Source organism: Bufo bufo, chromosome 2 (assembly GCF_905171765.1).
Source record: "Bufo bufo chromosome 2, aBufBuf1.1, whole genome shotgun sequence".
Classification (NCBI taxonomy): domain Eukaryota; kingdom Metazoa; phylum Chordata; class Amphibia; order Anura; family Bufonidae; genus Bufo; species Bufo bufo.
The window spans coordinates 368,646,823-368,718,911 of NC_053390.1; positions in this window are offsets into that span (position 1 = coordinate 368,646,823).

Consider the following 72,089-nt stretch of genomic DNA (forward strand, 5'->3'; position numbering starts at 1 on the left):
TGCAAACTGCGGCAGAACTATGCCTAATATAGGCATATTTCTGTATCATAAATGACCCTCATAATTATCTTACATTTAACAATACCAAATAACACATTCAGTTGTTCTTCATTGATACAGTCAACACTGCTGCATCTGTGCTTCTGTTTTTTTTTTTCTTTTGTCTTTTTTTTATACTACCTTTAAGAACAAGATCGATTAATGTTAATAAAGGAAAAAAACATTTTGATTGATTTCAGAGTGCATTCACATAGTTGATGTGGCTGAGAACCTTACCGCAAAAACGACATGTGTCTGTACCGCAAATGGCCATAGCTTGTATGATTTGTGCGGTGAGGTTCTTGGCCATGCTGCAGAAACTACATGGCAATGTGAGCCACAGCTGCTTACTATTATTCATTAGAAATGTATTGAAAATCACTTGTTTATGGTTAACAGCAATGCATGGACATGATTTACTGGCCATTGACAATTCAGTTTTTAATGAGTAACAATAGAAAGCAGAGTCTTACAGTGGTGCCATTTTAATATATCGCCAGCATAAAGCATGAACCAAGAATTATTAAAGGAGTTGTGCCAAGTGTGAAAGTTATCCCCTATCCACACAGATTAGGTGATAGCTAAAAGATTTTTGGGGGTCCAACCACTGAAAACACCACCAATCCCGAGAATGGGAGTCCCATGTTCATGTCGTGATAGAGTGGTCAGTCAAGAATGCACCCTTCCTGTAATTTTAGCAATGCTAAAAAAGTGTGTGTTTGTGGGTCCTAAAGAGGATCTGTCACCACATTTAATATGTCTATTTTAGTGAATACTTCTTGTGAGGGATACCACCCCTCGTGCCCGCTTGATGTCAACTACGTCAAGCTCAAGAGACGCGGTATGGTCACTGTTTACCAATAGTGTTGATCACGAATATTTGAATTTCTAATTTTTATCGCGAATATAGGTACTTTGAAAATTCGCGAAAATTTCCAATATAGTTATATATATTCGGAATTTCGAATATTCGAATTCATTTTTTTTTTTTTTTTTTTTTAGCAGTACACATGATCCCTCACTGCTTCTAGCTTGTGGGCCAATAAGAAGGCTGCAATATACTTGACTTTAGGAGTAGTAGTGTTTGCGAATTTTGCTCTATATTCGTTTTTTTTTAATATTCGCTATATTGCTATATATTCTTGTTTTAGAATATTACGAATATTCGAAAAAACAAAGTTATAGCAATATAAAGAATATTCGAAAAAAATCGAATAGAGCAATTTAGCTAATATAGTGCTATAATCTTCTTTGTCTAATAGTTGTAAGTTGAAAAATTCACAATAAAAAATTAGAATCCGAAAATTAGAATTCCGAAAATTCACATATTACACTATCATTACCTTTCCGATTTTTGCGAGTAAAAAAAAATCGTGAATTTGCGAATTTGCAAATTTTCGACGAATATTCTACAAAATATTTGCGAAATATCGCGAATTCGAATATGACCCCTGCCGCTCATCACTATTTACCAATACATGACATTACGACCTCCCGGAGGAGCATGTAAGGTCAGTCTTGGTGCAGTTTACACTGACTCTTTCTGTCCACACGGGCACAGAGAGGCAACAAGCTGAGGGAGCCTTTTCACTGCCCCAGTGAAACAGCACTTCCTCAGCCCGGGAAATCTGCCACCTGCTTCTCGTTTGATATAAGCCCGGTCCGCTAACGGGATTATATAGGGTGAGAAACCAGGCCGAACCACGGACGTGGAGATTTGTGATCGAGATACAAGACAGCACAAGATTACATTGTATATTTAATCACCTTAGGAACTCATTAGACAATACACTATTTCAGTTACCGGGTAGATGAATGTTCCTTTGGGTTATGATGGTGGAATAGTCCTTGGCTGCGGTCACATGGGGGTAGTGATGTCAGCAGTTTCCAGGTCTCTCCAAACACATGGCCCAATGTGACCCCCTTTCAGGGAAAGACACGCCCGCTTGCTGGCACAAGCCTTTTAAACTGTAGCCGTCCCCTCCTCTTCCCGCCTCTGGGAAGGGTCCCCCCCTCCCTGCTGATCCTGGCAGCTCAAGGACCCACAAAACACTTTAGGGTTCATAGCTCCAGACCAGAAGGTCACAGGGAGATGGTTCTGGGACCAACAGACCCGCCTGAGTTCTGGCTACAAGTAGAGTCCAAGCATTGTACCGTTATTTAGTGTCTGTGGGGAGATATGTATATCTCGCTTCCCTGATATCCCACCGCCAGACTATGACCACGGGCCTGTTCATTGTGGCCACAGGAACACAAATATGTATCCGGTTTGTGCCTGTGATAGCAGGGCGATTCATAATTCCTTATAAATCGCTGGTTCCAAGCTGTCCGCTAGATTTGATTGAACTGGGGAATGGACTAGACCTCATGCTGAAAGATTCTTCCTGGCACATCAGCTTGGTTCCTGGCTGATTGGATGGAAGTGTGAAAAGTTGGCTTTGAAGCCAGGGCCCCCCTGTGGAGCTCACTACCTCTGCTATATGACAGCTGATGGCTGGTGTGGGGACATGGCTGACATAAAATATTAATCTATATTCCTCACACTTCTCCATAAAATAATAGTTTTGGAAAAGCTTTTCAGAAAACTCTGCTGCATTGTTCCTCCGCTGTTCTTCAGAAGGATATATTCATACATTTCCAGGAGGAACAACAGAGGAATGAGACGATGAAATTATATAAAATGTTCCAGCATTGTTACTGTATGGGGAATATCGGTATTTACTAAAATAGACATTTTAGGAATGGTGACCGTTTCTCTATAATAACAATTATATCTTACTGTATATACAATATAATTAAACTGGATTAGCATTACAATAAGATATATTCGTATTTGCATTCATTTTTCTATAATGATTCATATACTGACACAACTTTCATCTATGTCTGAACTTTCCAAAGTTTTAGTAAACCTTTCCTATACCTCTATTCAGTATATCTCCATGCTATTGCTAAGTAATATGAAAGTCTCATTCCTGGAGATTTTTTTTTATTTTTTATATTTCATGCTTTCAGTTAAGTCAAGGCCGAAGAGAGTGACAAAAGTATGCTCTGTATTTGAGGGTTTTTGGATACAATGATACATTGTTGTAAAATCATTTCCAGAGACTCAATGGCCGTAAACAATGTGTCAAATTGATGCTAGCATTTTCTAGTCATCATTCACTAGCAGACATATTCTGAGACATTTATGGTAGTTTATGAGTAGTGGTCCATTTCACACAATTTTGTGGTCATTGTGCCTCCCAAAATTGATTTTGCAAGCCAAGCTCTACACGCATTTCAAAGGCTAGCAACAAAACATCTGTACAGCACGATCTCTTCCAAAGTTATTTATATAATGTGTGGTGTAAAGTCTGAAATGTATTTAGCTATCACAGTCTAATGCTAAAAAAGTATCTATCACAGTCTAACTTTAATAAAGCTTATAAGGATAATCAATAGATCTGTTACATGGCCAGGAAAAAGTAATTTGCTAATATTAGTACTAAGCAAAGTATTTGTTTTGTTTCCCTTTTATGTTTAACTAGTAAAATGCTTAAAAATGTAGTTTATCCGCTTCTACTAGATCAACATGAAAAACAAGGACTATAGAAAAAGACTGCACATCAAATATCTAAAAATATATATACCAGGGAAGCCCAACCTGTGGCCCTCCAGCTGTTGCAAAACTACAATTCCCAGCATACCTGGACAGCCTACAGCTATTAGGGCATGATGGGAGTTGTAGTTTTAAAACAGCTGGAGGGCCGCAGGTTGAGCATCCCTGAATCAGTGATGAGCGGCAGGGGCAATATTCAAATTTGCGAACATTCGTCATATATTTGCGAATTTCAGAATTCGTGATCTCCAGTCATTATTATCTTAATTGCGAAAATCGGCAATTGGAAAATTCGCTATAAAGTTTGCGATATGAAAATTCACGATCAACACTATTCCTATAGGCAACTTTCCTATTGGTTGCTAGGGATGTTGCTAAGTGCTGATTTTCGCAATAAATTTGTGATAACTTGGCAATTATAATATTTGTGAATACGAATATATAACACTATATTCTAAATATTCGCAAATTCGCGAAAGTGCCGATATTCGCAATTAAAATTTGAATTTTCGCGCTCAACTTTATCCTTAATATATATATATAATTTATTCCTACATAAAAATGTACATCTTATTCCAAACTAAGGAACATCACATATGCTCAGATACAATAAAATGACTATTTTGCAGCAGATATAGAACACTATAAAGCATACAATGTACCACGTATTGATGGTGAATCAGCTTCCTCAGGGGTCAAGGAAGCTGGTTCACCAGCAATACACATGGGGCAGGTTTTGTGTGCATCCAAAGCCTGGACACTTTGTGCTGAACTATAGGTATTATCTTTACATGCTGTACCTTGTCTGCTTTATAGTGTTCTATTTCTGCTGCTATGTCATCAAATTTTTATGCACATTTTTATTTAGTGATTCATTTGGATCTCTCATAGGATCTTTATTGTATACAGTATTTTAACTCTGTGTTGCTTAATAAAGATTGTTATAGTTTTAAATGTATCAATAGTCTATGGCAGATAAGAATCCAGTATAATCGGATACACTGTGTGCATAAAAATAGGCACTGGACACTTACTGATATGCGCACTGCCAGGCACGCGTGGTGCTACAGTTGGATTCGTACGTCGCTGGTTGCGATTATCCTGTTGGTGTCTCTCCCGGTCCTGTCTTCTGCTCACCTCGTGGCACGCATGTAGCTCCGGCCGGTAGCTCGCGCGCGCGCAGGGAAGTGATGTTTACTCGTCGCCCATGAAACCTTTCGTGTGACATCACACCCGAAGCTACGGAAGCCTCTAGGGTCCACAATACCTCCAACGCATTTCTGAATAAGCGTATTCTTTCCTCAGGGATGAGTGTAGATCCTGTTTGGCCAGTTTTTAAGCGTGTTGGTTCCCATGGAGACAGCTTTTGTTTGGAAGACAGTACAGGAGCAATAGAAAACACCAGAGAACACCATAATGATCGGGAAAAAGTCTTACGGTATGTCTTATGGTTTTTCTCTCCACAAGTCCGTGGGTACACATTACATACTTGAGATCAATAATAATTGATTGCTAATAATAGCTGGCAATTTTTACTCCATTTTAATTCTTGGTATTTTCCCATATACAGTCAGGTCCATAAATATTGGGACATCGACACAATTCTAACATTTCTCTGTACACCACCACAATGGATTTGAAATGAAACAAACAAGATGTGCTTTAACTGCAGACTGTCAGCCTTAATTTGAGGGTATTTACATCCAAATCAGGTGAACGGTGTAGGAATTACAACAGTTTGCATATGTGCCTCCCACTTGTTAAGGGACCAAAAGTAATGGGACATAATAATAATCATAAATCAAACTTTCACTTTTTAATACTTGGTTGCAAATACTTTGCAGTCAATTACAGCCTGAAATTTTGGAACGCATAGACATCACCAGATGCTGGGTTTCATCCCTGGTGATGCTCTGCCAGGCCTCTACTGCAACTGTCTTCAGTTCCTGCTTGTTCTTGGGGCATTTTCCCTTCAGTTTTGTTTTCAGCAAGTGAAATGCATGCTCAATTGGGTTCAAGTCAGGTGATTGACTTGGCCATTGCATAACATTCCTCTTCTTTCCCTTAAAAAACTCTTTGCTTGCTTTTGCAGTATACTTTGCGTCATTGTCTATCTGCACTGTGAAGCGCCGTCCAATGAGTTCTGAAGCATTTGGCTGAATATGAGCAGATAATATTGCCTGAAAAAAACTTCAGAATTCATCCTGCTGCTTTTGTCAGCAGTCACATTATTAATAAATACAAGAGAACCAGTTCCATTGGCAGCAATACATGTCCACGCCATGACACTACGCCCACCATGCTTCACTGATGAGATGGTATGCTTAGGATCATGAGCAGTTCCTTTCCTTCTCCATACTCTTCCCTTCCCATCTTTCTGGTACAAGTTGATCTTGGTCTCATCTGTCCATAGGATGTTGTTCCAGAACTGTGAAGGCTTTTTTAGATGTCTTTGGCAAACTCTAATCTGACCTTCCTGTTTTTTAAGGCTCAGCAATGGTTTACATCTTGTGGTGAACCCTCTGTATTCACTCTGGTGAAGTCTTCTCTTGATTGTTGAGTTTGACACACATACACCTACCTCCTGGAGAGTGTTCTTGATCTGGCCAACTGTTATGAAGGGTGTTTTCTTCACCAGGGAAAGAATTCTTCGGTCATCCACCACAGTTGTTTTCCGTGGTCTTCCGGGTCTTTTGGTGTTGCTGAGCTCACCAGTGCGTTCCTTCTTTTTAAGAATGTTCCAAACAGTTGTTTTGGCCACACCTAATGTTTTTGCTATCTCTCTGATGGGTTTGTTTTGTTTTTTCAGCCAAATGATGGCTTGCTTCACTGATAGTGACAGCTCTTTGGATCTCATCTTGAGAGTTGACAGCAACAGATTCCAAATGCAAATAGCACACTTGAAATGAACTCTGGACTTTTTATCTGCTCATTGTAATTGGGATAATGTGGGAATAGCACACACCTGGCCATGGAACAGCTGAGAAGCCAATCGTCCCATTACTTTTGGTCCCTTAACAACTGGGAGGCACATATGCAAACTGTTGTAATTCCTACACAGTTCACCTGATTTGGATGTAAATCACCTTAAATTAAAGTTGACAGTATGCAGTTAAAGTACATCTTGTTCGTTTCATTTCAAATCCATTGTGGTGGTGTATAGAGCCAAAAATGTTAGAATTGTGTTGATGTCCCCATATTTATGGACCTGACTGTATGTTTTAATGGTAAATTGTTTACTTGCATTACACATATTATGGGTTTACCAGGGGGTGTGAGTTATAAAAAAGCGAATAGTTAAATTTTGTGATTGAGGCCAAAGGGGGCCAGGGTATTTAGGTTATATATCAATTCACTCTCCTTACGAGACATCAATTTAATATAGTCCCCTCCTCTGGGATCCTGCCTTACTTGTTCTATGCCTCCAAAGAGGAACCTTCAAATCTACCCTTGTGTTTCTCAGTGAAATGGCGTGACAATGGATGACCATCAAACTTCTTGTTAATGTTTTTATATGTTCCCATATTCTGATTTTTAGTACACGTTTGGTCCTCCCTACATAAATCTTCCCACAGGGACATTTTATATGATAGATGACCCCCTTCGAGTAACATGTGAGGTGATTTTTTTATTTTATATGTGTTATTTCCAGTGGTAATTTCCTTAATGGTTTCTTTCTGTCTTGATGCTAGGCAGGCCTTACATGTTCTACATGGAAAAAAACGTTTTTGTCATCAGGCATAGATGGTTTCTTTCTATTTCCACCATTTTTAGTTCTAATGGATGGAGCTATTATGTTTCCCAGGTTTTTTGACTTCCTAAAAATAAATTTTGGTACCTTAGGTAATTTTTCCCCAATAACTTTGTCATGTTTTAAAATATCCTAATGTTTTTTTTATAATTTGTCTGAATTGGAATTCTTTTCCATGATACTGAGTTATTATAGGTATATTTAAGTCAGGGATATCATTTAGTTTGTTATTTTCAGTCTCATTATTTTTATCTTTATTTTTTTGTATAATTGATTTCCGCTCTATTTGTAGGACTTCATGTTTGATTTTTTCAAGTTCAGTCACATTATACCCTTTTTCCTCAATTTTTTTTTGTAGGTTGTTTGCCTCACATTCAAACTGCTCACTAAGGGTACAGTTCCTTCTCAAGCGGATATATTGACTGCGTGGAATATTAATGAGCCAGACCGGAAGGTGGCAACTATCCCGAGAGATAAAACTGTTACTGTCTGTGGGCTTGGAGTACGTTTGAGTCAATATTTTATTATTCTGAATTTTAATGGTTAAGTCTAGGAAATGTATTTCCTGAGTACTGTAGGTGGGCGTAAATTGTAGATAAAATTCATTTTTATTGATTTCCTTTAAAAAATTCTATAGGGATGGTTCACCCCCTTTCCATATAAAAACAATATCATCAATAAATCTCCGCCAGAGGACCAGATTCGCACGGAGCACGCCGCTGGGGAAGAATCCAACTGTAGCACCACGCGTGCCTGGCAGTGCGCATATCAGTAAGTGTCCAGAGCCTATTTTTATGCACACAGTGTATCCGATTATACTGGATTCTTATCTGCCATAGACTATTGATACATTTAATTATCTTAGATTCTGCTGGATTTAAATCGAGGAGTCAGCGAATATTTAGCCAGTCAATATTGGGTATTGAAACAAATTTCACATATTGCGGCAACACCCGATTTCACAAAACCACTTAAGTCCGAGCGGGTTCTATTTTTCTTCTTTTACTATTAGGTTCTACCTATTTATTGGGGTGTTTTTTGCAATTATCCCCATATTGGAACCCTGCAGCGACGCAGCCCACATATAGTTTGATATTGTGCGGGCTCATTTCACCTATTTAGATGGCAGCGTGAGTATCTTTTTCTTGATTATTTATCTTGTTATAGTTTTATATATTTGATGTGTGGTCTGTTTCAATAGTCCTTTTTAGTCATTAATATTATAGACCAGCAACTGGCACTCTAGCACTGTGCAAAAGTTTAGGGCAGTGCCACATTGTCAGGTTTCTTGATGCAGTTTAGTTTTAGAAGTCAAAATCAAGAGCGGATCACGAAGGCAAAGAAAGTATAAAGGACATATACAGATTCTCTTCTATTTTAATTCACTCCTGGTTTTGGGTTCCAGAACTACATGCAGCCCATACCCTTAGTCAGTTGTGTAAAAATGCTGCAAAGTAAGAATGCTTTCAAAACTAGAAACATTAATAGTTTTTTTTATCTATTAGCAAAATGAATGAACAAAAGAGAAACCTAAATCAAATCAGTATTTGATTTATCATCAAAATTGCATAAATTCTTCTAGGTACACAGTTGCACACAGTTTTTGAAGGAGGTCGTCAGGGAAGTTGTTCCAAACATCTGAATGCACTAATCACATCTTCTGTGGGTATAGGCGTGCTCAAATTCTTCTGTCTCTTCATGTAATCCCAGACAGACTGGATGATATTGAGATCGGGGCTCTGTGAGGACCAGATCAGCACTTCCAGGACTCCTTGTTCTTCTTTACACTGAAGGTATTTTTTAATAACATTGACTGTATGTTTGGGGTTGTAGGCCTGCTGCTAGTGTTGAGTGAATCAAAGTGAAATACATTAAATTGTATTCAAATTTCAGAAAAGCTTTGATCTGATCTCGATTCATTACAAAACATGAGTTACAAAGTGAAAGTAAGAAGCACGGTAAGGAGATATGACACTTAATGCAGTCCAGCCAGTCAATTAGCAGAGAACCATTCTCTGTGATCTTACAGACCTTTAAAAAGTCTAATCATGCCCGCTCTTCAGTATTTTAAAGTCAACTGAGCATACATAGATGTACAATCTTGAACAAGGGCAGTGCAGGGACAGTGTAGAGAGATCGTAGGGATAGTTTTCAGAAACTGTAGGGCAGCATAGGGAGAGCATAGGGAGACTGCAGGGATAGTGCAGGGACAGTGCAGGCTTTGTGTTATCACCCTGTGCATCTTGTTCCACTGCTGTGCCACTCATTCTTAATCTTTTATGTTATACATAGACTGGCTGTGCATCAGAATTAGTCTCAACAGCCGGTTTAATCTATATATATATATATATATATATATATATATACACTGCTCAAAAAAATAAAGGGAACACAAAAATAACACATCCTAGATCTGAGTTAATTAAATATTCTTCTGAAATACTCTGTTCTTTACATAGTTGAATGTGCTGACAACAAAATCACACAAAAATAAAAAAATGGAAATCAAATTTTTCAACCCATGGAGGTCTGAATTTGGAGTCACACTCAGAATTAAAGTGGAAAAACACACTACAGGCTGATCCAACTTTGATGTAATGTCCTTAAAACAAGTCAAAGTGAGGCTCAGTAGTGTGTGTGGCCACCATGTGCCTGTATGACCTCCCTACAATGCCTGTGCATGCTCCTGATGAGGTGGCGGACGGTCTCCTGAGGGATCTCCTCCCAGACCTGGACTAAAGCATCTGCCAACTCCTGAACAGTCTGTGGTGCAACGTGACGTTGGTGGATAGAGCGAGACATGATGTCCCAGATGTGCTCAATTGGATTCAGGTCTGGGGAACGGGCAGGCCAGTCCATAACATCAATGCCTTCGACTTGCAGGAACTGCTGACACACTTCAGCCACATGAGGTCTAGCATTGTCTTGCATTAGGAGGAACCCAGGGCCAACCGCACCAGCATATGGTCTCACAAGCGGTCTGAGTATCTCATCTCGGCAACTAATGGCAGTCAGGCTACATCTGGCGAGCACATGGAGGGCTGTGCGGCCCTCCAAAAAAATGCCACCCCACACCATTACTGACCCAATGCCAAACCGGTCATGCTGGAGGATGTTGCAGGCAGCAGAACGTTCTCCACGGCGTCTCCAGACTCTGTCACGTCTGTCACATGTGCTCAGTGTGAACCTGCTTTCATCTGTGAAGAGCACAGAGAGCGCCAGTGGCGAATTTGCCAATCTAGGTGTTCTCTGGCAAATGCCAAACGTCCTGCACTGTGTTGGGCTGTAAGCACAACCTCCACCTGTGGACGTCGGGCCCTCATATCACCCTCATGGAGTCTGTTTCTGACCGTTTGAGCAGACACATGCACATTTGTGGCCTGCTGGAGGTCATTTTGCAGGGCTCTGGCAGTGCTCCTCCTGTTCATCCTTGAACAAAGGCGGAGGTAGCGGTCCTGCTGCTGGGTTGTTGCCCTTCTACGGCCTCCTCCACGTCTCCTGATGTACTGGCCTGTCTCCTGGTAGCGCCTCCATGCTCTGGACACTACGCTGACAGACACAGCAAACCTTCTTGCCACAGCTCGCATTGATGTGCCATCCTGGATAAGCTGCACTACCTGAGCCACTTGTGTGGGTTGTAGACTCTGTCTCATGCTACGACTAGAGTGAAAGCACCGCCAGCATTCAAAGTGACCAAAACATCAGCCAGGAAGCATAGGAACTGAGAAGTGGTCTGTGGTCACCACCTGCAGAACCACTCCTTTATTGGGGGTGTCTTGCTAATTGCCTATAATTTCCACCTGTTGTCTATCTCATTTGCACAACAGCATGCGAAATTGATTGTCACTCAGTGTTGCTTCCTAAGTGGACAGTTTGATTTCACAGAAGTGTGATTGACTTGGAGTTACATTGTGTTGTTTAAGTGTTCCCTTTATTTTTTTGAGCAGTGTATATATATATATATATATATTGAAGAAATTTATGCAACTCCTCTTCAATATATATATATATATATATATATATATATATATATATATATATATATTTTTTTTTTTCCAATATACAGTACAGACCAAAAGTTTGGACACACCTTCTCATTCAAAGAGTTTTCTTTATTTTCATGACTATGAAAATTGGAGATTCACACTGAAGGCATCAAAACTATGAATTAACACATGTGGAATTATATACATAACAAACAAGTGTGAAACAACTGAAAATATGTCATATTCTAGGTTCTTCAAAGTAGCCACCTTTTGCTTTGATTACTGCTTTGCACACTCTTGGCATTCTCTTGATGAGCTTCAAAAGGTAGTCCCCTGAAATGTTTTCACTTCACAGGTGTGCCCTGTCAAGTTTAATAAGTGGGATTTCTTGCCTTATAAATGGGGTTGGGACCATCAGTTGCGTTGAGGAGAAGTCAGGTGGATACACAGCTGATAGTCCTACTGAATAGACTGTTAGAATTTGTATTATGGCAAGAAAAAAGCAGCTAAGTAAAGAAAAACGAGTGGCCATCATTACTTTAAGAAATGAAGGTCAGTCAGTCAGCCGAAAAATCGGGAAAACTTTGAAAGTAAGGGCTATTTGACCATGAAGGAGAGTGATGGGGTGCTGCGCCAGATGACCTGGTCTCCACAGTCACCGGACCTGAACCCAATCGAGATGGTTTGGGGTGAGCTGGACCGCAGAGTGAAGGCAAAAGGGCCAACAAGTGCTAAGCATCTCTGGGAACTCCTTCAAGACTGTTGGAAGACCATTTCAGGGGACTACCTCTTGAAGCTCATCAAGAGAATGCCAAGAGTGTGCAAAGCAGTAATCAAAGCAAAAGGTGGCTACTTTGAAGAACCTAGAATATGACATATTTTCAGTTGTTTCACACTTGTTTGTTATGTATATAATTCCACATGTATTAATTCATAGTTTTGATGTCTTCATAGTCATGAAAATAAAGAAAACTCTTTGAATGAGAAGGTGTGTCCAAACTTTTGGTCTGTACTGTATATATATATATATATATATATATATATATATGAGTAGGGTTGAGCGAACCCGAACTGTAAAGTTCGGGTTCGTACCGAACTTTAGGATTTTTGAACCCCGGACCCGAACCTGAACATTTAAGTAAACTTTCGGGTTCAGTGTTCGGTGATTTCTTGGCGCTTTTTGAAAGGCTGTCAACAAGCATTTAACTCTGTGCCCTTAGAAGCCATCACAGCCATGCCTACTAATGGCACGGTTGTGATTGGCCAGTGCAGCATGTGACCCAGCTTCTATATAAGCTGGAGTCACGTAGCGCTGCACGTCACTCAGCTGTTACTAGTGTAGGGAGAGGATGCTGCTGGTGCTTTCAGAGAGAGAATAGGACAGAATCTGTGATCAGAACTCCAATTTAACTCAGCGATCTACATAGATTTAGTTGTGTGGGTGCAGTCAGGGCCGTTTCTAGGGGCGGGCGGGACGGGCGGCCGCCCGGGGCGCTGTCAGAAGGGGGGCGCCGGCAGGGGCGCCCTGTGTGGTGTAAAAAAATAAAAAATAAAAACTGGTTATATATAATTGCCGGCCCGTCATGCTTCGCCTCCTGAGCGCTTGCCGCCCCTCTAAAGAATCTCCTGCCTGCTGTCTCTGCTCTGTGCTCATGTTAATGTAGCGTGGCCGAGCTCTGTTTGGTCCGCGGTACAGGAGCATTTGTTTCCTGTACCCGGCCGGACTGACAGGAAGTGCTCACTTAGTGTGCACTTCCTTTCAGTCCGGCCGGGTACAGGAAACAAATGCTCCTGTACCGCGGACCGTACAGAGCTCGGCCACGCTACACTAGAGGTGACAATAGAATGGAAATGAGTGACAAGGAGGGGGGGGGGGGGAGAATGGAAATTAGTGACGGGGGGGGGGGAGAAAGGAAATTAGTGACAGGGGGGGGGGGGGGAGAATGGAAATTAGTGACAAGGGGGGGGGGATGAAAATGAATGACAAGGGGGGGGAATGGAAATGAGTGACAAGTGGGGGGGAATGGAAATGAGTGACAAGGGGGAGGGGATGGAAATGAGTGACAAGGGGGGGGGGGGAATGGAAATGAGTGACAAGGGGGGGGATGGAAATGAGTGACAAGGGGGGGGGGAATGGAAAAGAGTGACAAGGGGGGGATGGAAATGAGTGACAAGGGGGGGGGATGGAAATGAGTGACAAGGGGGGGATGGAAATGAATGACAAGGGGGGGGATGGAAATGAATGACAAGGGGGGGGTGGAAATGAGTGACAAGGGGGGGATGGAAATGAGTGACAAGGGGGGGAATGGAAATGAGTGACAAGGGGGGGGGAATGGAAATGAGTGACAAGGGGGGGGAATGGAAATGAGTGACAAGGGGGGAGAATGGAAATGAGTGACAAGGGGGGGGATGGAAATGAGTGACAAGGGGGGGGATGGAAATGAGTGACAAGGGGGGGGGATGGAAATGAGTGACAAGGGGGGGGGATGGAAATGAGTGACAAGGGGGGGGGATGGAAATGAGTGACAAGGGGGGGGGGATGGAAATGAGTGACAAGGGGGGGGGGTGGAAATTAGTGACAAGGGGGGGGGGAATGGAAATGAGTGACAAGGGGGGGGATGGAAATGAGTGACAAGGGGGGAAAATGTTAATGAGTGACAAGGGGGGGGGGGTAGAAGAGAGTGACAAGGGAGTCCCCAGAGCCAGACTGCAGCCAGAGACCAGATCATCTTATTGTCCTGGTGGTAAGTAGACAATGCAATATGTTTATTATGTAATTGTTTAGTTATTAATACTACATTGGAAACTAATTTACCTCACATTTAGGGTCCATTCACACGTCCGTATGTGTTTTGCGGATCCACAAAACACGGACAGCAGCAATGTGCGTTCCACATTTTGCGGACCGCACATTGCCGGCACTAAGAGAATATGCCTGTTCTTGTCTGCTATTGTGGACAAGAATAGGACATGTTCTATTTTTTTCAGGATCGGAATTGCGGCCCCATAGAAATGTATGAGTCCGCAATTCCATTCCGCAAAAAGACAGCTACAAGAAGCTGGATTAACCGTAAGGGAAGCATAGCAGTTATTTTAATTTAAAAGCTGAGAAAGGGGTGGAACATATGTGATGTCTGATAAGGGGGGGGGCGGCAATTTTTATCTTGCCTAGGGCGGCAAAAATCCTCGCACCGGCCCTGCCTCCCTCTGACATCTCGCCTGACCTGTGCCCGAGTGCCGAGTCCTCTCACTCTTCAGACAGTGCGGGCGGCACTTACTGACGTCACGCGCCTGCTCCTCCCACTAGGCGGCGCAGGCGTGTGACATACAGTGAGTGAGTGAGCGCCGCACTGCCTGCCTGTTACCGCCCGCCCTGAGCCCCTGAGCAGTGCTGATGCCTGCTGTGAGGCGAGTGATGGTCTGGGGGGGCATTAATTACAATGGGGGGGGGCATTAATTACAATGGGGGGGCATTAATTGCAATGGGGGGGCATTAATTACAATGGGGGGGGACATTAATTACAATGGGGGGGGGGAGCACTGTGGGAGACATGAAAATGGGGGCCACTGTCACTGTGGGGGACATTAAGTTTAATAAGGATCAGTATGGACATTATTTAGAATGGAGGCTGCTGTGGGTGTCATTACTCATTATAACTGTATAATGTCTGATAGGCCTAGTCCTGAGCTGAGTTATATCACCCTGCCCATGCCCTGTATAATAATGTACCCATCCCTGATACCCCTTAGTTATATTACCCGGCTGGGGTAATATAACTAAGGGGTATCAGGGTACATTATTATACAGGGCAGGGTAATATAACTCAGGACTAGGCCTATCAGACATTATACAGTTATAATGACACCCACAGCAGCCTCCATTCTAAATAATGTCCATAGTGATTCCTTATTAAAAATAATGTCCCCCCACAGGCAGGCAGTGCGGGCGGCGGCGCTCACTCACTGTACGTCACGCGCCGCGTGACGTACAGTAAGTGCGGTGAGCACCGCCGCCCGCACTGCCTGCCTGATACCGCCCGCCCGGAGCAGTGCTGAGAAAGAAGCCTGCTGTGAGTGAGAGCCTGAGTCTGTGGGTCACTGTGACAGTCCGTGCAATGTGGTTCCACATTTTTTACAATGGGGAGACACTTATTTCATCGAGCAGTTTTGAGGGGGGGGGGGGGGAGTTTTTTTGACACTCGCCCTGAGAGAAATTTTACCTAGAAACTGCACTGGGTGCAGTGAACAATCTTTTTACCCTGCCTTGAGCCCAGTGACAGAAAAAAATAACTTTTATCCGTCTGTTAGTTAGGTGGGCTGCTGCTGCGGCCATTTTATGCAAGCTCAGTGCACTAGCACTGCATCTGAGCTTTTGTGACATTCAAATCATAGCTTGAAATACTGCACTAATAATCTGGTTTTAAAAAAACACCAATTTTTGGCAATATCCAACATCTGATGCCTTTGCAGGATTAGTCAGTGTGCAATTTAAGTTAGGCTACTTTCACACCTGCGTTAGGTGCGGATCCGTCTGGTATCTGCACAGACGGATCCGCACCTATAATGCAAACGCTTAGATCCGTTCAGAACGGATCCGTTTGCATTAGCATGAACAAAACAAAAAAAAATATATATATATTTTTTTTTTTTAGTTCATGATAATGCAAACGGATCCGTTTTGACTTTACAGTGAAAGTCAATGGCGGACGGATCCGTTTGAAGATTGAGCCATATTGTGTCAACTTCAAACGGATCCGTCCCCATTGACTTACATTGTAAGTCTGGACGGATCCGTTTGCCTCCGCACAGCCAGGCGGACACCCGAACGCTGCAAGCTGCGTTCAGGGGTCCGCTTGCTGAGCGGAGAGGAGGACAAACGGTGCCAAACTGATGCATTCTGAGCGGATCCGCATCCACTCAGAATGCATTAGGACTGGACGGATCCGTTCGGGGCCGCTTGTGAGAGCCTTCAAACGGAACTCACAAGCGGAGCCCCGAACGCAGGTGTGAAAGTAGCCTTAGAAATACAGCCATCATTTTCTGGGTTTTTAAAAACACCCTTTTTTGGCAAGATACACAATTTTACAGCCCTTGCAGCATCAGCAAGTGAAATTCAAGGGTTATATACTGCTGTCATATTCAGATATTAAACAAACCCCCTTTTTCAGCAAAAAACTTAATTTTGCAGCCTTTGCTGCATATGTCATTGTGAGATACACACTTAAGGCTACTTTCACACTAGCGTTCGGGGCTCCGCTTGTGAGTTCCGTTTGAAGGCTCTCACAAGCGGCCCCGAACGGATCCGTCCAGTCCTAATGCATTCTGAGTGGATGCGGATCCGCTCAGAATGTATCAGTCTGGCAGCGTTCAGCCTCCGCTCAGCAGGCGGACACCTGAACGCAGCTTGCAGCGTTCGGGTGTCCGCCTGGCCGTGCGGAGGCAAACGGATCCGTCCAGACTTACAATGTAAGTCAATGGGGACGGATCCGTTTGAAGATGACACAGTATGGCTCAATTTTCAAACGGATCCGTCCCCCATTGACTTTCAATGTAAAGTCAAAACGGATCCGTTTGCATTATCATGAACAAAAAAAAAAAAATTTGTGACGTGAAGACGTGGGCGTGCCGCGCTCCCTCCCCCTTCCTCCCTCGTGCAGTGTGTGCAGGCTGCTGGCGTCCGGGTGAACGGCTCTCCATGGAAAGCTCCTGGGTGAACCGCTGAGATGGCGAGATGGTGAGCAGACCAGAGGGAGAGGTATTTGGAGACCCTGACATGCTCGGACAGGAGCGGGAGCGGAGGTGAAAGTCGGCTGAATGGTCGGGTGAACTCTGTGTAACTGGGCGACTGCATTGGACACCGCGTGATCGCTCTACCGACCTTGCTATGTGAGGAGCAGTGGTGCCCCTCTGACCAGAGGTGCGAGGCTGCGGACGCCAGAGGGAAAAGATGACGGTATGATGGGGCTTATTATTTCCTCCTCTGCTGGAGAAACTGCCGGGATAACTTGGAACAAGTAAGCTGGCCTAATACGGTAGAGCGCTGTCGAACTGAAGGTGCCGAGTACTGTTAAACCTGTCCAGGGCGCTGAGGATACAGCGTTAAGGGGGGGCCCGTAGGAGGGTATTAACCTGGGGACTACCAAAGCTGCAAGGGGTCTGATAAGGAGGAAAGAGGGTGCCTAATCTGTTGGGCGTCCCTGAAAAATTTAAGCGGTCTCCTTAAGGGCCCTTATTATTTGGCGGACCACCGTTTTAGCTTGTGAGGACAATATCTGATGGTACAACAAATATAAATTGCCCAGGATAGTGTCCTCAGAGCCGCCTTTCCTTCTCTTTCCCCCGGATTATGTATGCACCCAGTTGCTGGATATCATCCGTTGTACGTGTGAAGGAACAGAACCGACTTTCTTTTCTTCCTCCCCCTCTATTCCATTAGCTCTCTTTTTTTTTGGATTGGTAAATAGAGAGGTTTGATCTGGACTGATACTGGACTGGACCCCGCTGATGAGACGTTTCCTCTCCTTGTCTCTCTGCCTATACCTCATTGTTATTGTGCAGTTTTGTGCAGTTTTTACTTGAGGATTTTTGCTTTCTTGTCTTGTTTTTTTTGTTTGTTTGTTTTTTCTGCTGTTTAGTACTGAAAATATGCCACCTAAAACTTATAATAGAAAATCTGTGGGTACTTCCTCACCGAGTGGAGGAAAGGGAAATAGTACCGTAACTGGTTTAGAAAAATATCTTAAATCCCCCCCAAACCCAAAGATTAGGAGTGCATTACGGGGAAATAAGGAGAGTCAGAAAGAGGGAGGCGATTTACTTGTCCCAGATGAATGTCTCGGGGCGGATAGGAGGATAGGCAGTGAAGAAGGGATGGAGGAAAGAATAAATTCAGTGGATAAAAAACTGGGTGAAATTTTAGGGGCAGTGCAACAGTCTAACCATAGCCTAGAAGATTTGACTATGAAGATTGCTTCTGCTCAGGCGGATCTCTCTCTGATCAAGGATGAAATTAATAAAGTGAGGGAAAAAGTTAAAGAGCTGCAGATATCCTCAGGAGGAATGAAGAGAGATATTGAGGGAATAAAGAAAAGAGTAGAAGTTATAGAGGAGGAAAAAAAAAACCTACTAGAGAGAGCTACCCTAATGGAGGATAGGTCCCGGAGATCCAATATGAGACTAGTGGGATTTCCAGAGGGAGTGGAAGGAGATGACACAGCGGGGTTTAGCCAGCAGTGGCTGGAGGATAGCTTTGATAAAAACATTCTGTCTAAATGGTTTTTAGTTGAGAGAGCACATAGGATCCCGGCTAGACCTCCTCCAAAAGGGAGTTTGCCCAGGGCAATCTTAGTTAAAATCTTAAGCTCCAGAGATAGAGACGTAATAATGAGGGCAAAAAGGAAGATGTAGACAATAAAGTATAATGGAAACAGTGTAGAAATATACCCAGATTTCTCTAGAGCGACGCAGGCAAAAAGACGCGAATTTAGAGAGGTAAAGAGGAGGTTAGCAGCAGCCCAGATACAATATTCCCTGATATACCCCACTAAGTTACGTGTAATATACCACGATCAAGTTAGCTTCTTTTGATTACCAGAGGAAGTAGTGGATGGATGCCAAGGGAATAGGAATATGAGATTGACCATGGAATATGATGGGGGTGGGGGGGTGGGGGGAGGGAATGGGCATTGTGTAAGAGGTGGGGGAAATGTTCTATTTCGTCGACCAGCAGGGGGATAAGGGGGGGGTACGGGTGGGAACGGGAGGGTAGGAGGATGGGTAATGGGTGGGATGGTTGTCTTAGTGGGTTTATTAGTGAAGATAAGTATGAAATTACAGGTGGAAGGCACACATGAGTAGGATTATAACATGGAATGTACGTGGACTGGGGGACAAGGTTAAGAGGGTTATGGTTTTTGACACTATTACTAGACATCTCCCAGCTATTGTGGGATTAACGGAGACACATAACACAAAGGATAAGACAAATTTACTAATGCGGAAATGGGCTAAGTACCAGTATCATTCATGTTTTTCTACCTACTCATGTGGAGTTAGCGTATATATCCATCATAAAGTTGATTACCTCCCACTAGATCAGAGGATTGATGATAGGGGCAGATATGTATTCCTCTACTGCCAGTGGAATGGGATATTGTGTGTTTTAGCTTTTGTGTATATACCTCCACCATTTTCATTATGTGTTATTTATCGTTTAGTGGAGTTCGCAGAGTCGCGAGGCAAATGCCCGATTTTGGTAATGGGAGATTTTAACAGCGTTATGAATAGTAAGCTAGATAGATACTCGGTGATACCAAATGATAAATATGGGACAAGTCAACCAACACTTCTTAAAAGAATATCACAAGAACTGTTATTAATAGATGTGTGGAGGTATCTGTATGATGATAAGCGAGTGTACTCCTGGTTTGGTCGTGGAAGTAAAATAATGTCAAGAATAGATATGGCACTAGCTAGTCCAGAACTGGTAGACCAGATATCAAAAATGAGGTATGAGGTTAATAGTATTTCAGATCACTCCCCAATTAGCCTGACATTTAAAACAATGGTTAAATCAAAAAGTAGAGTGTTTCGGCTAAATCCGCATTGGCTAAATCTGATAAATAAAGATGAAAGTATTAGCGCAGATATAGAGGAGTACTGGAAAATTAATCTAGGATCTACACAAATAGGGTATGTATGGGATGCATTTAAAGCATATTTACGGGGTATCCTCGTTGGTAGAATTCAGGGTCTAAAAACTGAATTCGCCAAAAAGGAGAGAGAGTTGGATGATAAAATAAAGAAATTAGAGGAGGACCTCCTGGTAAACAAATCCCCTGAAACGACGGCTCAGTTAGAAGAGTCTAAAATCCTATTAAATAATTACCTGGAGAACAAGGCACAACAAAAAGTGTTTTTTGAGGGGGCTCGATACTTCAGGGAATCTGGGAAACCAGGTAGACTGCTCTCCACCCTTATACAGAATCAAAAGGGGGACGGCAGAATTAAGTGTGTTGAGAGGAGAGATGGGGGGATAACAACCAACCCGGGAGAAATCGAGCAGGAATTTGTTAAATATTACAAGGACCTCTACTCCTCGGAGGGAGTGGGGGATTGTGGGGACATAAAACTCTTTTTGGAGGGTGTATCACTCCCTAGCCTCTCTGAGGAGGACAGGGAATGCCTGAATGGACCAATAGAACTGGAGGAATTACGGGACACTCTGAAATCTATAAAGGGTAACTCTAGTCCCGGGTTGGACGGTCTTCCCTTTGAGATATATAGAAGATATGGCGATGTTATCCTCCCAGTACTCCTTCGGGTCCTTAATGAATCTATGGACAGGGGTGAACTCCCTGCCTCCCTCTCGGAGGCTGTAATAACCCTGATAGGGAAAAAGGGGAAAGACAAGAGTAAGGTGGACTCGTATCGCCCCATCTCTCTTCTCAACACTGATTTTAAAATATGCGCCAAATTGCTGGCAAATCGCTTAAAAAGAGTTATATGCAAAATAATACACCCAGATCAATCAGGGTTTATACCAAAACGTCAGGCTCAAATGAATATTCGCCGGGCCCTGCTGAATATCCAGATGAGCGGTGAGGGTGCTCACTCCACCCTGTCATTGGACGCAGAAAAAGCATTTGACAGGGTAGAGTGGGCATACCTCTGGAAAATAATGCGCGAGCTAAATTTGGGGGGAAAATTTATTAGATGGGTACAACTGCTTTACCAACATCCGAAAGTAAGGATTAAAATTAATGGGGAGATATCTGAATCATTAACATTGCAAAGGGGAACTAGGCAGGGGTGCCCTCTCTCCCCACTATTGTTTGCCATATTCGTTGAACCGTTGGCATGCAAGGTGCGATCAGATGATAACATCAGGGGGTTTGGGTGTAGGGGCGCTTCAGACAAAATGTGCTTATATGCGGATGATGTCCTGTTCTTTTTGGAAGGGGGGGGCGACAATGGTTCCATACCTGATGGGAATTGTGAATCAGTTCGGCCAAATTTCTGGCTTTAGGGTGAATTGGATGAAATCGGTGCTGCTCCAAATCGGCTATGAAACCAGGAGAACGGATATTAATGTTAAAATACTAAAACCCACAGACGCGCTGGAATATCTTGGAATAAAAATTAGTGCGAGGATCCAGGAGTATATAGAACTTAATATTTCCCCTCTGCTCAAAAGGGTTAAAAATAAAATAAGTATCTGGCAAAAATTACTGATAAGACAGGCAGATCGAATTGCCATTATCAAGATGATTTTGCTGCCGCAGATCCTTTATGTTACATCTTCCTGCCCTGTGTGGATAGGTGACCACCTTTTCAATGTATTGGAAGGATTGATAAATGATCTCATATAGGGAAAAAAAAGGGTCAGGCTTAAACAAAAATATTTATGGCTAGATGAAGAAGATGGTGGGTTGTCCGTTCCCTGCTTCAGAGGCTACTATTATGCATCCCAGCTACAGTGGTTAATGACAGAGGACGACAGACTGCGTCATTTTCTGGTGGGCAAGTTTGCAGGTCTCCAATATAATATTTTTAGTGTCCTGGAAGCCGGGATATTAAAAATGAGGCGTAAGAAGTGCCCTATTAGCAATATGATGCACTTAACATGGGTGAACTTTAAAAAATTATTGGGTATAAATTATTCATTAAAGATTACCCCTATATGGGGGAATATAAACTTAGGCGAGTTTAAGAGGTTAGATGATTATGTATTTTGGGAAAAAAATGGTATTAAGTTTATTTCACAGATTGAGATAAAAGGAAAGCTCAGGACACTAGAAGAATTAGGGCTCAGTATAAAACCAGACACCCTCACACGTTTTAGATACTTTCGGTTAAAGCACGCATTTGATACCACTGAGAATAAAGAGTATTTAATCACTAAACAATCAGAATTTGTAGAATTTTGCTGTCTCAGTAACGGGACTAAAATATCAATATCACAGATATATAAAAAAAATCAAAAGGGGATTAGGGGGAGTGATTAAGTTTAATAGTGAACGAAAATGGGCACTAGAAGTGGAACCTAACACGTTAGACTGGAGATGCATTTATAAAAGTATAAAAAGAAGCACAGTATCGAGTAACTTTCGACTGATACAGTTTTTTATTACCCATCGTACCTACATCACTCCCTGGGTGTTGAGTAGGATGTATAAAACAAGGGACTCTAGATGCTGGAAGTGTAGCATGGATAATGCGGATTTTACCCATTTGATCTGGTATTGCCCCCCTATTCAGGATTATTGGATTCAGGTTTTTCGGGAGCTAACCAGATCGACTGGGTGTCCCGCGCCACTGGAGATCTCTATTGCGGTGCTTGGATATATCAGGAAAATAGGTCTCGATAGAGAAATTGAAATGAAATGGGCCAAAGGATTAATGCTGGCGCGGGTTGTAGTGGCTAGAGAGTGGGGGGCGGACACACCACCAAATATTGTAGAATGGAAGAACTTATGTGGGAGGGTGCATAGTTATGAATACGCCTGTACCCAAAAATAAACAGGGAAAAAGAAATGAACAGTAGAAAAGAGGGGATTAAGGAGCAGGAAGGAAATGGTTAATAAACGAATGAGAGATGAGTGAAACCCCTGATATGAGATCATGAAATAAATTTTTTTCTTCTTTTTTTTTCCGCAGAAACTATCAAGACAACCATGGGGGGGGGGGGGGGGAGGGGGGGTTACAATTTTGCCTTTATACAGATATGACATGAGAAAAGAAATAGGATAGGGATAGACTCCTGATGTTTAATGATAAGTGAGTAACAAATGCATGTGTACATTCAGGAAATATCATAGCTTATGTCTTTTTGTATTATTGTCTTTTTTCATGTTTTCTTGAATTTTTATATGCTCAAAGGGAAAAATAAAAATATTCAAAATTTTAAAAAAAATACATAAAAAAAAAAAAAAAAAAGAAGTGGAAGAGATTGAGTGCACCGATGCCCAACCACTTATGTTTCAAGATGAGTACATGGGAGGACAATCACAGCACGTCTCGGATGATGACGAAACACAGGTGCCAACTGCTGGGGCTTTCGAAAGTGTGCAGACTGACAAGGAGGGCAGGGGTGAAGACTGGGTGGAAGATGATGTGGAGGACGATGAGGTCCTCGACCCCACATGGAATCAAGTCATGCTAGTGACCTATGTAGTTCGGAGGAAGAGGCGGTGGTCGCACAGAGCCACCAGCACAGCAGAAGAGGGTGCAAAAGCGGTGCGGCCGTCCCCTAGACAGTACGCCTGCTACTGCCCACCGCAGCAAGGGACCGAGCACACCAAAGCCAGGATGAGGAGGAGGAGATGGAGGAGGAGGAACCTTGTTCACAGCAGGGTGGCACCCACACCAGCTCATGGCCATCACTGGTGTGTGGCTGTGGGGATACAGAGGACTCAGACGATACACCTCCAGAGGACAGCTTTTCGTTGCCTCTGGGCAGCCTGGCACACATGAGCGATTACATGCTGCAGTGTCTCTGCAACGACCGCCGAGTTGCCCACAATCTAACTTGTGCTGATTACTCGGTGGCCACGCTGCTGGATCCCCGTTACAAGGACAACGTACCGTCCTTAATTCCCTCACTGGAGCGTGATTGTAAGATGTGTGAGTACAAGCGCACGCTGGTAGACGCGCTGCTGGTGGCATTCCCACCTGACAGCAGGGGCTCAGTGGAACCACAAGGCGAAGGCAGAGGAAGAGGTCGCCAATGCAGCTGGGGCACCTCCATCACCTCAGAAGGCAGGGTTAGCATGGCCGAAATGTGTAAAAGCCTTGTCAGCACGCCACAACAACCAGCACCACCAGCTGATATGGAACGTCTAAGGCTACTTTCACACTCGCGTTTTGTGCGGATCCGTCTTGTATCTGCACAGACGGATCCGCACCAATAATGCAAACGTTTCTATCCGTTAATAACGGATCCATTTGCATTATTCATAAGAAAAAAAAAGTCTAAGTCAAAACTGATCCGTCTTAACTTACATTGAAAGTCAATAGGGGACGGATCAGTTTTCAATTGCACCATATTGTGTCAGTGAAAAACAGATCCGTCCCCTTTGACTTACATTGTAAGTCTAGACGGATCTGTTTGGCTCTGCATAGTCAGACGGTCACCAAAACGCTGCAAGCTGCGTTTTAGTGATCGTCTAAAAAACGCAACGGAGACCAAACGCAGCCAAATTGATGCATTCTGAACGGATCCTTATCCATTCAGAATGCATTGGGGCTGAACTGATCCGTTTTAGGCCGCTTGTGAGAGCCCAGAAACGGATCTCACAAGCAGACCCAGAAATGCCAGTGTGAAAGTAGCCTTAGCAGGAGGCAGCATTTCACCAACATAGTGGAGCAGTATGTGTGCACACGTCTACACATACTGAATGACGGGTCTGCCCCTTCAACTTCTGTGTCTCCAAATTGGGCACATGGCCTGAGCTTGCCCTTTACGCCTTGGATGTGCTGGCCTGCCTGCAGCCAGTGTATTATCTGAACGTGTGTTTAGCACGGCAGGGTGCGTCATCACAGAAAAGCTCAGCCGCCTGTCCAAACTCACCAATTTTTGGCTGTGATTTACCACTGTTATACCTAGTAGACAGGTTAAAAAAATTCACAAATTTGTCTGTTACATTTTCAGGTGAAATTCACCAATTTTTGGGTGTGATGTACCACTGCTATACCTAGCAGACAGGTTAAAAAAATTCACAAATTTGTCTGTTACATTTTCAGGTGAAATTCACCAATTTTTGGGTGTGATGTACCACTGCTATACCTAGTAGACAGGTTAAAAAAAAAAATCACAAATTTGTCTGTTACATTTTTGGGTGAAATTCACCAATTTTTGGGTGTGATGTACCACTGCTATACCTAGTAGACAGGTTAAAAAAAAATCACAAATTTGTCTGTTACATTTTCGGGTGAAATTCACCAATTTTTGGGTGTGATGTACCACTGCTATACCTAGTAGACAGGTTAAAAAAAAAATCACTAATTTGTCTGTTACATTTTTAGGTGAAATTTACCAATTTTTGGGTGTAATATACCCCTTCTCTACCTAGTTGACAGCTTAATAAATTTCACTAATTTTTCTTTTACATTTTCGGGTGACATTAAACAATTTTTTTCTGTCATAGACCCCTGCTCTACCAAGTAGACAGGTTAATAAATTTCACAAATTTTTCTGTTACATTCTTGGGTTAACATTTTACTATTTTGGATGTGAATAAACCCCTGCTCTGCATAGGTGACAGGGAATAAAATTTCAGAAATTCTTCTTTACTTGCGCGCCACCTCCTTTAACAAGTTGTCCCACATTTGCGCTTCAATACTTTGTCCCATATTTCCACTCTATCTTATTTAATTTGAAACAATTAAACTCCCTTGGATGTGGTCTCTCTTTCCCTCTCCGGCGTGGAACCCTGATTCGCCGATAACCGTGATCAACATGGTAGGCTCAGAAAAGAACATCGAAAGTTGATAGAGAAGATATCCAAATGGATGGTGGACGTCACAGGGACGTGCGATCCGGCAGAAGTTATCTAAAGTCAACAAAGCGGCAGCAGGGCCTCTCCTGGCTAACGTTTCAAAATCCAAAATACCACAGTGACATTCCCTATAATTTTGAATTAATCATTCCAATAACAAGGCAGCTTAAGAGTCCTGTATTGTAATTTATCATCACTACCTCCCCGAATCAGGAGTGGGTAATTGCCGCGCGCCCCCTCCTTAACTTGGAAGCTTATGCTTCAATACTTTGTCCCACATTTCCGCTCGATTACATTTAATTTCATCCATTGACCTCCCTTGGATGTGGTATCCCTTTCTCGGGCTCCCTTTCCAGCCTGGAACCCTGAATCCACGCCACCCATGATCACCATGGTTGGCGCATAAAAGAACATCGAAAGTTGATAGAGAAGATATCAAATTGGATTGTCGACATCACGGGGACGTGCGACATGGTGGAGCAGTATATATGCATACGCCTACATGTACTGAATTAAATTTATTAATATTTTTTTAAATTAGGATACACACCAAAACATTGAGAAATATAACCTGTGATAACGCCCTCCAGTCGTGCTAATCACATGTTCAGACAATACACTGGCTGCAGAGCAGGCCAGCACCTCCAAGGCGTAAAGGGCAAGCTTAGGCATGTGCCCAATTTGGAGACCCAGAAGTGCCCAATTTGGAGACCCAGAAGTTGAAGGGGGCAGACCCCTTCAATTTCTGGGTCTCCAAATTGGGCACATGCCTAAGCTTGCCTAAGCACATGCCTAAGTCTCCAAATTAGGCACTTCTGGGTCTCCAAATTGGGCACATGCCTAAGCTTGCCCTTTACGCCTTGGAGGTGCTGGCCTGCTCTGCAGCCAGTGTATTGTCTGAACATGTGATTAGCACGACTGGAGGGAGTTATCACAGGTTATATTTCTCAATGTTTTGGTGTGTATCCTAATTTAAAAAAATATTAATAAATTTAAAATAAAAAAACTGTGTAGGCTACCTCCTCCTCCTCCACCGCCGCTTCCACCTACACCGCCACATCCACCACCTCCTCAACCTCCTACTCCATATGGACCTCATCCTCCTAGATCAAGATTATTATTTTTTATTTTTACGTATTTTATGTCATTTAAAGTCATTTCCCTATCCACTTTTGGTTGCAGAGCACTTGCTATGCTCTTAACCACATTTTGCTGGCATTTGCAGCCCTCTAGACCTTTCCATGACATTTTTACTGCTATTTTAGTGCTCAAAAGTTCAGGTCCCCATTGACTTAAATGGGGTTCGGGTTCGGGGTCAAGTTCGGGTCCCAAACTCAAACTTTTTTGTGAAGTTCTGCCGAACCCGTCGAACCCGAACATCCAGGCGTCCGCTCAACTCTATATGTGAGCCCTCAAAATAACTCAACACACAGCCATTAATATCTAAACCACTGGCGACAAAAGTGAGTACACCATTAAGTGAAGATGGCCAAATTGTGCACAATTAGCCATTTTTCCTGCCTGTTGTCATGTGAATCATTAGTGGTACAAGATCTCAGGTGTGAATTTGGTGTTAATGTTCTCGTACTATCTCATACTGGTCACCAGAAGTTCATCATGGCACCTCATGGCAAAGAACTCTCTGAGGATCTGGAAAAAAGAAATGTTGCTCTACATAAAGATGGCCTAGACTAAAAGAAACTGAGCTGCAGCACGCTGGCCAAAACCATACAGTAGTATGATAAGACAGGTTCCACTCAGAACAGGCCTGTCCATGGTCGACCAAAGAAGTTAAGTGCAGGTGCTCAGTGTAATATCCAGAGGAGGTTGTCATTTCAAAATAGACGTATGAGTGCTTCCAGCATTGCTGCAGACGGTAAAGGCGTGGGGGGGTCAGCCTGTGAGTGCTCAGACCATATGTCGCACACTGTATCAAATTGGTCTTCCTGGCTGTCGTCCCAGAAGGAAGCCTCCTCTAAAGATAATGCACAAGAAAGTCTGCAAACAGTTTGCTGAAGACAAGCAGACTAAGGACATGGATTACTGGAACCATGTCCTGTGGTCTGATTAGACCAAGATAAACTTATTTGGTTCAGATGGTGTCAAGCGTGTGTGGCGGCGAGAATTACAAAAACAAGTGTCTCTTTCCTACAGTAAAGCAGGGTGGTGGGAGTGTCATGGTTTGGGGCTGCATGAGTGCTGCGAATGTAGGGAGCTACAATTCATTGAGGGAACCATGAAAGCCAGCATGTACTCTGACATACTGAAGCAGAGTATGATCTGTTCCCTTCAGAAACTGGGCCGGAGGGCAGTATTCCAACATGATAACGACCTCAAACACACCTCCAAAGTGGCCACAGCCTTCCTAAAGAAACTGAGGATAAAGGTGCTGGACTGGCCAAGTATGTCTCCAGATCTAAACCCTATTGAGCCTCTGTGGGGCATCCTCAAACAAAAGATGGAGGAGCACAAGGTCTCTAACATTCACCAGTTCCATGATGTCATCATGAAGGTGGGGAAGAGGAATCCAATGGCAACCTATGAAGCTCTAGTGAATTCCATGTCCCAAGATTGTTAAGGCAGTGCTAGAAAATAATGGTGGCCACACAAAATATTGACACTTTGGGCATAATTTGGACATTTTCACTTAGAGGTGTACTCACTTCTGTTGCCAGCGGTACACCAAATTTACACTGTTATACAAGTTGTGCACTGACTACTTTACTTAAAGTGTCAAATCTTCAGTGTTGTCCCATGAAAAGATATAATAAAATATTTTCATAAATGTGAGGGGTGTACTCACTTTTGTGAGATACTGTATATATATATATATATTGTGGGGTTTCGCTCTGGTAGACAGGATTAGCGGATGCAGTATAGAGGTGTTGAGGAACGGTTGAGACATATGCATATATATCCATGCATGCCTGCAAACACGTGCAAGCATGTATGGTATATATGTGCATACATTAGCCATAGCATCATGGGACGATGTGCGCAGATGTGCCCAGCATCTGCGCACGTCTGCCCATGGTGATCCCCAGGGGCTCATGGTGGCCCCTGTGGGAAATATGTGCCCCCTTATATTGTAGGGGCTTGTGCCCTCTTATATTGTAGGGGCTTGTGCCCTCTTATATTGTAGGGGCTTGTGCCCCCTTATCTGTGCCCCCTTATATATGAATGTGGCCCCTTAGATAATCCCCCTTAATATATGCCCCCTTATCATATATATATGTGCCCCTATACAGTTATATAGGAAGGCTTATTCCTGCCCCTATGTGAATAATGTCCGTTCATATATGCTTATAGATGTGCCCCAAGCATCTATGGGCATATATGGCCGGAATCCCGCTCACATGCGCCTGCTGGGTGGGTGGAGGAGACCGACAGTTGGACAATTATGTCCAGCGTCGGCCTCTACAAAGGACAGAGGATCAAAAAGATCCTCTGCCCTTTGTCACCATCTCCGGCAGCGCTGGAGATGGTATGCCTAACAGGGACATGGGAACAGAGTTCCCATGCCCCTCTGTGCCGCTCACCTCCGGCGCTGTAATTACAGCGCCAGAGATGTGCGATATCTCCACAGGCGGGAGGATCAAAGGATCCCCTGCCTGGGAGAGCGGGCTGGCGCAGGACGGCAAAACGGGCGCGAGCGCTGCAGGGTTTAAATACCCCAGCAGCACTGCGCTCTGGCAGATCCCCCCCCCCCCTGAAGATGAGCGGATCCTGTGCTCAGAACGGGACCCCTCCAGACAGGAGAGCGCAGGCAGCGATGTGCTGCGCTCTGAAGAAATGACCAGCCAGAGAGAGAGCGCAGGCACACTGAGCCCTGCACCCGGAACAAGAGAAGAGAGTTGGAGAGCCCAGAGCAGTTGAGCCAAGAGCAGTTGAGCCCAGAGGAGGAAAGCAGAAGGACGGAGCAGCTGCTGGCTAAGTATCGATTTCCCCTGTCCTGCTTCCTCCTTAACCCCTGAGGCCCTGTACCCCTGTTATGCCACATTAACCCCTGCTGAGACCCTGGCAGACCTCCAGCAGTAACCCCTACACTGCCTGTCCCATGTTGTCCCAACATCCCCAGCAGTCCCCTGTTAACCCCTTCAGTGCCCTGTTCCCTTACTCTCCCCTGATTAACCCTTTCCCTGCCAGGCATTACCCCTGGTATCTCTCACCTGGTCCCCGGACACTTTGTACCCCTGATGTCCGTGCCCTGTTCCCCTGTCCTGCCTGCATTAACCCCTTTACCCTGGTGGCCCTGATTAACCCCTGGTGGTTACCCTGGTTCCCTGCCTTGGGTGTCTCTGTAGAGCATGCCTCTGCTCTGCAAACAATATTGTGTAATTAACCCTCTTGCTACCCTGTAGGGACAGTGAGTACAGACGGGTGGGGTTGTTACTGATATTTGTGTGTATGCGAATGTATTATTGTATTGTATAGATAGTGTGTGGGGTGGAATTTGGGATTGAGCTGTGTAGTGTAGTTAGGTTTGTATTGTGTTTATTGTGGTACCATTTCTATACTGCGGTGTGTACTTCTGTATGTATATATTCATATCCATTGATCTATGAATATATATAGATATAGCATATTGTTAGACTTGTATAAATTGTATTGTGTAATAAATATTCCTTATTGTTCATAATACAGTGTATGGTGTTTTTACTAGTCGCCGCCGTAGTATAGTGATAGTAAGTCGCACGTAGTGTAGTTCAGTGTAGTGTATATGCAATCAGAGGTAATCAGTAGTGTTTTATGTTTACAAAGGTATAAATGTGCGGAGTCATCAATAGACGGTTCCTCCCATTTATGAATATTAATTATCGATATTTGCATAAATATTGGTGACTAATATTCCCCCCTTAACAAGAGGCAACAAGTTCTTTGGATCAACAGTTCAGTGTTTTATTCACACTTTAGGAAAGTGACAAAATAAGTAGTCATAATAACAAAAAGTCACCTTGCGTTGTTGCTGGTAATTCACACCATGCGGCAATTCTGCCTCAAAGAGTCCTTGACCATAGCAGCACCAACCTGTTTTCACGCCAAATTTCATCCAGACACAAGGCTCCCAGATCCCAACTCAGACCTGGCTTCTGAGCCCAGCTGCCTATTTAAGGACAGCCATGTGCTGCCAAAACCCAGACCGGCACTTACTTACATGCTGGGAGGAAAATACCTGTTTTCCCAGACCAAACCTCTTACTGTGTCACTGCTTGAAAAAGGTTCCAATGGGAGAACCAAAACGTTGCATTTGGTGAAATAAACAAAGTCTACTTTTTTGGAAGTGCTGCAGAATTTCCTTTTTTCCATATATATATATATATATATATATATATATACATACAGTGTATATATATATATATAGTTAATCTGCTGCACCATTAATATCACAGGTCTGCGACTAAGAAGCTGTTTGATTATTTCCATCTAATTTCCATGTATTTTGGTGTGCCGAAAACAACTAAAATATTGAAAAAACTCCTAGACGTCATGATTTGCCACAAAATGCAAAATTGTCGCAATTATTGTTATAAATTGTTTTGAATTTTTGGTATTTTTTTTCATATTATGGGTTTTTAACCAAATTTAAAGTGCTTCTTTTTGTAGAAGGGGTTAATCTTTCATGAAGAATCTGACTTTGAAGATGATACAATACCAAAATTATTTTCTCAGGAGGAGATGAATGATTTTGTAACAGACTTGAATCTTCCCAAAGATGCCGCTGAGTTACTCGGATCAAGGCTAAAATGCAGGAATTTATTGTTGCCAGGAGTGTCATCTTCATGGTTCAGACATTGTGAAAAGGAGTTTGTTCCTTACTTCTCTCAGGAAGACAAGTTGGTTTATTGCATTGATGTCGAAGGTCTGATGGGTAGAGTTGAGCGAACACCTGGATGTTCGGGTTCGAGAAGTTCGGCCGAACTTCCCGGAAATGTTCAGGTTCGGGATCCGAACCCGACCCGAACTTCGTCCCGAACCCGAACCACATTGAAGTCAATGGGGACCCGAACTTTTCGGCACTAAAAAGGCTGTAAAACAGCCCAGGAAAGGGCTAGATGGCTGCAAAAGGCAGCAAAATGTAGTTAAATCCCCTGCAAACAAATGTGGATAGGGAAATGAATTAAAATAAAAATAAAATAAATAAAAATTAACCAATATCAATTGGAGAGAGGTCCCATAGCAGAGAATCAGGCTTCATGTCAGCAGAGAATCAGTCTTCATGTCATAGCAGAGAATCAGGCTTCACGTCACCCACCACTGGAACAGTTCATTGTCATATATTTAGGCCCGGCACCCAGACAGAGAAGAGAGGTCCCATAACAGAGATTCAGGCTTCATGTCAGCAGAGAATCAGTCTTCATGTCATAGCAGAGAATCAGGCTTCACGTCACCCACCACTGGAACAGTTCATTGTCATATATTTAGGCCCCGGCACCCAGACAGAGGAGAGAGGTCCCATAGCAGAGAATCTGGCTTCATGTCAGCAGAGAATCAGTCTTCATGTCATAGCAGAGAATCAGGCTTCACATCACCCACCACTAGAACAGTCCATTGTCAGATATTTAGGCCCAGGCACCCAGGCAGAGGAGAGAGGTCCCATAGCAGAGATTCAGGCTTCATGTCAGCAGAGAATCAGTCTTCATGTCATAGCAGAGAATCATGCTTCACGTCACCCAACATTGGAACAGTCCATTGTCATATAATTTAGGCCCCGGCACCCAGACAGAGGAGAGAGGTCCCATAACATAGAATCTGGCTTCATGTCAGCAGAGAATCAGTCTTCATGTCATAGCAGAGAATCAGGCTTCACGTCACCCACCACTGGAACAGGCCACTGTCAGATATTTTTAGGCCCCGGCACCCAGACAGAGGAGAGAGGTCCCATAACATAGAATCTGGCTTCATGTCAGCAGAGAATCAGTCTTCATGTCATAGCAGAGAATCAGGCTTCACGTCACCCACCACTGGAACAGTCCATTGTCATATATTTAGGCCCCGGCACCCAGACAGAGGAGAGAGGTCCCATAGCAGAGAATCTGGCTTCATGTCAGCAGAGAATCAGTCTTCATGTCATAGCAGAGAATCAGGCTTCACGTCACCCACCACTGGAACAGTCCATTGTCAGATATTTAGGCCCAGGCACCCAGGCAGAGGAGAGAGGTCCCATAGCAGAGATTCAGGCTTCATGTCAGCAGAGAATCAGTCTTCATGTCATAGCAGAGAATCATGCTTCACGTCACCCAACATTGGAACAGTCCATTGTCATATAATTTAGGCCCCGGCACCCAGACAAAGGAGAGAGGTCCCATAACATACAATCTGGCTTCATGTTAGCGACTCAGCAGAGAATCAGTCTTCATGTCATAGCAGAGAATCGGGCTTCATGTCACCCACCACTGGAACAGGCCACTGCCAGATATTTTTAGGCCCCGACACCCAGACAGAGGAGAGAGGTCCCATAACAGAGATTTAGGCTTCATGTCAGTGACTCAGCAGAGAATCAGTCTTCATGTCATAGCAGAGAATCAGGCTTCACGTCACCCAACATTGGAACAGTCCATTGTCATATAATTTAGGCCCCGGCACCCAGACAGAGGAGAGAGGTCCCATAACATAGAATCTGGCTTCATGTCAGCGACTCAGCAGAGAATCAGTCTTCATGTCATAGCAGAGAATCAGGCTTCATGTCACCCACCACTGGAACAGGCCACTGTCAGATATTTTTAGGTCCCGGCACCAGGACAGAGGAGAGAGGTTCCATAACAGAGATTCAGGCTTCATGTCAGCAGAGAATCAGTCTTCATGTCATAGCAGAGAATCAGGCTTCACGTCACCCACCACTGGAACAGTCCATTGTCACATATTTAGGCCCAGGCACCCAGGCAGAGAAGAGAGGTCCCATAGCAGAGAATCAGGCTTCATGTCAGCAGAGAATCAGTCTTCATGTCATAGCAGAGAATCAGGCTTCATGTCACCCACCACTGGAACAGGCCACTGTCAGATATTTTTAGGCCCGGACACCCAGACAGAGGAGAGGTTCATTCAACTTTGGGTTGCCCCGCAATATAATGGTAAAATGAAAATAAAAATAGGATTGAATGAGGAAGCGCCCTGGAGTACAATAATATATGGTTAAGGGGAGGTAGTTAATGTCTAATCTGCACAAGGGATGGACAGGTCCTGTGGGATCCATGCCTGGTTCATTTTTATGAACGTCAGCTTGTCCACATTGGCTGTAGACAGGCGGCTGCGTTTGTCTGTAATGACGCCCCCTGCCGTGCTGAATACACGTTCAGACAAAACGCTGGCCGCCGGGCAGGCCAGCACCTCCAAGGCATAAAAGGCTAGCTCTGGCCACGTGGACAATTTGGAGACCCAGAAGTTGAATGGGGCCGAACCATCAGTCAGTACGTGGAGGGGTGTGCACAGGTACTGTTCCACCATGTTAGTGAAATGTTGCCTCCTGCTAACACGTTCCGTATCAGGTGGTGGTGCAGTTAGCTGTGGCGTGGTGACAAAACTTTTCCACATCTCTGCCATGCTAACCCTGCCCTCAGAGGAGCTGGCCGTGACACAGCTGCGTTGGCGACCTCTTGCTCCTCCTCTGCCTTCGCCTGGGGCTTCCACTGGTTCCCCTGTGACATTTGGGAATGCTCTCAGTAGCGCGTCTACCAACGTGTGCTTGTACTCGCGCATCTTCCTGTCACGCTCCAGTGCATGAAGTAAGGTGGGCACATTGTCTTTGTACCGGGGATCCAGCAGGGTGGCAACCCAGTAGTCCGCACACGTTAAAATGTGGGCAACTCTGCTGTCGTTGCGCAGGCACTGCAGCATGTAGTCGCTCATGTGTGCCAGGCTGCCCAGAGGTAAGGACAAGCTGTCCTCTGTGGGAGGCGTATCGTCATCGTCCTGCGTTTCCCCCCAGCCACGCACCAGTGATGGGCCCGAGCTGCGTTGGGTGCCACCCCGCTGTGAATATGCTTCATCCTCATCCTCCTCCACCTCCTCCTCGTCCTCCTCGTCCTCCAGTAGTGGGCCCTGTCTGGCCACATTTGTACCTGGCCTCTGCTGTTGCAAAAAACCTCCCTCTGAGTCACTTCGAAGAGACTGGCCTGAAAGTGGTAAAAATGACCCCTCTTCCTCCTCTTCCTCCTGGGCGACCTCCTCTTCCATCATCGCCCTAAGTGTTTTCTCAAGGAGACATAGAAGTGGTATTGTAACGCTGATAACGGCGTCATCGCCACTGGCCATGTTGGTGGAGTACTCGAAACAGCGCAACAGGGCACACAGGTCTGCCATGGAGGCCCAGTCATTGGTGGTGAAGTGGTGCTGTTCCGCAGTGCGACTGACCCGTGCGTGCTGCAGCTGAAACTCCACTATGGCCTGCTGCTGCTCGCACAGTCTGTCCAGCATGTGCAAGGTGGAGTTCCACCTGGTGGGCACATCGCATATGAGGCGGTGAGCGGGAAGGCCGAAGTTACGCTGTAGCGCAGACAGGCGTGCAGCAGCAGGGTGTGAACGCCAGAAGCGCGAACAGACGGCCCGCACTTTATGCAGCAGCTCTGACATGTCGGGGTAGTTGCGAATGAACTTCTGCACCACCAAATTCAGCACATGCGCCAGGCAAGGGATGTGCGTCAAACCGGCTAGTCCCAGAGCTGCAACGAGATTTCGCCCATTATTGCACACCACCAGGCCGGGCTTGAGGCTCACCGGCAGCAACCACTCGTCGGTCTGTTGTTCTATACCCCGCCACAACTCCTGTGTGGTGTGGGGCTTGTCCCCCAAACACATGAGTTTCAGAACGGCCTGCTGACGTTTACCCCGGGCTGTGCTGAAGTTGGTGGTGAAGGTGTGTGGCTGACTGGATGAGCAGGTGGAAGAAGAGGAGGAGGAAGCTGAGGAGGAGGAGACAGGAGGCAAAGAATGTTGCCCTGCGATCCTTGGCGGCGGAAGGACGTGCGCCAAACAGCTCTCCGCCTGGGGCCCAGCCGCCACTACATTTACCCAGTGTGCAGTTAGGGAGATATAGCGTCCCTGGCCGTGCTTACTGGTCCACGTATCTGTGGTTAGGTGGACCTTGCCACAGATGGCGTTGCGCAGTGCACACTTGATTTTATCGGACACTTGGTTGTGCAGGGAAGGCACGGCTCTCTTGGAGAAGTAGTGCCGGCTGGGAACAACATACTGTGGGACAGCAAGCGACATGAGCTGTTTGAAGCTGTCTGTGTCCACCAGCCTAAATGACAGCATTTCATAGGCCAGTAGTTTAGAAAGGCTGGCATTCAGGGCCAGGGATCGAGGGTGGCTAGGTGGGAATTTACGCTTTCTCTCAAATGTTTGTGAGATGGAGAGCTGAACGCTGCCGTGTGACATGGTTGAGATGCTTGGTGACGCAGGTGGTGGTGTTGGTGGTACATCCCATGTTTGCTGGGCGGCAGGTGCCAACATTCCTCCAGAGGCGGAGGAAGAGGCCGAGGCGGCGGCAGCAGCAGAAGAGGCCGAGGCGGCAGCAGCAGAAGAGGTAGCAGGGGGAGCCTGAGTGACTTCTTTGTTTTTAAGGTGTTTACTCCACTGCCGTTCAAGCTTTGCATGCAGGTGCCTGGTCATGCAGGTTGTGCTAAGGTTCAGAACGTTAATGCCTCGCTTCAGGCTCTGATGGCACAGCGTGCAAACCACTCGGGTCTTGTCGTCAGCACATTGTTTAAAGAAGTGCCATGCCAGGGAACTCCTTGAAGCTGCCTTTGGGGTGCTCGGTCCCAGATGGTGGCGGTCAGTAGCAGGCGGAGTCTCTTGGCGGCGGGTGTTCTGATGTTGCCCACTGCTCCCTCTTTGTCTTTTGCTACGCTGTTGGCTCGGTCTCACCACTGCCTCTTCCTCCGAACTGTGAAAGTCAGTGGCACGACCTTCATTCCATGTGGGGTCTAGGACCTCATCGTCCTCTGCATCGTCTTCCACCCAGTCTTGATCCCTGACCTCCTGTTCAGTCTGCACACTGCAGAAAGACGCAGCAGTTGGAACCTGTGTTTCGTCATCATCAGAGACGTGCTGAGGTGGTATTCCCATGTCCTCATCATCAGGAAACATAAGTGGTTGTGCGCTAGTGCATTCTATGTCTTCCACCGCTGGGGAAGGTCTAGGTGGATGCCCTTGGGAAACCCTGCCAGCAGAGTCTTCAAACAGCATAAGAGACTGCTGCATAACTTGAGGCTCAGATAGTTTCCCTGATATGCATGGGGGTGATGTGACAGACTGATGGGCTTGGTTTTCATGTGCCATCTGTGCGCTTTCTGCAGAAGACTGGGTGGGAGATAATGTGAACGTGCTGGATCCACTGTCGGCCACCCAATTGACTAATGCCTGTACCTGCTCAGGCCTTACCATCCTTAGAACGGCATTGGGCCCCACCAAATATGGCTGTAAATTCTGGCGGCTACTGGGACCTGAGGTAGTTGGTAAACTAGGACGTGTGGCTGTGGCAGAACAACCACGTCCTCTCCCAGCACCAGAGGGTCCACTAACACCACCACGACCATGTCCGCGTCCCTTACTAGATGTTTCCCTCATTGTTACCGTTCACCACAATAAGAAAAATATTATTCGGGCCAATGTATTGAATTCAAATTCAGGCCTTTTTTTACAGACACCTAACACTATCTGGCTATCTATTTAGGTACCGTATTACACTAATATAGGCACACCAGTAATGACAGATTTAGCTGAATATAAATGTGAGGCCTATTATTTAGGCGCTGGGTGACAGGTATACGTTTATGGACAGAATTAGACTTGGATCTGCACAGTAGCGTGTGTGTGAAGTTATTGAGAATTACCCTATCAGCACCTTGAATCTAATATACCCTTTTAGGGATAGATTTAAAGTAGGCCTGATACAGCAGAAACCACTAATTTAGAGAATTGCAAAATTGGGAATTGTATTTCAACCCAGAACAAAAACTGTGCTTTGATGGACACTAAATAACTTGACCAGCTAAAGCAGTAATGACAGATTTGGATGAATATAAATGTGAGGCCTATTTTTTAGGCGCTGGGTGACAGGTATACGTTTAATCACAGAATTAGACTTGGATCTGCACAGTAGCGTGTGTGTGAAGTTATTGAGAATTACCCTATCAGCACCTTGAATCTAATATACCCTTTTAGGGATAGATTTAAAGTAGGCCTGATACAGCAGAAACCACTAATTTAGAGAATTGCAAAATTGGGAATTGTATTTCAACCCAGAACAAAAACTGTGCTTTGATGGACACTAAATAACTTGACCAGCTAAAGCAGTAATGACAGATTTGGATGAATATAAATGTGAGGCCTATTTTTTAGGCGCTGGGTGACAGGTATACGTTTAATCACAGAATTAGACTTGGATCTGCACAGTAGCGTGTGTGTGAAGTTATTGAGAATTACCCTATCAGCACCTTGAATCTAATATACCCTTTTAGGGATAGATTTAAAGTAGGCCTGATACAGCAGAAACCACTAATTTAGAGAATTGCAAAATTGGGAATTGTATTTCAACCCAGAACAAAAACTGTGCTTTGATGGACACTAAATAACTTGACCAGCTAAAGCAGTAATGACAGATTTGGATGAATATAAATGTGAGGCCTATTTTTTAGGCGCTGGGTGACAGGTATACGTTTAATCACAGAATTAGACTTGGATCTGCACAGTAGCGTGTGTGTGAAGTTATTGAGAATTACCCTATCAGCACCTTGAATCTAATATACCCTTTTAGGGATAGATTTAAAGTAGGCCTGATACAGCAGAAACCACTAATTTAGAGAATTGCAAAATTGGGAATTGTATTTCAACCCAGAACAAAAACTGTGCTTTGACGGACACTAAATAACTTGACCAGCTAAAGCAGTAATGACAGATTTGGATGAATATAAATGTGAGGCCTATTTTTTGGGTGACAGGTATACGTTTACACACAGAATTAGACTTGGAATTGCACAGTAGCGTGTGTGAAGTTATTGAGAATAACTTCGTGACAGGCTCAGCTTGACCCTGATGTAGGATATAGCCAAAAAATAACCACACTATTGATTGTTAAATGCACTTTGTGACAGGCTCAGCTTGCCCCTGATGTAGTATATGGCCAAAAAATAACCACACTATTGATGGTTAAATGCACTTGATGACAGCTTGACCCTGATGTAGGATATAGCCAAAAAATAACCACACTATTGATGGTTAAATGCATTTGGTGACAGGCTCAGCTTGCCCCTGATGTAGTATATGGCCAAAAAATAACCACACTATTGATGGTTAAATGCACTTGATGACAGCTTGACCCTGATGTAGGATATAGCCAAAAAATAACCACACTATTGATGGTTAAATGCACTTGGTGACAGGCTTAGCTTGCCCCTGATGTAGTATATGGCCAAAAAATAACCACACTATTGATGGTTAAATGCACTTGATGGACAGCTTGACCCTGATGTAGGATATAGCAAAAAATAACCACACTATTGATGGTTAAATGTACTTGGTGGCAGCTTGTGCTGGCGCACCACAAGCCACAAAATGGCCGCCGATCAACCCAGAAAAAAGTGAATGAAAAACGCTCTGGGCAGCCTAAAAACAGTGAGCAATTGAATAGCAGCAGTTCAATGATCCACAGCTGTAGATCGATCACTGAATGAAGTATTTGGAGGAGTTAATCACTGCCTAATCTCGCCCTAACGTCGCAGCTGCAACCTCTCCCTACACTTGTATCAGCAGAGTGACGTGCAGCGCTACGTGACCCAAGCTTATATAGAGGCTGGGTCACATGCTGCACTGGCCAATCACAGCCATGCCAATAGTAGGCATGGCTGTGATGGCCTCTTGGGGCAAGTAGTATGATGCTTGTTGATTGGCTGCTTTGCAGCCTTTCAAAAAGCGCCAAGAAAGCGCCGAACACCGAACCCGAACCCAGACTTTTACGAACTATACAGTTCGGGATTGCTCATCCCTACTGATGGGTCAATTGAAAATCCAATATGATTCAGAGCAATGGCGTCTTTTTATAGATTCTTCAAAAAGAAGTCTCAAAGTAGTTTTACTCCACAACGGTGGTTTTTATGCTTCTATACCTGTAGGTCATTCCGTACACATGAAGGAAACCTACGAGAACTTAGAATTGGTTCTTTATAAACTTAAAAATGAAGACCATGGTTGGCAAGTGTGTGGGAACTTCAAGGTCTTGTGCATGCTGCTCAGGCAACAAGCTGGGTATACAAAATACCCTTGTGTTCTGTGTCTATGGGACAGTCGAGACCGACAAAATCACTGGACTAAGAAGAGTTGGCAGCCAAGGGTGCTAACAGTCGGTGAAAAAAATGTAATCCGAGAAACTTTGGTACCTTCCCATAAAGTTCTTCTACCACCTCCCCACATAAAATTGGGATTGATGAAGCAATTCGTAAAATCACTTCCAAGAGATGGAGAATGCTTCAAATACTTGGTCACCAAGTTTCCAGACCTGTCGGAGGCAAAAATTGAAGGAAGGTGTGTTCGTCGGACCAGACATTAGAAGGCTTATAGTTGATCAAGAGTTTGTCAATACCATGACAGATCCTGAAAAAGAAGGGTGAATTGCATTTAAAGAAGTCGTACATAGATTTTTAGGCAATAGCAAAGATCCTCACTACAAAAAGATCGTCGGACGAATGCTGAAAGCATTTCAAGCTTTAGATTGCCTGATGAGTTTGAAAGTGCATTTCCTCCATTCCCACCTTGACTACTTTCCTGAAAATTTAGGAGCTGTGAGTGAGAAACAAGGTGAACGATTCCACCAAGACATTAAAGAGATGGAAAGGAGATATCAGTGAAAATGGAACATTACAATGATGGCAGACTACTGTTGGATGCTTCAGAGAGACATTCCAGACATTCTTATGTGCCTATCACCACCCCTGAGTCCTATCCTGAGCCACGGTCAGGAAATTATAAGATCAAACCACCACAAATACCATTGTTTATTTACCACATACCCATATTGGGGTTTGCATACGTGTAGACTATATGGGCATACAGTGGCGGAAATAATTATTTGACCCCTCACTGATTTTGTAAGTTTGTCCAATGACAAAGAAATGAAAAGTCTCAGAACAGTATCATTTCAATGGTAGGTTTATTGTAACAGTGGCAGATAGCACATCAAAAGGAAAATCGAAAAAAAATAACTTTAAATAAAAGATAGCAACTGATTTGCATTTCATTGAGTGAAATAAGTATTTGAACCCCTACCAACCATTAAGAGTTCTGGCTCCCACAGAGTGGTTAGACACTTCTACTCAATTAGTCACCCTCATTAAGGACACCTGTCTTAACTAGTCACCTGTATAAAAGACACCTGTCCACAGAATCAATCAATCAAGCAGACTCCAAACTCTCCAACATGGGAAAGACCAAAGAGCTGTCCAAGGATGTCAGAGACAAAATTGTAGACCTGCACAAGGCTGGAATGGGCTACAAAACCATTAGCAAGAAGCTGGGAGAGAAGGTGACAACTGTTGGTGCGATTGTTCGAAAATGGAAGGAGCACAAAATGACCATCAATCGACCTCGCTCTGGGGCTCCACGCAAGATCTCACCTCGTGGGGTGTCAATGGTTCTGAGAAAGGTGAAAAAGCATCCTAGAACTACACGGGAGGAGTTAGTTAATGACCTCAAATTAGCAGGGACCACAGTCACCAAGAAAACCATTGGAAACACATTACACCGCAATGGATTAAAATCCTGCAGGGCTCGCAAGGTCCCCCTGCTCAGGAAGGCACATGTGCAGGCCCGTCTGAAGTTTGCCAATGAACACCTGAATGATTCAGAGAGTGACTGGGAGAAGGTGCTGTGGTCTGATGAGACCAAAATAGAGCTCTTTGGCATTAACTCAACTCGCTGTGTTTGGAGGAAGAAAAATGCTGCCTATGACCCCCAAAACACCGTCCCCACCGTCAAGCATGGGGGTGGAAACATTTTGCTTTGGGGGTGTTTTTCTGCTAAGGGCACAGGACAACTTATTCGCATAAACGGGAAAATGGACGGAGCCATGTATCGTGAAATCCTGAGCGACAACCTCCTTCCCTCTGCCAGGAAACTGAAAATGGGTCGTGGATGGGTGTTCCAGCACGACAATGACCCAAAACATACAGCAAAGGCAACAAAGGAGTGGCTCAAGAAGAAGCACATTAAGGTCATGGAGTGGCCTAGTCAGTCTCCGGACCTTAATCCAATCGAAAACCTATGGAGGGAGCTCAAGCTCAGAGTTGCACAGAGACAGCCTCGAAACCTTAGGGATTTAGAGATGATCTGCAAAGAGGAGTGGACCAACATTCCTCCTAAAATGTGCGCAAACTTGGTCATCAATTACAAGAAACGTTTGACCTCTGTGCTTGCAAACAAGGGTTTTTCCACCAAGTATTAAGTCTTTTTTTGTTAGAGGGTTCAAATACTTATTTCACTCAATGAAATGCAAATCAGTTGCTATCTTTTATTTAAAGTTATTTTTTCGATTTTCCTTTTGATGTGCTATCTGCCACTGTTACAATAAACCTACCATTGAAATGATACTGTTCTGAGACTTTTCATTTCTTTGTCATTGGACAAACTTACAAAATCAGTGAGGGGTCAAATAATTATTTCCGCCACTGTATATCCCGATGCCCATTAGGACACACTCATATGGTGCCTTATATCAATGCCCATATTTATGGACAACTCATTTAATCATACTTTGTCCTTTTTATGCCTAATATGTTCCCACAGTTTGAATATGGGCATCCTTATGTCAGTACACCGCACACTATGGTTTTTGTGTCCGGCGATGTTAGCAGTGTATTTAAAAGCTATGACCTACTTTAGTATTTTATTCCACTGTGGGCTATCTTTTCCAGTGTTTTTTGTATTTGCTGGCAAATACCTTTTCCAGCAAACACTTGTTGGTGAACATCCTCTCCGGCAAGTGTACTATATCTAGCCCTTTTTTATATATTCCCCTGATGAGAGGACTGTTTCTGCCTCAGAAATGTGCATGTCGGGATCTTTTCAGGGCCAAATAGGGAACGCAATTCAAGGGTTAGGTTCTGGACGGGGGCCCAACTAGTGAGACACTCCGTGAATGAAGCAGGCGGAGCAGGCACGTGCCTGCATTACGATATCAGTAGCCCTGTGAGTAGGAAATATATATTGAATGTTATACTACAGACAGAGGGGGCAGCATGAATCATTATTAATCAGAATTGCACATTTTATAACTGTACTGGAGCGGAGGGGCTGGAGCACAGTGAACGCACCGGCCCCCAGCTCCTCCTCCCAGTCCCTCCCACCGGGACCGGGATTCGTCGGATTCGTATCAGGTAAATTACGTCGGGATTCGAGTCCATGAATCCCGCAAATCCAGCAAGATTTGAGGGATTCGTGGATTCGACGAATCCCCCGTCCCATCTCTAATAATAAGTAAAAGTTAAGTCTTAAACAATCCAGATCACTATTCACTACTTTCCCTTTCATGATTCATGAGAGTGATCATATATGAATTTTTTTTTCTGATTTAGGTCATAGCAATTTATGGTATGGCGGGTTTCTTGACATGTGGTTTTGATACCAACTCTTGGTTGGATGAGGCAAAAGAGGTCTTTTCAGAGAAAACGTATGTTCAGAAACAGTTTACTCCCTCCTTTAATACTGCATTTAAAGAGCTTAATAAACTGTATAAAGACCATATCTCGAGCTGGTGGGAAGTCCAGAGTTTGGAAAATTATATTCTGAGAATCTCCTTAGTTCCGGTTTCTAAACAGAGGAGCACGGTATTTAATTCCCATTGGGAACTGCTTGCCACCTCTAGCTCGCTACAATTTATGAAATTACTGTTGGAGGAAGAAAAAACCTCCTTAGCGGGCCTAGGTGACAGGCTGAAAAATCTGATTGAAATCACAAAATCCTTCTCCTCAGACCCAGACTTCGTGAATAAGGAGAAACTACTTCAGACCACTGTGGAAAAATACCAATACTATTTACGTGAAAGAAAACACTGACAGTTTAATCGAGATTTGGCAGAGTTCAAGGAAAACAAAGCGTACTGTGTTTTTGCAGAGAGAGCAGCTAATAAGGACTTTGTTTCAGAGGTGTCAACCTCAGAGACTGACATCTCGGACAGTGACCGTGAGCAGACCAATAGACCAAACCATAGTAAATTTAAAAATACCCAGAGGAGAGGGAGGGGACGTGGGGGCAGGGGAAGAGGCTACTCTACAGGACATTGTTCTGATTTTTTAGAGCAAACCAATCCATACCCATTGAGAAACCGACCCAACACACAGGGAGGAGCGGCCCAGAGGTAATCAATCTGTCACACCGTCCCCTCACAATAACGGAAATGGCAGTCTTGAGTAAGGGACTCACTTTCGTCCCGACACATCGCTTGGATATTTTTGGATGGGTCAAAGACCTCCATCTTTTTATTCAAAAGCTAAGATGGCACAAATTCCACATTAATGTGGACAAGCGACAGTGTCGGGACCTTGGGATCCCCTTTGAACTTTTAGACAATGTCAAACTACTTTATGGTCTGTCCGATACTTTGGACAAAAAAGTAAGAAACAGTAGCAAGAAGATGCCACCGTCAGGCGAAGTTTCCTGCCTGAACGTCTTCTTGCAATTGGTCTGCAGGGACCTTGCTAAAATTCGATCCTCCTCTCCCAGCCATAATTATTCGGCTGAGGAATGGAATGCAATACAGTCCCTCAAGAAAGATCCCAGTATTACTATTAAACCCTCTGACAAGGGTGGGAATACTGTGATATTGAATACCAAAGACTATGTCAATATGTGCCAACAACTTCTCACTGACAAGAGTAACTACACGGTACTTCCTTGTAATCCCACTGTGGCTTTTTTGGGAGAACTGAGAGGTATTTTAAATGATGCCAAAGGAGAGAAGATCATCTCCGAGGAAGAATTTGAGTTCCTTTGTCCAAAAAATCTGACTATGGCTACCTTCTACAGTCTCCCAAAAATCCACAAGGGGACTAGCCCGATCAAAGGGCATCCAATAGTCTCTGGGATTAACAGTTTATGCCAGAATGCAGGCATATATATAGACCGCATTCTTATGCCGTTTGTGGTATTCCTGCCCTCCTTTATTCGTGATAGCATGGACCTCCTGAGGAAAATCGATGATGTCTGTGTTGAGGATGGCAGTATTCTGGGCAGTATAGATCTCGAGGCCCTGTACTCTTCCATTCCCCATGAGGCAGGACTCAGAGCAGTTGAATATTATCTCAACATGAGGGGAATTCAGTACAGGGCACATAATCAATTTGTGTTGAGATTATTAAGATTCCTTTTAACGCACAACACAACACAGGGTCATCCAGGGATATATAGGAACATCTTCCTGCTACCCCCACATATTTTAAGGACCTCGTACCACCAAAACCGGACCATCCCACCAAGAAATAGCGGAACGGAGGTGTCTGAAGACCCTATCAACTGTAGGGTAGGACCCTGGGTTTCTTCAGTGCCGCCGTGCACCTTTTTGATACACGAAGTATAAGTAAAGACATAATTGTTTTTGTTTCCAAAGAGTCCTCTTCTGTGTGTGACTGTGGAAAAATTGTAAGGTGATTGGGCATAACGGCTCCTATGTCCCTTTAGTGTCTGACACTAAGTGTAGACACGGTTTCCTTTTGTTTTCAAGGAGTTCCCTGGAGTGTGGGACTATGAAAAGTTGCATTTATATTGAACCACTTTGAGGGATATATTTTATAATGTATAATAAGTAAAAGTTAAGTGAGAAACTAACCCACAGTAGCGTATAACTATGACGAAACAAGGATGTGGGAATTCGTGGATCGAGATACAAGAACAGCACAAGATTAAATTATATATTTAATTGCCTTAAGGGTGCACTAGACAATAAACAATACACACAGAAAATATATACAGTGGCCGGATGTGCAAATTTAGGTGGTATGACACAACAGAATTAGACAGAACAAGGATCAGTTACCAGATGGATAAGTAGTTCTTTGGGTTATGATGAGTTCTGGGGTGCTGTAATGCTTCGCTGTAGTTACATGGGGGCAGTGATGTCAGCAGTTTGTCCATGGTCCCTCCAAACACATTACTTGATGTGACCCCCTTCAGAGAAAAGACCCTGGCCTATGGCCTGCATGGGCCTTTTTACCTGTAGTTGGTCACACCCCTCCCTCCCTCTGGGAGGAGTCTACCCTCCTTTCCTCATTCAAAAAACTAGACTTTCTCTTTAAGTGTCAGGATGCGGTGTTTTATACAATAAACATTAACTAGTGTCCCTAGGACTGATTTACACCTATTGATCCTACACCTACCTCTATTCCTAAAACTTAACCTTTATTGTTATGCTCATTATAATGCTAGTTACTAGCTACATATTTAAAATTCCAGTATGTCGCAGCCATTAGTGTATGTCTGTTTCCTATTAGGGATCTCCTAACTAAATATACTGGTCCAGGATAGATTGCACTAGTGCCTTTCTGGCTGCGCGCTGCCAGTAGTAGTATGGGCACTGTGTTACTTCCTGTAAGACTGGCTGAATCGATGTGCTGTATTAAAACTAAAGCTCCTCACTGCCCCCCGACATGTTTCGCCGATTACCGGCGTCTTCAGGGGTTAGAGCAGAGTGTGAGTATATCTCCTTCCGGCCGGCTTTATGACCTTAGTTGGTGACGTCATCACTGTGGGCTTCGCTGTGGGTGTGGTTAGAGTCGGCACTGTGGAGTCATCGGTGGCGTTTCCAGGGGTGCCTCCCCCTAGTGCTTCCGCCCTCCTATATTCAATCTTCTAATTGGCTTAAAGCCGATGATGTCAGAGGGTGGTACTACGCATGTCTGTGGACTTAGCCATTTCCAACTCCGTCCATCTTACTGCGCATGTCAGCCAAATTAGTCCCCGTACACTTCAGTTTTCTAGTTCTGCGCTTCTCACTGCGCATGTTGTGGGACTTAGTTGCTGGCACTTGTATTCCCTGACTCTGCGCATGCGTCCGATCTTGCCGTCCAAGTACCTTATCTACACCAGGGCGCATGTCAACGGACTTAGTTTCTTCGGTGATCGGGATCTAACGTTCTGCTTTTCAGGGTGCCTGGTTGTCATGGTGAGTTAACAGGCCCCTAACATTCATTGGAGGGGATTACATTACCTTACCTCTATTGCATCTCCAGTATCTTTCCCTTACATGTCATGCCATGCTTGGGATTAGTACTGTATGCTTGTAGTGTAATAAATCACAGACTACCTCCTGCCATATATCAGCATCCCAACCTACAATTTTGGCTTCTAACTGTTACTTACTAGGGTTGCGTCCTCACCAGCTCCGCATAGTTGGATATATCCCTATTGTAATACTTGTACCTCAGGTTGCAGCTAGTTTTTATTCCATATATGTCTCAGGACTCAGGTAGGGATTTGTTAGTCATAAGTGTGGGGTCATAAAGTTCTTCTTCCCCACCTCCTTAGATTTTTTACCAGATCCTCACATACTTGTGGCCTAAAAGACCAGTTCAGGGATTCCTGGTTCTCGTACTGCTTGCCCTCCACTCTTTTTCATATGGGGCCCTGTTTACCTGCCTTTAAACTACATTTTCCCATTTTTCCTTTTGTGCCATAGTTCCCATGTCTCCTATCACCAAAGCGGTCTTTTTAACCTCTTAAGGAGATAGGGCGTACAGGTACGCCCTTGTGCCCCGGTACTTAAGGACACAGGGCGTACATGTACGCCCTGTGTATTTTCGATCACCGCCGCGCGGCGGGCGGTGATCGGAACCCCGTGCCTGCTCAAATCATTGAGCAGGCACTTGGGGCAAATGCGCCGGGGGGTCCGGTGACCCCCCCATGTATGCGATCGCAGAAAACCGCAGGTCAATTCAGACCTGCGGTTTTCTGCGTTTCCGGGTTGTTCGGGTCTCTGAAGACCCGATAACCCGGAACAGGATGGTGATGGTGGTGTGATTTCACCCCACCAATCACCATCCAGCGATCCTGAGTGGTGATGGTGACATCACCACTCAGGATCGCTTCCTGATTGGTCTGTGGGCGGTCCGGCGGCAAATTCAAAAGAGGAGGGCGCTCCTCTCTTCCTCCTTTTGTGTTCCGGAGCCGGAGGAGAGAGGAGCTGCCTGCACGTGTGTCTGCCAGCACCCCCAGGACCCGATCTGTGCCCCAGCACCCCCCATCAGGTACATAGGGACAGCATAGGGAAAGTTTGGTTTAGGCAGAGAAAAAGAAGGGAAAGTTAGTTTTTGAACTTTTCTAACTTTTATTGCATCACCCTAAGTTAGGGTGTCTGGGGTCCACAGCACAGCTGTGTGACCCTAGACCCCCCAGGGGTGCTGCCACTTGCCCCCCTTCCCTGCCCCCCCCCACCTTTTTTGGGGTGCATTTTTTATTTTTTTTTGTGTACGCTGATTGTGGCCGGCACTTAGTGTCCGGCCACTGTTAGCGCATCGCACACCCCACCGCTGATCAACTTCGGACGGTTGATCAGCGGTTTTGATTTTTTTTCCCCACATTTTTTGCATTTTTTTTAGTTAGTTTATTTATTTTTTTTTTCTGTTAGTTTTAGGGTGAGTTCGTGAACACCCGTGCCCCCACACACACGCACACAAAATAAAGAGTTACACACACGCACATACACACGCACATATATGGTGAATCTGATGGTGGAGCAGATGAATCTGTACGCCCAACAGTTCGTCGCTCAACACCCGGGCTCCTTTTTGGCCAGGCCCGGTGGCTGGACGCCGGTCAGTGCAGCCGAAATGAGGACATTTTGGGGCCTCGTGCTGCATATGGGCCTGGTCAAAAAACCCAGTGTCAGGCTGTACTGGAGTGGGGACGTCCTATACCAGGCCCCACTTTACAGTACAGCCATGACACGCTCCCGGTTTGAGGCCATCCGGAAATGTCTGCATTATTCCGATAATGCAGCATGTCCCCCCCGAGGTGATCCTGCCCATGACCGTCTGTATAAGATACGGCCGGTCATCGATCACTTTGGGGCCAAATTCATGGAGGCCTATGTACCTGGAAGGGAGGTTGCGGTTGTTGAGTCTCTCATTGCGTTCAAGGGGAGACTCATTTTCCGCCAGTATGTGCCCTCCAAGCGGGCGAGGTATGGCGTAAAGCTATACAAAATTTGTGAGAGTACCTCAGGGTACACTTACAAATTTCGTGTGTACGAGGGGCGAGATTCCCGGATTCAACCCCCAGAATGTCCCCCCACTCTGGGTGTTACCGGGAAACTTGTGTGGGACCTTATGTACCCACTGCTGGATAAGGGTTACCACCTTTACGTGGATAACTTTTATACCAGTATCCCCTTGTTCCAGTCCCTTGCCGCCAGATCCACGTCCGCTTGTGGGACCGTGCGGAAAAATCAACGCGGCCTCCCTGCCCACCCCCTCCAGGTACCTATCCCCAGGGGTGAGACCCGTGCCCTTACCACTGGAAACCTGTTGCTGGTCAGGTATAAGGACAAGAGGGATGTCCTTATGCTGTCCACAATTCATGGTAACGGCATCACCCCTGTCCCTGTGCGAGGTACCGCGGCAACGGTCCTCAAGCCCGATTGTATCGTCGCCTACAATCGGTATATGGGAGGAGTTGATCTCTCTGATCAAGTCCTCAAGCCATATAATGCCATGCGCAAAACCCGGGCATGGTACAAAAAAGTTGCGGTCTACTTGGTGCAGGTTGCCATGTACAACTCTTTTGTACTATCCCGAAGCGCTGGCAGCACAGGGACATTCCTCCAGTTCTATGAGGCAGTCCTCAAGGCCCTGATGTTTTCGGACCGGGAAAGAGCAGGCCGGAGTACCTCGGGAACTGTAGGTGCCCGGATCGTCCCTGGCCAACACTTTCCAGGTGTGGTCCCCCATACTGGAAAGAAGGGACGAACCCAAAAAAAGTGCAGAGTGTGTCGCAGGAGGGGGATACGGAAGGACACGACTACTCAGTGCGACACGTGCCCCGATCATCCGGGCCTCTGCATTGACGGTTGCTTCAGGGAGTATCACACTTCCATGGAGTACTAAATTTATATCCCAATTTAGCACTGACATCGGATAAAAAAAAATGGTTCTCAGACCTGAGACACCCAAAAAAACTAAAATAATTTATTAAAAGTAGACATATTAGGTATCGCCGCGTCGGTAATAATCTCCTCTATAAAACTACCCCATGACCAACCCCCCCAGATTAACACGGTCAAGAAAAAAAAAAAAAAAAAGGTGCAAAAAAAGTTTTTTTTTGTCACCTTACATAATAAAAAGTTTAATAGCAAGCGATCAAAAAGTCATATAGCCCCCAAAATAGTGCCAATAAAACCGTCCGCTCATCCCGCAAAAAATGAGCCCCCACATGAGATAATTGGATAAAAATTTTTTTTGAAAAATGACCCTTAGACTTTAGAGATACCCAAAAAATAATTTGTATCAAAAAAGATAATATAGTCTAAAACATAAATAATTGTAAAAAAAAAGTAGACTTATTAGGTATTGCCGCGTCCGTAAGAATCTCCTCTATAAAAATATCCCATTACCTAACCCCCCAGATTAACACGGTTAAAAAAAAATAAAAAAACGGTGCCAAAACCGCTATTTTTGGCACTTTTCCATTTCAATCCGTTTTTTCCGGTAACAAAACAAGGGTTAACAACCAAACAAAACTTAATATTTATTACCCTGATACTGCAGTTTACAGAAAAAACACATTTGTGGTCGTAAACTGCTGTATCAGTAAAAGGGAGGCCGCAAAAGGAAAGGACTGACATGGTTTCTGGAAGGCCGATTTTGATGGCCTTTTTTATTGACACCATGTCCCTTTTGAAGCCCCCCTGATGCACTCTAGAGTAAAAACTCCCCAAAACTGACCCCATCTAAGAAACTACACCCCTCAAGGTATTCAAAACTGATTATACAAACTTTATTAACCCTTTAGGTGTTCCTCAACAGTTAATGGCAAATGGAGATGAAATTTCAGAATTAAAATTTTTGGTAACCTTGCCTCACAAAAATGTAATATAGAGCAACCAAAAATCATATTTACCCTAAAAATAGTCCCCAAAAAAATGCCACCTTATCCCGTAGTTTCCAAAATGGGGTCACTTTTAGGGAGTTTCTACTCCAGGGGTGCATCAGAGGGGTTGAAACAGGACACGGTGTAAATAAACCGGTCCATAAAAATCAGCCCTCCAAAAACCAAACGGCGCACCTTTCACTCTACGCCCCGCTGTGTGGCCGTACATTAGTTTACGGCCACATATTGGGTGTTTCTGTAAACGGCAGAGTCACGGCAATAAAGATACAGTCTTGTTTGGCTGTTAACCCTTGCTTTGTTAGTGGAAAAAATGGGTTAAAATGGAAAATAAGGCAAAAAAATGAAATTTTCAAATTTCATCCCCATTTGCCAATAACTCTTGTGCAACACCTAAAGGGTTAACGACGTATGTAAAATCAGTTTTGAATACCTTGAGGGGTGTAGTTTCTTAGATGGGGTCACTTTTAGGGAGTTTCTACTCTAGGGGTGCATCAGGGGGCTTCAAATGGGACATGGTGTAAATAAACCAGTCCATAAAAATCAGCCCTCCAAAAACCAAACGGCGCACCTTTCCCTCTACGCCCCGCTGTGTGGCCGTACAGTAGTTTACGGCCACATATTGGGTGTTTCTGTAAACGGCAGAGTCAGGGCAATAAAGATACAGTCTTGTTTGGCTGTTAACCCTTGCTTTGTTAGTGGAAAAAATGGGTTAAAATGGAAAATTAGACAAAAAAATGAAATTCTCAAATTTCATCCCCATTTGCCAATAACTCTTGTGCAACACCTAAAGGGTTAACGACGTATGTAAAATCAGTTTTGAATACCTTGAGGGGTGTAGTTTCTTAGATGGGGTCACTTTTAGGGAGTTTCTACTCTAGGGGTGCATCAGGGGGCTTCAAATGGGACATGGTGTAAATAAACCAGTCCATAAAAATCAGCCCTCCAAAAACCAAACGGCGCACCTTTCCCTCTACGCCCCGCTGTGTTGCCGTACAGTAGTTTACGGCCACATATTGGGTGTTTCTGTAAACGGCAGAGTCAGGGCAATAAAGATACAGTCTTGTTTGGCTGTTAACCCTTGCTTTGTTAGTGGAAAAAATGGGTAAAAATGGAAAATTAGACAAAAAAATGAAATTCTCAAATTTCATCCCCATTTGCCAATAACTCTTGTGCAACACCTAAAGGGTTAACGACGTATGTAAAATCAGTTTTGAATACCTTGAGGGGTGTAGTTTCTTAGATGGGGTCACTTTTAGGGAGTTTCTACTCTAGGGGTGCATCAGGGGGCTTCAAATGGGACATGGTGTAAATAAACCAGTCCATAAAAATCAGCCCTCCAAAAACCAAACAGCGCACCTTTCACTCTACGCCCCGCTGTGTGGCCGTACAGTAGTTTACGGCCACATATTGGGTGTTTCTGTAAACGGCAGAGTCAGGGCAATAAAGATACAGTCTTGTTTGGCTGTTAACCCTTGCTTTGTTAGTGGAAAAAATGGGTTAAAATGGAAAATTAGACAAAAAAATGAAATTCACAAATTTCATCCCCATTTGCCAATAACTCTTGTGCAACACCTAAAGGGTTAACGACGTATGTAAAATCAGTTTTGAATACCTTGAGGGGTGTAGTTTCTTAGATGGGGTCATTTTTGGGTGGTTTCTATTATGTAAGCCTCGCAAAGTGACTTCAGACCTGAACTGGTCCCTAAAAATTTAGTTTTTGTAAATTTCTGAAAAATTTCAAGATTTGCTTCTAAACTTCTAAGCCTTATAACATCCCCAAAAAATAAAATATCATTCCCAAAACAATTCAAACATGAAGTAGACATATGGGGAATGTAAAGTCATCACAATTTTAGGGGGTATTACTATGTATTACAGAAGTAGAGAAACTGAAACTTTGAAATTTGCTACATTTTTCCAAATTTTTGTTAAATTAGGTATTTTTTGGTGCAAAAAAAAATAATTTTTTGACTTCATTTTACCAGTGTCATGAAGTACAATATGTGACGAAAAAACAATCTCAGAACGGCCTGGATAAGTCAAAGCGTTTTAAAGTTATCAGCACTTAAAGGGACTCTGGTCAGATTTGCAAAAAATGGCCTGGTCCTAAGGTGTAAAAAGGCTGTGTCCTTAATGGGGTTAAACTACAGGTGCTCACATTCCTTACACATTTACTAACTTATTAAGTCAGCCGTCGGATTGGATTGCTCTATTTATAAAAGAAAATATTTTTAGTTGTTAGCTAGTATAGTTACTTGTTACTAATGTTTTCTTTTTCTTTGTTTTTTAGGATGGGGTCGTGACTTACAGGAAGGACGAGTACGTGAACGGACGAGTACGTGAACCCTTCATTGAGGCCTTTTGGGGACAAGCTATCAAGCAGGTAAATCCACCTTGTTTCCTCCTGTTGGAGTTTGTTGTCTATATCTCCTTTACGTGGACCTGATCTTACCTTCATCAGTCCCCAAAATTTAAATTCTGTACTTTTGCCTCTATGCTTTTCTCTCATATGTCTGGCTAGGCTGGTGTCCTCCCCCGTGTTGATGCTGCTCAGGTGCTTTGAAATTCTTCTTCTTAGTTCCTGGGTGGTCTTCCCTACATACAGCTTTGGACATTCACATTTGATGATGTACACAACTCCTTTAGTTTTGCAATTTATATAATCTCTTATTTCGTAGTTTTTCCCATCTACCGGATTCACAAACATTTTTGTGACTTTCATCCGGCCACAAAATATGCAGTCCCCACAGGGATATGATCCTTTTTGGTTCAGCCAGGTGGTTTTCTTGGCTGTTCTATGTGGTTGATAATGACTGTGGACAAGCATTTGCTTTAAATTACGTCCTCTTCTGTACGTTATTGCTGGATAGCTTGGTAGCACCTTTTGTAGATCAGTATCAGTTTGTAAAATGTGCCAGTGTCGCCTCAAAATCTTTTGTATAGCACTATGTTCAGTATCGTATGTTCCTATACACCTTATGATTTTTTCACCTTCATTTTGGGTTCTGCCTGCCAGCAGGTCGAGTCTTCCTACCTTCCTTGCTTTATTATATGCTCTATGTAAGCATTTTTTAGAGCACCCTCTATTGTAAAAGCGTGAGTATAATATACTGCATTCTTTTTGGAATGCCTCCTCTGTGGAGCAGTTCCGCCTGGCTCTTAGGTACTGCCCCACAGGGATTCCCTTTTTGAGGGGGGCAGGGTGGAAGCTTTGCCAGTGTAGCAGGTTATTAGTGGAGGTTGGTTTCCGATATATTTCTGTTTGGATACTGCCGTCAGATTGCAGTATTAGTTTCAAGTCCAGAAAATTAAGAGTGCCTTTGTGTATTTCTGCTGTGAACTTCATTCTAATTTGGTTGTCGTTCAATTGACAAACAAATTCATGAAATTGTGCTTCAGTGTCATCCCAAAAAATGTAAATATCGTCAATATAACGACCCCAAAATAAAATGTGCTCAGTGTACTTATTCATAGTGCCTGTGAAAACTATACGATCCTCCCACCACCCTAAAAATAAATTTGCTAAACTTGGTGCACAAATCGTGTCCATCGCAGTCCCAGTGGTCTGTAAATAATATTTCCCATTGAACATAAAATAATTGTGCTCCAACAAAAACTTTAATAGTGAAATAACAAAACAATTGTGCTCGTGGTACTGTGTTCCTTTAGTGTTCAAATAGTATTGGACTGCTTGTATTCCCAAATGATGTTGAATGCTTGTGTATAAGGCCTCAACATCAAGACTTGCAATAAACGTGTGAGGATTAACCTGGATCTCCTGCAATCTGACGACAGTATCTTTGGTGTCTCTAAGATACGAGGGTAGTGACCTTACAAATGGAGAGATGACCTGTTCCACATATTCGCTGATACTTTCACATAGGCTCTGGATCCCAGAAACAATAGGTCTACCTGGAATTGGTTCCCTTTGTTTGTGAATTTTAGGGATCGCGTAAAATGTGGCTATGGTGGGCCGTGGTCTGAACATGACTTTATACTCTTCCTTAGTAATTAGATTCCGATCTTTTGCACTTTTTAACAGCTTTTTAAGTTCCAAGACATATTTTTCAGTGGGGTCTGTACTTAGCTCCTTGTATGTACCATTCTCATTGAGGAGTCTCATTATCATCTGTTCATAGTATTCACTTTCTAGTAACACGATGTTTCCTCCTTTGTCCGAAGGTTTTATAACTAGATTATCATTGCCTATCAGATCTTTCATTGCTCCCTGTTTTTCCATAGTTAAATTACTATGCATATTTCTCCTAGAGGCTTTGATTTTTGGTAGGTACCTAGTGACTACATCCACAAATGTTTGAATATTGGCATACTTACCAAAGGTGGGGGGGTAAATTTTGACTTTGGGGTCAATGTACTGAATGGGGGGGTGGGGGTAATTATTTCACCTTCTCCTTCTCTCAGCAGTAGCTCAAGTGTATCCACTGCTTCTCTTTCCCGTCTTTGTATATTCTCTGTTTCATGTTCTCTGGAATTGAACTCTTTCTGTAGCGCTAATTTTCGGGCAAACAGATTATTATCCTTTACCCACAGAAAACAGTTGAAATGAGGTGCTGGGGTGAATGATAGGCCTTTCTGTATGAGGCTTACAGTCAGGTCCATAAATATTGGGACATCGACACAATTCTAACATTTTTGGCTCTATACACCACCACAATGGATTTGAAATGAAACAAACAGGATGTGCTTTAACTGCAGACTGTCAGCTTTAATTTAAGGGTATTTACATCCAAATCAGGTGAACGGTGTAGGAATTACAATAGTTTGCATATGTGCCTACCACTTGTTAAGGAACCAAAAGTAATGGGACAATTGGCTTCTCAGCTGTTCCATGGCCAGGTGTGTGTTATTCCCTCATTATCCCAATTACAATGAGCAGATAAAAGGTCCAGAGTTCATTTCAAGTGTGCTATTTCCATTTGGAATCTGTTGCTGTCAACTCTCAAGATAATATCAAGAGAGCTGTCACTATCAGTGAAGCAAGCCATCATTAGGCTGAAAAAAACCAAAACAAACCCATCAGAGAAATAGCAAAAACATTAGGCGTGGACAAAACAACTGTTTGGAACATTCTTAAAAAGAAGGAACTCACTGGTGAGCTCAACAACACCAAAAGACCCGGAAGACCACAGAAAACAACTGTGGTGGATGACCGAAGAATTATTTTCCTGGTGAAGAAAACACCCTTTACAACAGTTTTCCAGATCAAGAACACTCTCCAGGAGGTAGGTGTATGTGTGTCAAAGTCAACAATCAAGAGAAGACTTCACCAGAGTGAATACAGAGGGTTCACCACAAGATGTAAACCATTGGTGAGCCTCAAAAACAGGAAGGCCAGATTAGAATTTGCCAAACGACATCTAAAAAAGCCTTCACAGTTCTGGAATAACATCCTATGGACAGATGAGACCAAGATCAACTTGTACCAGAGTGATGGGAAGAGAAGAGTATGGAGAAGGAAAGGAACTGCTCATGATCCTAAGCATACCACCTCATCAGTGAAGCATGGTGGTGTAAGTGTCATGGCGTGGGCATGTATGGCTGCCAATGGAACTGGTTCTCTTGTATTTATTGATGATGTGACTGCTGACAAAAGCATCAGGATGAATTCTGAAGTGTTTCGGGCAATATTATCTGCTCATATTCAGCCAAATGCTTCAGAACTCATTGGACGGTGCTTCACAGTGCAGATGGACAATGACCCAAAGCATACTGCAAAAGCAACCAAAAAGTTTTTTAAGGGAAAGAAGTGAAATGTTATGCAATGACCAAGTCAATCATCTGACCTGAATCCAATTGAGCATGCTTTTTACTTGCTGAAGGCAAAACTGAAGGGAAAATGCCCCAAGAACAAGCAGGAACTGAAGACAGTTGCAGTAGAGGCCTGGCAGCAGGATGAAACCCAGCGTCTGGTGATGTCTATGCGTTCCAGACTTCAGGCTGTAATTGACTGCAAAGGATTTGCAACCAAGTATTAAAAAGTGAAAGTTTGATTTATGATTATTATTATTATGTCCCATTACTTTTGGTCCCTTAACAAGTGGGAGGCACATATGCAAACTGTTGTAATTCCTACACCGTTCACCTGATTTGGATGTAAATACCCTCAAATTAAAGCTGACAGTCTGCAGTTAAAGCACATCTTGTTTGTTTCATTTCAAATGTATTGTGGTGGTGTATAGAGCCAAAAATTTTAGAATTGTGTCGATGTCCCATTATTTATGGACCTGACTGTATATGTTCAGATTTGAGCTCTATTTGAGTTTTGTTAATGATCTGCATTGTTCCCTCAGTGGTCTCATTTTGTACAGGATTCGTATATAGATCCTTTACCTGTATAGCTCCTATATTCAATTCCTCTGATTGTAGCCCCACTTCTCTCTGTCTCTCAGTTGTATGCCCATTCCTAAAAAACTCCCTGATGTTATATTTGGAGGTAGTTGCATGGTATTTGTGGATGTAGTCAAGGAGGATGATTGCGGAAATTGTGAATACTGTCCTGCCCTCCTTTCCTTGCCCTGGTAGCCAAAGACCCACAACATCCATTATGGCCCATAGCTCCAGACCAGAAGGTTACAGGAAGATGGTTCTGGGAACAATGGTTCCGTCTGAGCTACAGGTGGAGACCAAATATGGCGCCATTATTAGGTTCCTGCTGGGAGATCTCTGTATCTCCCCTTTCCGGCACCCGATCCCCAAACTACGACCAGGGGCAAGTTCGTTTTTGCCCCAGGGTCGCAGATATATAACTGGGTTATGCCTGTGATGGCTGGGCAATTCATAATTCCTTATGAATCCCCGGTTCCATGATGTCTGATGGATTTGAGTGATCTGGGTGTATGCTGAGACGCCCTACAGGGGAATTTTCATGTAGGATAAGTTGGTCTCCGTGCTGGCTGAGTGAAGTGTGAATTGTAGCTTGAAGCCAGGACCCCTGCAGAGTTCACTCCCTCTGCTATCTCACAGCAAATGGCTGGAATTAGATCATGGCTGGCATTAGATCATAATTCCACATTCCTCACAATGTGGTATCAGCGGGCATGATACAATGTTTTAGGCAAGCACCATTTCTTATCTATATATACAGAGATATTTAGTGACATCAGTGTCACCTGGCTATCACCTTTAAAACTATGCATATCACTTCTGTGAATAATTCTACAGATAAAAAGATGCCTTGTTGATCAATATAGTAGTGTCATATACAGTTTTACAATACTGAGGATGATGTTGACTACTTGCTGTATATCTATAGGTTTTAAAAAAAAGTCTGTGGTGCAGGCAAATCAGTTTTCTCTATGAAAAATGGAAATTAGTAAGTAGGTTTATTTCCCAAATCCTAGAGCTCATTTATCAAGAAAGTTGTGCCCCCTATTTGGGATCAGAAAATATAGATAGATAGATAGATAGATAGATAGATAGATAGATAGATAGATAGATAGATAGATAGATAGATAGAGTAGATTGTATTTTGCTAAATATTCTGTATTTAGTACAAGTTATTAACAATGATGAAATATCACATTCCATTTAATGAGCTGCACAACAAGGTCATATGAAGTTACATTCCATGTGTTGTATTACAGGCAATTACTGCAATAATCAATACTCTTCTTTAATTAGAATACTGAAAAGGAACAGGCAAAATACATACAGTAATTGAATAGATTTGAGCATGTTCAATAAGACATGCATATCCGAGTATATGGTTACATAAATATGCTTATTTATATAGCTCATTAATCTTCACATAACTTGCTTATAGTGTCTTAACAATGAAGTGTTTTCTAAGGTTATTGAATTTGTAAATTCAAAAGTTTTGCTATAGCTTCCTGACAACATGCAGGCTTGTTATAATTATTTAAAGGGGTTGTCTGGGCTCAGAGCTCAACCCCGACATACCCACATTTTAACCCAGGCAGCCTCTCTAATATGAGCATTGGAGCATGAAGGGCAAAGGCTTTTTAGGAGATCCGGTGACGTACCTGGCTCTCCATAAGGACTGCTAGGCATAGGCACTAATGGACGGGCTTTAGTGCTGCCCTAGCCTGTTAAATGGCTTGGGCAGTGCTAAAGCCCGCCCTTCAGACCTGGTGACATCACCGAATACACTGCTGGGCAGAATCCTCAGCTTAGCAGTGTAAACAGCCCTTTCCCTGCGCAATCCAGTGCAGGGCAAGGGAGAACGTCGGAGCATGAAATGCTTCGATGCTCATGTCAAGGGGTCCGGAGGGTGAAAATGGGGTATGTACTGGTTCAGCTCTGAACCCAGACAACCCCTTTAACTGAGGGTTGTGTGAGCTCTGTTGAAAACAAAACTGAGAAACTGAAATAAAAATATCACTATATGAAAACCATTAAACTATTGTTAAAAATGAGTTACATGGTTTGTTCATTTTAGACAAGTTCTTTTTATTAGACTGTTCTGAAAATAAGCTGCTCACCAGTGCTGTGTTGATCAGCTATTATCTGTGACTTAAAGCGAACCTTTCACCAGGATTTCACCTAATAAACTATTAACAGTACCTTATAGATTATGCTCATTCTGTTTAAATGCATTCTTGTCCCGCTTTCCTGGGATGTATATTGATGAAAAAAACGACTTATAAAGTTCTTGTCTCCAGCTCCTGCAGTCACGGTGGAAGTCAAGGGGGTAGCCCTTCCCTCACTCCGGGCTGTACCTCCCCTGCCCTAACCCCTCCTCTAACTAGTGAAACTGACACCCGGCTCAGTCGCCGGGACCGCGCTTGTACTGGCGGCGCATGCGCCGTTGGTCTCAGTAGCAGCGCTATCCCGTCTAGGCGCGGACTGAAGCGCGATCCTGTGAGTGAATTGCGCATGCGCCGTCCGTCTCCGATGTCTCCCTGTCTTCTATTCTGGCGCGCGCCTGAAGAACAGAAGACAGGGAGGCATCGGGGACGGACGGCGCATGCGCAATTCACTCACAGGATCGCGCTTCAGTCCGCGCCTAGACGGGATAGCGCTGCTACTGAGACCAACGGGGCATGCGCCGCCAGTACAAGCGCGGTCCCGGCGACTGAGCCGGGTGTCAGTTTCACTAGTTAGAGGAGGGGTTAGGGCAGGGGAGGTACAGCCCGGAGTGAGGGAAGGGCTACCCCCTTGACTTCCACCGTGACTGCAGGAGCTGGAGACAAGAACTTTATAAGTCGTTTTTTTCATCAATATACATCCCAGGAAAGCGGGACAAGAATGCATTTAAACAGAATGAGCATAATCTATAAGGTACTGTTAATAGTTTATTAGGTGAAATCCTGGTGAAAGGTTCGCTTTAACTTGGCAGCAAGTGTTTAATTTTCCTGCAGCACCACCAGAGTCGGACTGGCCCACCAGAGTACCAGAGGATCCTCTGATGAGCCCAGGCTCTGATTCAATAGTGGGCCCAAAGGTCCAGAAGAAACCCCATTTGGAGATGCCTTTGGGGATAATCATTCACCACTAGGATCTATTTATTTGATTCAAAACCCATTAGACATTACTGATATACGATTTGGCACCCAAGAATGATTTCCTCTGATGGGCCCAAGGAACCTCAGTCTGACATTAAGTGCCACCACATGTGAAGCATTTAACTTTCTCAATATTCTGTTTGCAGTTGCTGGGATCTAAAGAGCAGGAGGCATTCGTTGTAGCTTCTCTCCACTCTGGCTTTTGAATGAAGGTCCTGAAAGCAAGACTCCCCTCTATTAAAGACAACCAGTTACCACAAAATGCTGTGTAATCTGCATGCAGCATGTTATAGAGCAGGGGAGCTGAGCAGCTTGATATATAACATTATATGAAAAGATTTACTTATTCAGTCATTATTTTGGAAATATATTTTTTATTAGTGAACACACTGTCTAAAATGTGTATCCATAAAATAGGTCTTTTAGGCCTCCTCCATTCAAGGAAAGTTTCCTAAAAAATGTATCTTGATTTTATTGGCAACAACCAGATTCCTTATCTCTTCCTCCTAGAAATCCAGACTTTGTTGGATTAACAAATGTGATGAGTTACATACAGTGGATATAAAAAGTCTACACACCCCTGTTAAAATGTCAGGTTTCTGTGCTGTAAAAAAATTAGACAAAGATAAATCATTTCAGAACTTTTTCCATCTTTATTGTGACCTATAAACTGTATCACTGAATTAAAAAACAAACTGAAATAATTTAGGTGAAGGGAAGAAAACAAAAATTACTAAAATAATGTGGTTGCATAAGTGTACACACCCTCTTATAACTGGGCATGTAGCTGTGTCCAGAATTAAGCAATCACATTCCAAATCATGTTAAATAGCAGTCAGCATACACCTGCCATCATTTAAAGTGCCTCTGATTAACCCCAAATAAAGTTCAGCTGCTCTAGTTGTTTTTTCCTGAAATGTTCTTAGTCGCATCCGACAGCAAAAGCAAAAGCCATGGGCCACAGAGAGCTTCCAAAGCATAAGAGGGATCTCATTGTTAAAATGTATCAGTCAGGAGAAGGATACAAAATAATTTCCAAGGCATTAGATATACCATGGAACACAGTGAAGACAGTCATCATCAAGTGGAGAAAATATGGCACAACAGTGACATTACTAAGAACTTGAAGTCCCTCCAAAATTGATGAAAAGACGAGAAAAAAAACTGGTCTGGGAGGCTACCAAGAGGCCAGCAACATTAAAGGAGCTGCAGGAATATCTGGCAAGTACTGGCTGTGTGGTACATGTGACAACAATCTCCCGTATTCTTCATATGTCTAGGCTATGGGGTAGAGTGGCAAATCGAAAGCCTTTTCTTACGAAGAAAAACATCGAAGCCAGGCTACATTTAGCAAAAACACATCTGAAGTCTCCCAAAAGCATGTGGGAAAAGGTGTTATGGTCTGATGAAACCAAGTTTGAACTTTTTGGCCATAATTCCAAAAGATTTGTTTGGTGCAAAAACATCACTGCACATCACCAAAAGAACACCATACCCACAGTGAAGCATGGTGGTGGCAGCATCATGCTTTGGGGCAGTTTTTCTTCAGCTGGAACTGGGGCCTTAGTTAAGCTAGAGGGAATTATGAACAGTTTCAAATACCAGTCAATATTGGCACAAAACCTTCAGGCTTCTGCTAGAAAGCTAAACATGAAGAGGAACTTCATCTTTCAGCATGACAACGACCCAAAGCATACATCCAAATCAACAAAGGAATGGCTTTACCAGAAGAAGATTAAAGTTTTGGAATGGCCCAGCCAGAGCCCAGACCTGAATCCTATTAAAAATCTGTGGGGTGTTCTGAAGAGGTCTGTGCACAGGAGATGCCCTCACAATCTGACAGATTTGGAGTGTTTTTGCAAAGAAGCGTGTGCAAATCTTGCCAAGTCAAAATGTGCCATGTTGATAGACTTATACCCATTAAGACTGAGTGCTGTAATAAAATCAAAAGGTGCTTCAACAAAGTATTAGTCTAAGGGTGTGCACACTTATGCAACCATATTATTTTATTTTTATATTTTTTCTTCCCTCTACCTAAAAGATTTCAGTTTGTTTTTCAATTGAGTTGTACAGTTTATAAGTCACATTAAAGGTGGAAAAAGTTCTGAAATCATTTATCTTTGTCTCATTTTTTTACAGCACAGAAACCTGACATTTTAACAGGGGTGTGTAGACTTTTTATATCCACTGTAAAATGGAGGATCTGGCCCACTGAAAAAGTAGAACTCATCACTGCTTAATTTTAATGTGGAAAACTTGGGTTGATTTCAGTAAATTGCAAAATGTGTTATAATGATGATTTCATGGGGGTTTGGGGATGCATTTTGCATTACAAAAAGCTTTTACTATACATATTATAGTATAGCTTTTACTATACATATTACTCTGCGTATTGCTGGCCAGGCAACGCCCTGCTGGGTTTCTGAGAAACATATTCAAATTAGATTTCCTTTGCCTACTTGATGCCAGCAGATGTAAGATGTGCTAATTCTCATATATTTTTCCCAGAAACTTAGAAGAGCATTGACTGGCTTACGATTCTCCTAATTCATACCCGGCACCCTCCATAAGGAGAAATAGTAATTTTACTGTTCAATCAGAGCTTTTTCCTAATAAAATTTTCCCCTGGTGGTAGCCTCAAACTGGTAAATCAGTGCTTTGTTATAATGAGATTTTTTTATCTATTGCTTGAATCACCACTTAATGCTTCTATGGAAAAGAGACACGCAAGCTAGTATTCTTTCCAAAAGGAAAGGAAAACTTAGTGTCTCAGACCAGGAACCCAGCTCTTTCTTGGCAACTACTCCTTTGTAGAGTTGGCCTTGCGGTTCCCCCGGCGGTCGCTTCACGGCGAATTTTGCTAATTTGCGTTTCGCCGAACAGGCGATCATATGGCGATGTCCGCCAGCGCCATATTCTTAGCATTGTGAAGAACTTTGACCCATTACACATCCATCAGGTGAGAAAGAACAGCCAATTGAGACGTTTCAGCACATAGACACATCCCCTACCCTATAAATAAACCCAATCTGGCAGCCATTTTACATTCTGTTTTTTTGCCAGTGTAGGGAGAGGTTGCTGTGTGGAGCAGGGACAGACTGTTAGGGACACCAAACGCTAGCTAATAGGGCCACAAAAGTCCTTTTAAGGACTGGTATCGGTGTGCTATCGATAGGTGTGACATACAGAGGGGTGAGATATACTTATAATATACTTTCTGACATAGAAAGTATATTATAGTGCATTTGTATTGTGCAGCAGTTCTCTGCGGTTCTGCTGCGATACTGCAGCTAGATAGAGGGACAAACGCTATTGGAATAACTAATTGCAACTGGTGTGATATATAGAGATGTCGCGAACATAACATTTTCCGTTCGCTAACGGAGAACGCAAATTTTTGCAAATGTTCGCGAACGGGCGAACCGGGCGAACCGCCATTGACTTCAATAGGCAGGCGAATTTTAAAACCCACAGGGACTCTTTCTAGCCACAGTAATGATGGAAAAATTGTTTCAAGGGGACTAACACCTGGATTGTGGCATGCCAGAGGGGGATCCATTGCAAAACTCCCATGGAAAATTACATAGTTGACGCAGAGTTGGGTTTTAATCCATAAAGGGCATAAATCACCTAACAATCCTAAATTTTTTTGAACAACGTGGTTTAAAACATCCAGTGAGTGTATACGATCAGGTATGATGTTGTATCGATCAGGTAGTGTAAGGGTTACGCCCGCTTCACATACATTGACAGACCAAACTCCCCTTTTAATGCACCGCAAACAACCGCAAACAGTCTATTTGCCCAACCGCAAACTCCCCATTTGCACAAGGTTGGATACCAAGCTAGCCATGTCCCGTTGATGTCATTGAAGATTTCTTCCTCCACCCAGCCACGTACAATACCAAGGGTCCCCGAAAGGTGAATTGAATTGATTTTTCGAACGGGGAGATGGTTAAAAAAATGCTGGCTCCCTCCCCTTTGTTTGAATCCATGGTCACTGCGTCTGCGCCGTGCAATTTACTCTCACACCCGATATGAGTGTTATTTTCTGTAGTTCTCTTCTCATCAGTTTAATCCCTGTTACGTCCCCAATCTGGGGTCCATTTATTGATATCTGAAAAGTGCGCCATGGCCGTGTAGGAACGCCTGAAATGGCCACACACCTTCCTGGCCTGCTTGAGGACGTCCTGTAAGCCTGGATACTTAGACACAAAGCGTTGTACGATCAGATTCAACACATGTGCCATGCACAGCACATGTGACAACTTGCCCAAATTCAATGCCGCCAACAAATTGCTTCCATTGTCACACACCACTTTGCCGATCTCCAGTTGGTGCGGGGTCAGCCACTGATCCACCTGTGCGTTCAGGGCGGACAGGAGTGCTGGTCCGGTGTGGCTCTATGCTTTCAGGCAAGTCAACCCCAAGACAGCGTGACACTGTCGTATCCGGGATGTGGAATAGCCCCTGGGGAGCTGGGGGAGTGCCGTTGATGTGCAGCCAGATGCCGCAGCAGAAGAGGACTCAGCCGAGGAGGTTATCGAAGAGGATGGAGTAGGAGGAGTAGAGGAGGTGGCAGTAGGCCTGCCTGCAAGTCGTGGTCGGTGTCACCAACTCCGCTGCAGAGCCACACATTCCATGCTTGTCAGCCGTCAGCAGGTTGACTCAATGCGCAGTGTAGGTGATATACCTGCCCTGACCGTGCTTTGCAGACCAGGTATCATCGGTAAGATGGACCCTTGCCCCAACACTGTATGCCAGACATGCCATGACTTCCTTTTCAATAACTGAGTAGAGGTTTGGGATTGCCTTTTTTGAAAAAAAAAAAATCGTCCGGGTACCTTCCACTGTGGTGTCCCAATAGCAACAATTTTTTTGAAGGCCTCAGACTCCACCAGCTGGTATGGTAAAAGCTGGTGGGCTAAGAGTTCCGTCAAGCCATCTGTCAGACGCCGGGCAAGGGGGTGACTTTGTGACATTGGCTTCTTATGCTCAAACATGTCCTTGACAGACACCTGACTGTGGGCAGATGAGCAGGAACTGCTCAACCGCGAGTGGCGGATGGTTGAGAGGGGGCAAGGAGGACAGCAGTGGTTGACGTGGCTGAAGATGCTGGACCAGGAGGAGGATGGCGGCTTTGAGTTTGTGTGCTGCTTGTACTCATGTGTTGATCCCATAGGCGTTTGTGATGTGCGATCATGTGCCTTCATAAACCAGTTGTACCTAGGTGGGTGTTGGACTTCCCACGACTCAGTTTCTTTTGGCACAGGTTGCAAATGGCATTGCGGTTATCAGAGGCAGACACACAAAAAAAATGCCACACTGCTGAGCTTTGCAATGACGGCATTCTGGTGGTGGCAACAGCATGCGTTGATTGGCGTGCTGTCTGGCTGACCCCGGGTGCCAATACATGCTGTCTGACTGTGCCACTAGCTCCTTGCGACGACCTCCCCTTGCTTCCAACTCGTCTCCTCCTTCTCTCTGTCTCCCCTTCTGAACTTTCCCCCTCTTCTTCTTCTCTTCGAGCAGGCACCCACATGGCATCCACAGACACATCGTCATCATCAATCACTTCACTTGTATCTGACACCTCAGCAAAGGAATCAGCAGCGGGTACAACATCATCATCATCATCACACTGTACGTCCAATGTGTGTAATGCTGCCTGACTGAGACATATCCCTGTTATCTACATCCTCTGGCAATAATGGTTGCGCATCACTAATTTCATCCAACTAATGTGTAAATAACTCCTCTGAGGGATCAAGTGAAGCGGCTGTGGTGGCTGTGGTGGTAGTGGTGGTGGTGGCGGCGGGCGGGAGAGTGGTAACTTGAGAGCAGGTGACCGAAGCTGAGCTGGAGGAGGATGGTGCGTCAAGCTTCTTAGCGGAAGCTGTTGAAGATTGGGTGTCCTATGTAAGCCAGTCAACAATTTTCTTAGAATTTTTCGGGTTCAGGGTACGTGGCCTCTGAACACTGGGCATTATTCCAGGGCCAGTGGAAATCACAGCACCACGACCACGACGGCCCCTGCGGGGTGGCCTGCCTCTGCCTGTCATTTTTTTTTTAGATAAGTGGTATTATGCGTGCAAGGTACTGTGCCACCCTATATAAGTGGTGGGCACAGTACAGTCTGTGTGGGCCTGACACACACTGGCTTGCAACTGCGATTATATCACAGAGAAATAATAAATTGACTTTTTTTTATCTGCAAGGTTTTGTGAGTGACACCCTGTAATGGTATGAGTGGTGGCCTAGCCAGGGGCCACAGTACAGTCTGTGGGCCGGACACTCACTGGCTTGCAACTGTGATTTTATTTCAAGGCACGGAGGCTCATATTGCGTTAACTTCCTTTACTGATACCACAGCAGCAAAGAAGAAAATCCATGGAATTAACATATCACCATGGCAACAAGACTGCCCCCCTTCCCTAGACCCTATATAATGTCCATACAGAGGGCAGAACCTCCTCTTTCTTTGCTGCTGCCACAGATAAGTACACCATACTCTGCAGGTTCCTTTATCTGTTACAGTTTAGAATATATATATATTTATATTTCTTTCAGGTTTTTGCTTAGTCAGATATTCTGCCTTTGTTGTTTTTACTACCTATTCATCTGGCATTTTTCGCCTATTCTGTTGTGTTTACAGCCTTCTACTTTGCCTCTGGCATTACTTTGCCTTTGCTTATATTCTCGGTTTTTCACTTCCCCCTCCTTATTGGAGTTGTTCTTTCCCCCGTTATCCCTCCCGTCCGTTCCGTTCCCCCCTCTTCCCCCTCTCTTTCCCTTGGCTCACCGCCATTGCTGGTAGTCCCGTTCTCTTGTTCCTCACCTCGGCCGAAGTCTCGCGAGACTTCGGCCGCGCGCGCGCGCACGTAATTTCGCCCGTGCGATTTTTCGCGCCTCTCTCTACCCCAGCTCTCCTCTCGTCCTGCGGACACGCCCACTTCCGCCTTTGTCCGCTCTGGTCGGCTCCGACGCTGCTGCACGGATCCCTGCGCTCCTCTGGCCCTGCCATTTAGTTAAGTCTCCATCTTACTATCTCCCCTCCCTTATCCAGTGGCAACTCGCTTCTGGAGAGGTTATTTTTTTTTGCTTCCTACCATGTCTCTTCCCAGCAGGAACCCCATCCATGAGGAGGACTCTGACCCTGAGTCTCCCACTCCTATTCCTCCCCAGGATACCTCTGCTCCTCAGATTAGTCAGGCAGAAGCGCTGCAGCGCTCTGTTTCTGAGGCCATTTTTTCGGCCATGGGCTCCATGTCCCAGTCCCTGTCTAGGTCTATTTCTGATGCCATTAAGGCTATTCCCCTGGTGCCCAGTGGGACGACCCCGGTCCCTCCAGCCGCTCCTCATGCCTCCGGAACCACTAAGACTGGTGTGTCATTTTCCACCACAGATAGCGCACGTATTTCGCGCAAAAGAGCCTTATCCCGCCAGGCTGAAAAGGCGAGGAATTGGAAGTGCGCTAGAGCACAAATGAGTTCTGAGTCCGACTCCGAGCTCGGCTCAGATGAGGAGGCCAGATCAGAGGACCATGAGGTCCAGTATGATGATATGTACCTGCCAGAACCGCACCATTCCGCCCCCACCCCTTCTTGCTCTGCAGCAGGCACGTCCATGACTGAGACCCCTCAGGTGCCCTGTTCCGTTCTCACGGACCCATCAGGCGAGCCTCTATTTGACCCCGACTCCCTACACCACCCCAGGTCGGCGGAATGGCTCCCATTGGACCACGTTGCCCGTTACTTGGAGGCTCGGGTCCGTTGCCCTCTGAGTAAGGAGGCACGGAATAAATTGAGGGCTGAATGCCCCAGGCCTATATTGGCCAACAAATTGTGCGACACCCCAGTGGTCGATCCCAAGATGTCCCAATTCCTGGCAAAATCAGGATGGAACCCCCGCAAGGGCCTTGAATTCGCACTAAAAGCCTGCCAAGACAGGCTCCTTGACATGTTTGGGCCTCTCACCAAAATATTCGAGATGGCTGAGACCGCTAGGGCGGCTAATGAATCAGTCGATCCTGAGGAGCTTAGAGGCTGGATCCAGCGAGCTATCTGTCTCGCTGGTAATGTTAACACATCCCTGTCAATCGAGCGCCGCAAGGCTATTTTATTTAAAATAGAACCCAAGCTCACCAATCTGGCCCTCACTAAATCTGGCCCAGACGCTCAGGGTTTACTTTTCGGCGATTCCTTTATTAAGGAACTAGGCCGTTTCGTTGGGGCATTCACTGCCCTGGATAAGGCCCAATCGTCCATGCGTAGGGTGTTCCAGGGCCGTGTCTCTTCTAGGGCCGGCAGCTCCAGGGGCCGTCTGTCCGGCCGCTCCGCATCACAGACCCGCTCGGGTCGAGGCTCCTTCGCTCACCGATCCTTCACCCAGAGGTCGACCTTCCCGGACTCAAGACAACCGTCCGGTTTCTTCCCGTCCCGTGGAAATCCCAGCCGTCGCGGCTTCAGAGGAAGTTTCGGATCACGACGACCTTTCGGTAAGTCTCCTATCTCCCCCTTCTTCGCAGGGTTGTGTAGGGGGCAGACTCCGTCGCTATTTCCAGACCTGGACCCACATCACCTCCGACAATTGGGTCCTGTCCACAGTGTTGGGTTTCTCCATAGAACTAGTGGGCCCCCTACCCAGTCTGGCCCCTCCCTTCCCTCACCCTTTGTCTGGCATGACCCAATCCTGCATAGACGCGGAGCTATCAGAGCTTCTCAGAAAGAACGCCATCGAACGTTCCCCGGTTCCAGAGTCTACCTTGCTAAGCAACATATTTTTAGTTCGGAAAAAGGACGGCCAGATGCGTCCAGTGATCAACTTACGCCCCTTGAACCAGTTTGTCCGGTACCGCCACTTCAAGATGGAGGGCATCCATCTGCTCCAAGATCTCCTGCTCCGAGGAGACTGGATGACCAAACTCGACCTCAAGGACGCGTACCTTACAGTCCCGGTAGCGGAACCTTCTCGGAATCTCCTTGGCTTCCGATGGAACAAAGAGATCTGGCGATTCACGTGCCTCCCTTTCGGCCTATCGTCGGCGCCATGGTGCTTTACCAAGCTCATGAGACCTGCCATGGCTTGGCTCCGCAGCCGCGGGATAAGATTGATCGTATATCTAGACGACATCCTCATTTTGGCCCAGGACCCCAATACTCTCTTACGTCATTTGGAAATGTCTATCGACCTTCTCTACCGTCTAGGATTCCTTATCAACTACGAGAAGTCGATCCTCACTCCCTCCAGGAACATGGAGTTTCTAGGTTTCACAGTGGACTCCGTGCAGGAGACTCTCAGCCTGCCTACCACAAAGATCCGATCCATTCGCAAGGAATTGCGCAGGACTTTGACCATGAACCACCTCTCCCTCCGCCATCTCTCTCGGATCATCGGGCTGCTCTCCTCCTCGATTCAGGCGGTGTTCCCCGCCCCTCTACATTACCGGGCGCTCCAACGCCTGAAGACGGCACATCTACATGCGGGTGCATCCTACGCCGACATGATATCCCTCGACCAGGAGACCAGGGACGAGCTACACTGGTGGATCCACAATCTTTCGGCCTGGAACGGGAAGGCGATTTGTGGACCCCGTCCGGACTTCACGGTGGATTCGGACGCCAGCCTTTTGGGTTGGGGGGCGCACTGCGAGGGTGTATCCACCGGAGGGCGTTGGTCGGAGGAAGAATCTACTCTCCACATCAATGCCCTGGAGCTTTTGGCGGGCTCCTTTGCCATCCGCAGTTTTGCCAAAGGCATCGCTCATGCCTGCATAAGATTACGGATGGACAATATCTCCGCAGTCCGGTATGTGAATTCCATGGGGGGCACTCGTTCCCCCATGCTCTCCTTCCTAGCCAAGGAATTTTGGACGTTCTGCCTCCATCAGGACATTACCATCGTAGCAGAGTACCTCCCGGGACTACGCAATGTCCAAGCAGACTGGAGTTCTCGCCATCTTTCAGACTCGAGCGACTGGAAATTGGACGTTCAGGTTTTCGCCTCCGTTGCATCTCGCTGGGGTCCCTTCTGTATAGACCTGTTTGCCTCCCGCCTGAACAGACAAATCTCCAGATTCTTCAGCTGGCGCCCGGATCCAGAAGCAGAAGCTGTAGACGCCTTTCTTCAGGATTGGTCCGGTCCACTGCACTACGCATTTCCACCCTTCTCCATGATTCCGCGGGTCCTCAACCAGGTCCGACACCAAGAGGCGGAGTTGACCCTCATAGTCCCCTTCTGGCGATCTCAGGCATGGTTTCCTCCATTACTGGAGCTCCTCATTCTTCCTCCCATTCTACTGCCGCAGTTCACAACGCTCCTAGTGGACCCAGCTGGTCGTCCCCACCCGCTCCTGCTGGACGGATCTCTTCGTCTTCTAGCTTGCAGAGTTTCAGGGTCTCCCAGCAAGGCAATCTCCTTTCGGACGCAGCTAGAAGATTACTGGACGACTCATGGGCTCCCGGCACTAGACGGGCCTACAGAGCAGCCTGGAGAACCTGGGCTGACTGGTGCCTGGCTCGAAGTGTGGATCCCATTTCAGCACCTGTGACGGACATTCTCAATTTTCTTACCTCCCTCTTCGAGGAGGGCAAGGCCTACAGAACCATCAACCTGTTCAGATCGGCCATCTCCTCCCAACACCTAGGTTTTGACGGTCGTACGGCGGGCCAACACCCATTGGTCTGCCGCCTACTTAAGGGTTCTAGGCTTTCTCGCCCTCCTAGACCGCGTTTTTCCGCCACATGGGATGTCTCCCTTGTTTTGTCCCTCTTTTCCTCCTGGCCGGCCAATTCGGACCTTTCCTTGCGCCAGTTGTCGGCCAAGTTGGTCACCCTCTTATGCCTCATTTCCTGTAAGAGGGTTTCCGATGTTTGGGCTCTGGACCACGATGCCAGATCCTTTTCCCCTGAGGGTGTCATTTTTAATATCACCCGCAGGACCAAGACTTCTATTCGTTCGGTTTTTTATCCAAGTTTCCCTTCGGTTCCAGCACTCTGCCCAGTGGCATGCCTTCAAGAATATGAGGCTCGGACCATCCAACACCGATCTCCAGAGTTTCCGCATTTATTTTTATCTTATCGTCGTCCGTTTGCTCCTGTGACTACCGTTACGCTGGCACGTTGGGTTAAGTGGACCATGTCCCTGGCAGGAGTGGACACCTCCGTCTTCACGGCCCATTCCACGCGTGGAGCCTCATCCACTTCTATGCTCGTGTCTGGGGCCAAACTGGAGGACATCATGAGGACGGCGGATTGGTCCAGGGTCTCTACATTCAGGGAGTATTATTTTCGCCCGCAACAACAACAACATGTATTTACTTCAGTTATTGCACAGCTTTGAACTCGCAATATGAGCCTCCGTGCCTTGAAATAAAATTGCATGATTTTACTATTTTATGACGTAAAGTCATGATTTTATGAAAGACACGGAGGCGAGTATTGCCCTCCCCTTTTTCTTCCCACCCAGTTGGAATTTAATTAATTATGTTGCCGTTGATTGTCTTTATTACTTGACATGGTATTGTTTTTCTATTACTTGGTATCCAAGTGACAATTTTGAACTACCTAATATTACCGTCATGTACTCCATTTTCTTCCAGGGTGAATACCTCCCATGTGCTGATGTTCCAGTCTCTGGGTGAAGACC